Source organism: Equus caballus, chromosome 17 (assembly GCF_041296265.1).
Source record: "Equus caballus isolate H_3958 breed thoroughbred chromosome 17, TB-T2T, whole genome shotgun sequence".
NCBI classification, from domain to species: domain Eukaryota; kingdom Metazoa; phylum Chordata; class Mammalia; order Perissodactyla; family Equidae; genus Equus; species Equus caballus.
The window spans coordinates 66,423,988-66,496,076 of record NC_091700.1 but is presented as its reverse complement, the minus strand read 5'-3'; the positions used below and the strand labels follow the sequence as shown (position 1 = coordinate 66,496,076).

General features: G+C 37.6%; 1 long non-coding RNA gene across 1 annotated transcript; it reads right to left on the bottom strand.

Annotated features, from left to right (window-relative positions):
• Nucleotides 1-45,675: 45,675 nt before the first annotated feature.
• On the bottom strand, nucleotides 45,676-71,323 carry LOC138918536 (uncharacterized). The gene is made up of 4 exons (XR_011428009.1): nucleotides 70,535-71,323; nucleotides 63,854-63,984; nucleotides 51,310-51,439; nucleotides 45,676-45,913 (listed from the first exon to the last, which is right to left on the bottom strand). It is a non-coding gene; the product is annotated as an uncharacterized lncRNA (long non-coding RNA).
• Nucleotides 71,324-72,089: the final 766 nt, after the last annotated feature.

Below are 72,089 nucleotides of genomic sequence, written 5' to 3'. Positions count from 1 at the left end.
TTAGTAAATTTCTTGGCAATGATAATGATAGCAACAACATAGCAATGGCAATAATAGTAGCTAACATTTTCACTATCTCCTTTGCTTAATAAACCAAACCAGCATTTTGAGTGCGACTCCAGCATTGGAATGAAAAATTAATCCTTTAATCATGAAAAATCTTTGCAAACATCTTGTTTGACATCAATCTTGATAAGAGTGGGGGGCGGGGAGAGCTATAGAGTGAATGCCTTCAGAACAACTGACTTCCATCTTCTGGACAATTAGTGTTGGAAAGTTGCATCTAGAGTAGGGGGAGGCAGAAAGGGAAGGATAAAGAGCTGGAGAGGAAGGAAGAAACAGTGATATTTCTGAGGCACCTATTATGTGCCAGTACTGTACAGGGTACGTTATGTACGTGTGTACCTTGTGAAGGATAAGGAAAGATCTCTTAGGTCTTTGGAGTCCAGTTTGCAACGTAAAAGTAATAGAGTTTGAAGATAAATAGAGCAAGCATTTCCTAGTACAAGTCCTAAACTGCATCTATAATTTCAAATATCGGGCTGGATAGATGAGAAATCCAACCCATTATGGTAATTCTTTCATACTTTTTTCCCATTCTGAAATTGTCACAGAAGTCCATGAGTCAATGAAACTCTTTATCATTTGCATTTGGGAATGTATTTTCCCTAACGTTGAGGAGAATTAAGTTTTGCTGTATTGTGAAATGATAGATTAGGAGTAACATTATGAACGTGGATGTGTTAAAAGACATAATAGTGTATTTGAGTACACAAAGGCACTGTGTGCCTTTCCGTTTCTCTTCCCTTCTCTTCTTCCTTCTTTTTTCCCCTTCCTTCCTTTCTTTCTTCCTTCCATCCTTCCTTCTTTTCTTCCTCCTTCCCTCCCTCTCTCCTTCCATTCCTTCCTTCCTGCCTTCTCTCCTTCTTTCAAGTTTTTTTCTCTATTCTCAGTATTTCAAAACTAGATAAAATGCTTTCCATGTCATACCCTTTACTGTGTTCATTATAGTTATTATCACAAAATTTGATCTTTTGTAACTATTCAGTAAGAATAGTTAAGAATAAGAAAGAAGACTTAAGAAGTAAGTAATTATTTCTTCTTATTATACCATAAATATACTTTCCTAATCAGAGTAAATTCAAGGATCCCAAACTACAATTGACAGAAATAGAATTATTAATGTGATTTCACATTTATAATTCCCTGCACAGTCTCCTTCCTCTGTTACAGATTCTGGAAAGGCACACATACACAAAAAGACTGTAGTGAGATCTCGTATCTGAGGTGAAGTGAATTTGTGACAAACTTCACTGAAAGATATAAATTCTTACTTAAATGAAAAATTCCCCAAATGTGAAAATTTCCCTCAACAGGCTGTGCCCACTATAATTTTGGTAGACTCAAGTTAGACATATTATTCTCTCAATATTATAAATTGCTTGGATATATATGAATTAAACTTAATAATTGCTTGCTATTCATTTTAAACCTTGAATTTGGGAAAACAATTCTAAATTTCTTTTGCCTAAACTGACTTCGCCCTTCTTGAATACCTCCCATAAAGAGTGACAGCGCTTACGGGCCCGACAGTTACATAGTCTCCTGGGGCCGCACAAGTCTGCAATAAGTGAAAAGCTTTTTTCAGACTGAATTTTAGTTGTGTATTGTTATTTGTCTTAGAAGCCATTTATTAGTCCAGCGATAATGTGACAGTTGACTCTTACAGTAACACAGTACTCATTAGCTAGCTTGACAGGGAGGTGCCAACATTGGCTGGAGCTTGTATTTTATTAATCTTCATGGCTCATTTGGAAGCTGGGCTGGCTATCTTGTAACGTGCCCTCATGCTGACTGGGACAGGGATGTGTAGCCACGCTTACGACTGAAGAATAGAAACTGGTATGATAGGATCTTTCCCTTTCTTTGACCTGAAATGCAGAAATCTAGTAAAGCCCAAGTGGAATACTGCAGTATCCTGTGAGAATTTCCTTCCTGAGAATCTGTAACATTCATTTGAGACGCTAAGCCCGTTTGAATTTAAAACTGCTCAGTGCTTGCTTGATATATATGCTAAAATCTGAGGATAGATTTAATTAAGTTTAAGGTGAATGTTGAAATGCTTTGAAATAGCATAGCTTGCCATTCTTCTCAGTTTCCTCAATTTTTTTGTGTGGTGATAAAAATAGTCTTCCAAGTTGATTCAGATTTTCTTCAAACTTATTAAATATGCATAAATCATGCTCTTTGGGTCTTGAAAAAAATCTTAGCTTGTGTTTGAATAAGCTAAATTCAACATCGTGACTCATAGCTTCCAATGCTTTTATTCAGTTGACTTTTTGTATTCAGTTGGATTTTTGTTGTGGTATATTTGTTTGGGGTTTTATTCCTCTTTTTCCAATCATACCGAAATCTCCTGCAAGGTAGTTGCTTATTTTCAAAATTGATTTTGACAATACCTATTTTGCAAGAAGATTGAAAAATTTCCAAGCCGTCATATTTTGTTGACTTTCTGGATAGATAAACTATTATTTGGATTTTAAACCTCTACGTATTGTATCCTAAGTCCATATTTCTAAAAGAGTTTTCACTTATTTCTTACCAATTCAAACTTGTTTTACTTCATGTTAACTGAAAATAGATTCGATTTGGATGTTTTCTTTGGCACTACGCTAATAAGGCTAATCAAGATGAGATTCCAAGCCTTAAAAAAAATGAAATCAACATGTGGTTTAATTCTCACTACCAATACTACCCTGAAAGACTGTTAAGCTTCTGATAGAAAACAATAAAAAACAAGGAAATTCACTGTTAAAACGGCAACATACCATATGTCCTTTAATACCTAATTACAACAGGGGCACAATAAGAAAGTCATTAAGCCTGCACCCTATTGTGCATAGGTATCAGAGGACATATGGTGCATTTCAACCATTAGTATGAATTTGATTGCATCTGTGATTTTCTGTTACAACTTTGACTGTATTTTCCAGAAGAAAATGTTGGTAGACATATTGGTCATTGAGAAGAATTGCCAACAATGAGAAACGGGACCGCTTTCACCCCTCTAGAGATAGGTGATTATAAATTGCATAAAGGCCTACTAATAACCTTGTTTTCTCTTCTGACTTTCAATGTCTTTTGGTGCATTATTTTCCTCGTTGAAAATATCTCATTCAAACAAATTATTTTCATTTGCCAGATAAGGGAATTTGATCAGAGTCCTAGAAAAATATGCATATCTCACTAAATATTCCATATAATATTGTAAATTGACACACCTATATATAAAAATTTGTAGGTGATGAAAGGGAGCACCATGTCTATACTTTCTCTTCTTTTTCTTAAGGAGATGGAATTAATATTCAAGATTGGTAATATTTTCTCTAGGGCTTGGCTTCAAAGTCCTACATATATATAAATAAATGTGTGTATATGTTCCTGTATATATAAATGTGTATATGTTTCTCTCTATAGAAATATAGATGTATGTATAAATACATATAAATACAAATATACATATTTTTTTTTAAAAGAAGATTAGCTCTGAGCTGACATCTGCCACAAATCCTCCTCTTTTTGCTGAGGAAGACTGGCCCTGAGCCAACATCCGTTCCCATCCTCCTCTACCTTATATGTGGGACACCTGCCACAACCTGGTTTTCCAAGCCATGCATAGGTCTGCACCCGGGCCGCTGAAGTGCAACGTGGGAACTTAACTGCTGTGCCACCGGGCTGGTCCTTATACACAATTATTTTTAATCAGGTATGAAGGCAAATATCAGGTATGAAGGATCAAGGATTAGTAAAGTGCAGGCACCAGTTCTCATCCTTCCTCTCCACATACCTAATACGTAACATACAGCAACACAGTCATACTATAGTAGCAGAGTCAGACTTGTGGTTGCATAGGCACTCAAGTGTCTAACACATTTATATACACGATAAATGTGGCTTGATTTGAATCATATTCATATGATTTCTTTGTGTTTCATTCATTCATCCATTCCTTCTTTCGTAAGACAAATATTTATTGAGCACCTGTTATTTGCTGTGAGCTATTTTAAGTGCTGGGACTACAACAGTGTAGAAAATAGACAAGCCCTCACCAACAGTACATTCTAGAGGAGAGAAACAGGGAGACAAATGCAAATATAGTTTTTCAGAAGATGATAAACGCTATGAAGAAAAGCCAAGCAGTGGAGGGATCAGAGAGAACCAGCGAGCGTCGGTAGGGGTTTTGTTGCTTCTCTGCTTATGAGCCATATGATGATTGGAGTGCAGGGGCTGAGGGACTGGCTGGGAGACCTGGGCTTCATAAGACCAACGTCAACAGGGATAAAGGGCAAGTGAGACTTATCCTGATGCTCTCAAGACGGATAGTAGGTGGGGAGGTGGTGGGTGTTGGGAGACAAAGGGGTAGGGGCTTGCCATGGGCCCCTGGAGTTCCGGGTCTTCTCTCCCACTCTTGGGAGAATGCGAACTTATCTGGAGCTCCTGAAGTACCTGGGCTCTCACTTCCCCGCCTCGGCATTGTGGGGTGGTGGGACCTAGACTTGAGCACTTTTCTCTCTAGCACGTGTTAACCCAGAACCAGCTTAGAGACTTAGCATAGACGACAAAAATCCGGAGGATATTTACTACTGTTCAGGTTTTCGCTAAATATGCTTTTCCTATAGTTGGCAAATCATCATTTACTTAGAAAGCTTGAAAAAATTCTAAAAAGTAAAGTTTCATGTTCCATGAAATCCTAGTAATTGAGAATGCTGTCATGTGTTAAAAATTTATCCTGGAACACTGCAATGAATTGTTTAGGCTGTAAATATTACATATTGTCTTTGCTGTAAAATACTAGTTTTATCACTATTTACACATGTTGGCCTAATTGGAACACACGCTTTTTTCAAAAGATTTCTGCCATTTTGATTCAAGGAACTTTACCCCTGCAGCTTGCTGCACGTAGCGACTGGAATCAGATTAGAGATTGGTCCTAAATCCAGAATAACTGGAATTTAAGTCCTTGAGTTTAGGAAATTGCTACAATAAATGCTATGCAAAGAAGTGAAACTGGACACAAGACATAAAGATGGAATTTTACTGTTATGCAAATAATAATGTCTTGTCAATCTAAATTTATGTACTTTTTTTTTCTTTCTACTGAGGGAGATTTGCTGTGCCAATCTTCCTCCACTTTACATGAGGGCTGCTGACACAGCATGGCTGATGAGTGGTGTAGGTGGTGCCCGGGATCCAGGCCTGCAAACCCAGGCAGCTGAAGTGGAGTGCTCTGAACTTAACCACTACACCACTGGGCCAGCCCCTGAGTTTATGTACTTTTTACAGAACTTTTCAAGTTTAGAACTTTTAGCAGGGGGCAAGGAGGTGGAGGGGAACCTGTCTTAAAGACTGACTGCAGAGGGTAAAAAAGAGAGAATTGTACAGTGCTGAGGGTTCACTATTCATCTTAATGGATTCTTAACATAGTAGCCTAATTAGTGACATTTAAACATCATCTCAGTTCTCTTGATCCTCATCTCACCAAAAGCATTAAAGGCCAGCCCATTGGGACATAATTGCAAGTTTAAAATATATGAAGTCAAATACTTATCTGATCACTAAAATATAGTTAAATTACTGTTTCAAGGTTTTTTAAGGGACCAGCTTTTGACAGGCATTAACAGGGGTGCTTTTATTCTACTTTTGGTGTGATTATAAATTGAGAAGTTTTCTAGTGTGTATCACTGAACATAAGCCTTTGTTTCTTACATTTGTTTAAATCTTGACTGAATTTCCAAAACTGGCAATTACATCAGAGGCCAGTCACACCAAAATGTCATTGAGGCTTGTGAAAATGGACTGAAGTTCTTTTCTTGGGTCTAAGCATTTCCACAAGGGGAGTAGAAATTAATAAATCAAGAGACAAGATTTAACATCAGGAACCTGAATTTGGAACTGAACTGTTGGTGGGCCTGACCCAGACGTTTTTCCCTCTGTGCTAATTTTATATCTAAAGCATTGTGAATATAATTTTTGCTGCCTGCTTCCCGGGGCAGTAGTCAATTGGTTGTGGAAAGCATTCAGTGAACTAGAATAAAAATACAAAAATATTATTCACATAATTAGCATAACAGAGACATTTACATGTAATCTACCTTGCACTGGTCACTTAACCACCCATGGTGATTCCTTAGCATTTATGGACATAACCCTATGCTACTTAAGCTATGATAGATAACCCACCTGCCTTTGTTCTATTGCCTCCTTCTGTTATGAGCACAGACTGTCCCCTGACTTGACTGTGAGTGTCCCAGTGACAGAAATTGCTGTAACTGTATCTGGTCCACAGTAGGTGCTCAAAAAATGTTTGTTATTCATAGGGCTGAGGGCATATCTCTGTACATAGTGCTCAGTCATGTTGTTATGATTGATTTGTTTGGCAGGATGCTTATTTATTGAGAAATTAAATTTTAATCTCTTTCCCCCTCCTTTATGCCAAGAAATTAGCCAGAACTTTTTATTCTCTTGCCTCAAGGTCATTGTTTTGCAGAACAGAGAATAGGATTTGCCTGAAGATACTGCTAAACGGCTTCTCCTGAATCCAACCCATATTTACTACTCCTCTTTGAGGACATTATGACAGATTTCACCAGAGGGGACAAGAGGAGAGAAAAATGCTTGGAGAAAGAGGGGTGGAAGTAGCTGCATCTGAATTAAAGAGTGAATCCTCAAGACTAAAAAGGACTATGTCAGACTCCTGAGGCCCTCTGCGAGATGCAGGACTTGGTGGGAAGGTTCATGGTGCACCTCAAGGACTGGACTCTCAGCACTGGCTCCAGGCTCTACAAGAATTTCTGTGACCTAACAGCCAAGGACAAATCCCTCTCATTCCCAATTGGGGAACATTGCAGTTGAGACAATAACAAAGAGTGACTAAGGGTCTTGAAGATCAGAGAATACCTTTCACAGTGGCTCTGCTTGCTGGAGATCCCTAGGATCCTCGGAACAAGTGGATGATGAAGAAGATCCTACAGTAAAACAAGGAAAGTGTTTTTAAAAGGTTCCTCTAAAACATGGCACCAAGTCTATAGCTGCACAGACCAAGTGAGGTAGAAAGAATGGGTGCTATGGAACTGGGATCAAAATAGACGTCACATAGGGAGATATAGGAATCTAAGTCCAAAGCACTTTCAGACTTTTTCCATTTTTTTCCTAAAGTATCTCCACAATTCCTCTTTGGGACATTGTTTAGCCACCACAATCTAAACCTAATCTGCTTTTCAAGACTTACCTCCAGTTATACTCTTCCCACATTTGGCCATATTCAAGTTTGTGTATTCTCCAACGTCATCCCATGTAAGTTAGGATCTTTGAGTGACCACACTGGAATCATACTGCTTTGAGGGTTTTTTTTCAGCCTTGCTTGGACTGTGGTAGATTGGAATCAAGTGTCTTGACTACAAAGATGTGAAACAGAAGAATAATTGTCTTTATTTTTGAGATTATTAGTAATTCTGAAAAATTTAATACCATTCATATGAAATTTAGGCATTTGACTGAGTGCTTAGAAACAGGAGGAAACACTGGGAAGAAGTTGAGATAAACGGAACGCTAGGCTGGCTTGCCATGTGCTACTTGACTTCTCATCCACACATATTCTCATGCTCAAGTAAGAGTCCTTCCAAAGGAGACAGCAGCTGAAACCCAAACAAGATTAAAAATGACAACAGAGCTTGGAAAAAGATGATTAAAATCACCTAAGCTATCTGAGTCCCCAGAGCATGTGACGGCCACTGTCCAAACTGGGCACCGTGCACTGCACACTGGGGACTTCTTGAAAGTCAGTCTCTAACGGCTTTTTGACCTCGTCTATGTGAGAAGAGGAGATTTTAAAACCTCTCTTCCCACACTCTAACTCTCTCAATAGAAACACAGGAACAAGACACACTGTGCTTCCTGGCGCACAGAAATAAGTCTCGAAGTGGCTGTTTTATTTTTCTAATGTAGTCTTTAGTGGATTGAGGTCTAAGTGTGAATTTTAGGGAGATTGGACCCCATCGTTCTTTGTGACTTTAAGAGATAATATAGCTTATTGCTTCTGTTGAAAACCTGGATCTATTTAAATTAAGTACTTGATTTCTCTTCAATTCTTCTTCTTTTTTTTTAACATGCATTATTCAGCATGAGTAAGAACTAAATTCTAAATCATCTATGGGTATAGCCCTTTGAATAACATTTGCTTAGGTCAAGGAGCTACTTTTAAAAATTATACTCTACTACCTATGCAGACTGTAAAAAAATTCAGTTTCAGTGTACCTTATGAACTTACTATTGTTACTATGCTTGTTAGAACTAAGTTTTTAAAACCATAATTTAATACAGGTGAAGTAGGTCACTATGCAGACACGCTTATCAATGATGCAGAGGAAACTGAAATATAACACATAAAATCAGAAATGTATTTTACAGACATAATATGAATACACTGTTATGTTACTCTTCAATTTTAAAATGAATTTGAAAGAGAACCGTTGAAGTCCAGGAACATAGGTTTATTTCTTGACATCACATAATAGCTACATAACCTTGGCCTTGTAACCTTAGCCTTTCTTAACCTCAATTGTAATAAAAAAATTAGCACTAAGCTAATTTCAGTCGTAGGGTGTATGGCCACCCATATTACTAATCAATGTATTTTTTTTTTGAAGCTGAAATATTATTTGAAGGGAGACTTCTGACTGATGGTTTGATACAGCATAGATGAACTATAGTTGGCATTTTAATTCAATATCATTTAGAATGTTAAATTTTATCTCCTCAGAAGAAAAAGCATAATTATTGAAAGCCATGGACTTTTATCAAATAGAAGAGATGAGAGAGGCATACCATAACAATTGTTTCTTTTCTGCATTTGTAAACTGTCCTGATAGTGAAAGATAGGTTATAAAGCAATTTAGTTTGTGAATGGTAAGGAGAATATATAGTATCAAAGTTCACAATTATTTCTGAGATCTTTGACTTGAGCAAACTTGACAATGAAAGAGTTTAAGGTGGTTTCAGGTGTAGCCGGTCACTTTCATTCGTAGGGCCATTTAAATATTATGCTGATGAAAAGGAAATGGAGTAAAGTATTCTTCTGTTAATGAACTTAAGAATAGACCCTAGTAGAAATATGTGATAAATAAATACAATGTCAAGTTAGAAAAAATGTTGTAGTTTCATGTTGTTGGTTTGCAAATTGAATTTTTACATAAAATTTACACTAAATGGAACCTCATTATATAGTGATGAGGTCCAGTATGATCCAAATCATTAAAATCACTGTACTGCTTAATGATTCACTAAGTGGTACTGCAGTGCCATAAATTTAGCACTAGTTTCATGATTCAAAACACCAGACTGAGACACCAGCAAATCGTATGTGGATCATTAAATTTACAATGAATGTCAGAGATGAAATAAGGGGGAAAAAACACTTTGAGAGATAGGGATAATATGTGCTCTAAGGTGACATACATCAAGATAAATGATCTTATACCACTTGTGCTTGGATAATAATGGGGGGTAGTTTTTTTTGTTATTCCTCATTTCATAATTTGCAGAGGGGCTGGAAGTCTAAACTCCTACGAATTAAAGCAGCTGTCACTTTCTGACTACTCTGTGATCTGTTTCATTTATATTTATAATATATACATTTATATATGCCATTACATTTTAAACTTAGCTGATTTTGCCTAGACATTATGGCTCATCTAATTTCCTATCCTATTAGTTCAAAATGATTTTTATGGTTGGATGAAATCTGGACTGGTATTACATGAAAGCTACTAAGAATATAAGATTTAATTCTGAAATCCTTAACGATGTTTTAAATAACACCCTTGGTGAAATCTTAGTATTATCCTAGTATTTATTCTCCAGTATTTTTTTTTGTGTGAGAATCTGTGTATTGCAACTTATAAAATATAAAATTAAATATGTTAAATATTTGCTAGATCCTCACAATTCATAAGTTTTGCTGTTTAGAGAACTGAGGAATGCACATTTAGAGTACATTGCTTGCACATGTCATTTAGAGCATGAAAGGCAAACAGGCTTTTTATATGGAGTACGGGATGTTAGACATTATGATTTTTAATAGTCACCTTAACTCTGGAAAGCTCAACAAACAGCTATGTGGTATCTCTAACACAGCCAGCCCTGGTGGTCTAGTAGTTAAGATTTGGTGCTCTCACGGCCACAGCTCGAATTCCTTTCCTGGTCGGAGAACCACACCACTCTCTCTCGGTTGTCATACTGTGGCAGTTGTGTGTTTCCGTGATGCTGAAAGCTATGCCACCAGTATTTCAAATACCAGCAGAGTCACCTATGGTGGACAGGTTTCAGCAGAGCTTCCAGACTAAGACAGACTAGGAAGAAGGACCTGGCCACTCAATTCTGAAAAAATTGGCCATGAAAACCCTATAAATAGCAGCAGAGCATTGTCAGATACAGCCCTGGAAGGTGAGAGGATGGTATAAGAAGACTGGGCAGGGTTCTGCTCTGCTGTACACAAGGTGGCTAGGAGTCAGAATTCACTCAACAGCACTAAAAACTCTCTAACACATTGTGTTAGCCAGCAGTGCTATTCCTTTGTCAGGACAACCCTAGTATTTGCCACACGATGGAGATTATGAGATGCTGTTCTGAAGGTCTAGGACATTTTATACTAACTTCTGGATCTTGGACAATTTATCAGTCTTGGGGTGTATGACAGTCTATTTTAGTCAAATGTATCAGTCAAACCCTGTGCACTTTCAGACAAGAATTTGCCCACGTTATCTTTTTGAAGTCAGGTGTATTGAATAGCCTCCGTGGGGCAGGATTTTTTTTTGGCTTGACTATTTATGTCTATCAGAAGAATGGCATGAACAACAGCAACAAAAATCCTGAGAGAGTGCAAAACAGAACTGCAAATTTAGGAAGATTGTGGGGATCATGTCCTTTATTTCAGTGATTTGTTTGTTAAAAAGTTCTATGAAAGCAAGAGCTGTGTGCTGGTGAAGACAGTTCGTGGAAGGCATACAACAAATGCTGCTGTCCATTTCTAGTCCAGGATGGAGAAAGACGGATTTTCTTCCTCAAGAGACAAGGATAGTTTGATTCTGGTTGCTGGGCCCTGAAGTGGAACATCGAGAAGGAGATTGTTTATTCCTTCTTATAAAAATAGAAATGCTTTTAAATTCTGCTTTTGTTTGGGGAAAAGTCCAATGGAAAGATAAGGAAAGAGGAAATGTGTTCCATGAAAGCATTTTAGATTGATTAGTCTACTTAACCTTTGGGATTTTCCCCACTTACCTCAAGGATATGGAGTTTTATTCAAATTGGCTAATATTTGAGATAATTTCTTCTTTTGGAAAGAGTATTATTATTAGTAACCATAAAAATGAATTTGTCCAGCCTCCCCCTCGCCCAACATTTATGAAGGTCTTGGACTATCCAAGTCAAACACAGGACAACAAACAAATCAACCACCAAAAGACCAAAGGGAACTATAAAAAAGAAATGTATTCACTTTGTCCTTGAAACTATGAAAACAATTTCTAGAATAAACAGGTTATGAAAACAGGATAGGATATTCTATCAGCCAATGCAGGGTCTGTTATCTAGAAATTGCTTATAGCAAAGAAGTATAGATAGTTAGACGAGAAGATAAAAAGAGCTATTGTAGTCTTCCATAATAAGCCTTAGGACAAGACTGTAAAATGTGGCAGTTTAGTAAGGTTCTGAGACAAAACAAATGGTACATAGCATTTCACTGCTTATCCTGGAATCCACCTCTGGTCAAATGCTGGGCTCTGAAAGAATTTTCCTTCTTTCTTGTCTGCCTCAGAGATTTCTTCTAAATCTATGTAAGATGTATAATATTTTTTCAACTTTCCTGACTTATATTTCCTTATTGATAAACTGATTTTCCTTTATCAGTACTGGGCCCAGTTGAGAGGAAAAAGAGGATATCATTTTGGTAAAGAGAAAAATATGATATAAGGGAATGCTCTATTCAGTTAGGCAGAGAAAGTGGACCCCCCCTGCTCAACTTACCTAATCTTCAGGTCTGGGAATTTGGTGGAGAGAAGATCAGAGAACTAAGGGAGGAAAATTACCAGAAATGTGTCCCAACAATCTCTCTTTACGGCCTCAAAGATCTGAGTGGAAAGGAGGTGAGTTAGCCAGCCTAGGATGCAAACAAAGGTAGAGGGGCTTTTGTTCCACTGTTTTTTGTTTTTTGATGGGTGTGTGTGGGGGCTCTGAAGAGATATTGAGCAGGGTGCCCATGCGCTCATATGGAGTGGTCCATGTATTGTAAGGCAGCAGAGCAGAAGGCTCAGGCAGATAGAAGCTTTAGTTTGCACCCCTGAACTTTCGCTGGTTACAGTGTGGCAGTCGTAGTGAGATGAGAGACAGTGGGCAACCCTGGAGCTTGACACACCAGAGACTGAGAGAGACCTTAGAGGAGAGGAGTAGATATAGGATGCAACAGAGACTCAGAAGGGACTGTAGCACCTGCAAAAGTGGATGAGCTGAGCAGCGGTCAAGTCTATAGGACTTGTGAGTGATCTCACAAGGCGATGACGAAGCCAAGAAAGAATCAGCCACTAGTTCATCAGTTGCAGTTATTAGCTGTGGAGTATAAAAGAATGCCCATATGTGGGAACAAGCCAACCATTCCACAGAAGACGCCAGACAGACAATGCATATCTAGGAATGAAGTACAAGGCCGAGGGATCCCATTAATAGCAACACCCTGAAGTTTTATGTCTTTCAACATACACCAAGATACTGTCTGGGACTGCAGCAAGGGAGGCAGGGAACAATCTAATGGCTGAACATCTTCCAAAGACTGATTTAAACCAAGAGAGAGACTTTGAATTGTTGGCTCAGACTACATTTTAATCCAGATTGAACTAAATTTAATTTTCCCTCCATTACTCAATTGGTTGGATCCTTTACAAGGAAGATCAAATGAGTTATAAAGGAGCCATGTTTTCCTTGCATATTTGAGTTGTAATGTGATAAACATATGTAATGGGGCAGAAAATTTAATCATCTCAATAGTCGTTGCTTCTCTACGGGTTGAAACTAGGAGAAGCTGCACTTCCTTGAGCCTGAACAAAGCTGGAGAGACCAGTGGGATAGAGTCTCTACAACTAGGTCATTAGGCTGGGGGCCAACTGGATATGCTGCCCAGACAAGGCCTTGAGGTCCTATAAAGGAACACATATGTCTAGCTTGCAGAGTATATGCAACAGCATAATTATTGAGCCACTGGTGGAAAATTTCAATCTGAACATAAGAGCATCTGGGATGAATGACTTCTCTGTAAATGTCTGGCTTGTGTCTGAACGATCTGTTTCTCCACCATTGTGAGCATTGACTATCCATAAAAAACTCATCATGGCTAGAAACAATGTCCGTTCAGCTGTTGGTCAACAATATAAACAGTCTTGTTTGGATTAGGTCTTCCATCTCTTTAATGTGATTCCAGTACCTAATATATTTTGCATACTAATGCCCTTTGACTAGAGAAATATCTTTCTTGTGATCTCTCTTTTGAATTGTGAGCTGTTTCTTTTGCTTAACACAAGATGCTTGCTATTTCTTTAGCTTAGGGAGAAGAAGTTGTGCTTCAATCATTTTATGAAGAATTTTAACTTGATCTCATTCTAAGTGAGTTGGCTTCCTCTCTTTTGTGAGTAGGGATGAAGAGTACAGAAAAGAATGAGGTGGAATGGAGAGAGAAGGCAAAGAAATGTGTAATTATTTTCCCTTTTTAGCACTGCATATATTACTTTATGCAGGTATCTATTTTTACTCATATCACAACATTTATGAACTTTATAGAACCTTGAAACTTTGCCTAAAATGAGGACATGGAAGAAGTTCCCTTAGGGATGTTATCTAAATAGCTCTGTATAATTTAATGTCCCTTTAAGATGGAGGTTCTGAAAATATCTGTTTTTTCAGGTCCTTTTCAGATAACCCTATTATGAACCATGAATCAATGTGTTCTGAATATCTATGATGTACTAAATCTATACAGAGTTCCATCTCCCACCTCATGGAAGCTTTAGGCAATGAAGAACAACAAAAATGGTGTTTTTAGGGGAGGGCAGGGTTGCTAGGAGGAGTGTGTGGGAAATAGTGAGGAGATCAAATATGGAAAATATGCCTTTCCACACGTCATATATATTAAAGAGAGCTTGAAGAAGAAGTTGGATGTCCTGGGTTTCTAGGCCTATTCTGCCTCTAATGTCATGGGTGACTTTAGCCATGTCCACTTTCTCATATCCCTGAAGTAATCACTGATTTCAGAGCTGATGTGAGCATAAAAAAGAGCTAAAACCTGTGAAAATACTTAGAATCATGAAACAGTAACCATATTATAATTCCTGAAATTATCTAATATTTTTGCGTTTTATTCTCAGATAATCTGTTTAACACGAGCTTCTTCTTACTCCCCCCAATCATTGTTCCAAATCATAGAGCTGCTTCTTCTCATGATGTTAGGGTGTCTTTCTTATCAGGTTGAGGAGGACTTTCGGTTTTCCCATCTTTCCTAAGTACAAGGCAACCCAGTATCCTCATCTGTGCTGAGCCTGTGACAGCTGATTGATTGTTAATAACCTTGACAATGTTATTTTTCTTAGAAAAAAAGGAGACTTGATGACTTCTTTGTTCAATTTCACCTAAAGAGTAGTCTTGCCCGATGCATACTGTAAGTGTCATTGGTAGGGAATTGTCCAGGAGGCATTCAGTATGTAAATGTTCTAATTAGATCAATGTAAAAGAGCAGTCGTACATTCTGTTATAGCAGTGTGTCTGGTTCCATTAATAAAACCTCCCGAAGGCATGCACTACTAGTTTTCTCAATTAGTTTGTCCCAGATCATTTCATCTTAGGGTAGGGAGGGGAGGAAGGGTGGAATAGGAGGGTGAAGGGAGGTGGCAAATTTACAGGTACTTTCTCCAGTTCAGAGAGCTGTCCAAATTGTCCCATATTCCACCTGGTCACTATATTGGTCTTTAGAAAAACACAACCTTGTGTAGTATTTGGTAAAAGGAAAAATCAAACACCTTTCTCCCTTCCTCTTTCCTTGATGAAACAGATACCACCACCAGCACCACCTTTTCCTCCTCCTTTTCTTCTTCCTTCTCTCCTTTCTCCTCCTCTTCTTCCTCCTCTTCCTCCAACTACTTATTTTTACTTTCCAGAAAGTATATCCTATGTAAAATTCCTAGCACAGTGCTTGGCACATAATGCCAATTTAATTAAACACTTGATTCCTTCCCTTTCTCAAGGATACAGCATGCCTTAGGCCTCTGAAAATGCAGAACAAGTATGATGGCTACAGGATGCATAATAAGAGGACCCTTAATTTATAATGATTGGAAAGACTGCAATCCTCTCTCTTTATATACGACTTCGAGCTTATGGGGTTGTAGAGCTGTTTGTTTAAGAAGGATCAAAATGTTTAAAGAGAGATCTGTACAAGAGGGCTTTTTTAACCTGTGGCACTCTAGAGGAGCAGGGTAAGATAAAGGAGTGTAAAGTCCAGCAGAGAATACAAGTACTGTGTTGTGCTGTTGGCTGTTATACGGTGCTCTTCACCTTCCTTTCATACTATCCTTTCTCCAATTATTTTCTTTACCATCTGGGGTTAAGCTTTGGCTCAGTATATTTCCAGACTCCTCCCTTCCACCCACCCACTCCCCCAAGAATTAAGAAGCCACTGGGAAGTATGGAGAGCAACAAGAGGTTGACCAGGGAGTAGGGAGTCAGGGCAGGGGTAATGATGTCAGGAAGGCTAGTGATCAAGGACGAGTGTAGATGCCTGGAGGCTCTGAGCAGTCCTGGTTTACCTAGTCTCCCTAGCCTACCTATCCGAAAGCCAAAGAATTTGCTTTAATAAGGTGTTCTGACTCTCTTCACTTGCCCCTCCCCTCTCTCCTGAAAAACGTAAACCAAGAAGAGGGGAGGTGGCATGGAAAGATCATAGAATTAGAATCAGAAGAAGTGAGCACTAGTCTGACTTTATCACTTCCTAATTGCCTATATTATAATCACATCTCAGACCCAGTTTTCTCATCTGTAAACTGGAGACAATACTACCAGCCTTACATAATTTACAGGATTGTGCCTCAAATATGATACAGTATGTGAAAACCTTATATAAATTTTATTACCTCATAGACTTCTTTGCTCATTTTGTGCAGAAGCCACAAATATAGTACTAATGGAGTCACTCCAGAGCAGCTATTTTGAGGAAGATCACAGAGAAAATTAGCTAAATGATAGTTTATCATTATCTGTAGGGCTATTCTATAGATGAGAAGGAAACACCTTGTTCTTACACTTTTTTGAGGAGAAATAGAAAGAAAGGGATAGGTTAGATGTAAAAAAGAATTTACTGATTATGAAGTAATGAACTGGATGATTATTTTGATTACAAAACCTTTTTCTCTGGAAGTCTTAAGGGATAGGCATTCAGTGCAGGGCTACAATAAAAATTTAAAGGGAGATACACTGGCTAGAAGTGGTTATAATGGCCAGTTACCGTATAGGTCTATTCAACACTATGTTAGTTTAAGCCATATGAAATCGCTATTTACCAACCCTTGACCTACAAAAATAGCATTTTCATATTGTTAACTGTTCTAAGAGGAAGAGGTAACAGAATGAATCATGGAGGTGACCTAGAATGTATGATTGAGAATGAGTGGGTGGGTTTCAAAAAAGGTAAAGGGATCAAGGTTGCTCCAGAAGTCACATTAGAATCCCTAACCATAGATCCAGGATGGAGGAAGTCCAGAGTAGTTCTAAGAGGAAGTTAAGATATTGGGAAAATTGGAATGGATTGAGTGCTAGTCTCTGCTCAGAATGCTCTTCTCTCACCCTTCCATCTGGCTCTCACCTTTCAGGTCACATCTCAGAGAAGCCTTCCTGTCCCAGCAGAATAGGTTTTGCCTCACTCTCTGACGTGCTTTTGTAGTACTCTGTGATTTTTCTTCACGACAGTTAAGAAAATTGTTATTGTATGTGTAGGTGTGTTTAAATTTCCGTCACCTCCGCTAGACTGTGGAGCTCCTAAAGGGCGGGGGCCATGTTTGTCTTGCTCACTGCTTTAACTCCAGTGTTGGGCAGTGTGCCTGTCATTCAGGAGTTTCAAAATGTCAAGGAGAATAAGGCTGACTAATGTCAAGGAATCTGAAGGGTAATCAGTGAGGATGGTGATTTGTTAGGTATAAAACTGGATGGTAGAGCAGAGAGGAAACCTGTGAATCAGATGCTGAGGAGAACAGGAGAAATAGACCTGGTGTTACGGGCTATGGGCAAAGAGGCAGCCAACAACCAGTGTGATTTGAAGAAGCTGGAACAGACCAATTGACTTTAAATCAGGAGAACTGTGAAAAGAGCGTGGCTCCATGACGTAATTGTGGAAGTGCCCTTAATACATGAGAAGGCTGCTCCCTTTTCCCCCATGGCCCCACTCTTTGAGCTGGCAGATATTGAGAGAAGGTGGCCTTCGTGAGAGAAGCCACTGGAAGACATTATGACTTCAAGGAGTCAAGTCCTTGAAGGGACAAATATCTGTGCAAGATGAGATAGGCGCTAGCAAGTTTTCAGGGGAGGTTGGAGAAAAGAGAAAGCCAGGTCTAGAGTGGGAGGTGTGTGTAGTGTAAAATGATTACGTCCCTGAGGAAAGACATGGAATGAGGCAGAGGAAAAATGCACCTTGTGATGAATATACCCAAGCAGGGCTGTGAAACATTTGCCAGAAGTCCCAGGCTGTTCAGCAGAGACTGTGTTTCTGACAAGATGGCTAGTCAGGCAGCGTTTCCACAGCCTTCTTCCCCAGCTAATTTAAGGTAGGAAAGGTGGAGGGTGAGGTCCCTGCCCTGAAGTTTAGTATTGAATTAGGAGAACAAGCAAATCTCTCTCTAATTATTCAAGTTGTTTAATGATATGCTTTAACAGTTATTTTGCTGCATGGCAATTAGATTTAAATGGTAAGTCAGTCACATAAATGAATATAATTAGTAGTGTTTTTGCATAGTTAAATCAAGCATTTAGAGGCCTGTTAGGCAAATGGTGGTCCAGGGAGAAGGAGAATTTGTGGCTCCTAGCACTTTGCCTGCTGAAGGGAAGGATTGTTGATTGCTCCAAAATTCCCTCCTTGGTGTGGTCCTTAGGCCAACACTGCCTGCCTTCCAGCAAGATCATCATATGATCCCATTTATGGTTTATCCTTGTCCTTTTCTCCCAACTGGGGCGCAGAGGAAGAAGGAGGGATGGAGAAGGGGTGGCTGCTGTGTGGGTAAACACCCTTCTGCCAGGACAATATAGAAAGTTCCTGATTTTGGGAAAACATCTTGTCATCTCTTGCCTCAGTTTTGGGTTTTTTTTTTCCTGTTTTATAATATATTTTATTATCTTGAAATAGTTCAAACACAGAGAAAAGGAAGGAGAAAGAATGTAAGTGCCCCCAATCCATTATGAGCTTTAACAGATTTTAATTTTTGATATATTTTCTTCAGGATTAAAACAAAGTGAAATGAAACAGTACTTTACAGGGACAGAAGCAGCTCTTTTTGTACCACTCTCTGATCTGATTTCCCTCAAGCTAGAGGAGCTACCATATTGAAGTAGGTATGTACCACTCTCATGTGTGTGTTTATAACTTTACTAAGTATATATGTTTTCAGAAATATATATAACTTTCTGTGTGTTTAAAATTTCAAATAAATGATATACTGTACTCATGAGCTTGAAAGGGTTTATTCAGAAGAAACTTAGAGAATACCCAAATATCAAGTTTGAGCCACATGACTTCAGTATTAAGAACGTATAATTATCTTACAGATAGAAAATTCTGGAGGCAGGTGATTCCAGGTCAGGTAAAGCAGTTCAGTGATATCATCAAAGACCCAGCTCATTTATATCCTTCTGCTCTGCCTTGCTCAAATGCCTTGCATTTCTTTCCTTAGGCTTGCTGCCTCAGGGTAGCAAGATGACTGCCACCAAAAATCACTGCCTCACCCAACTGCATTCAAGGCAGGAGAAAAAAGGCAGGGAAGAAAATATTTCCCATGTTAACTCCCCCCACTGCAGGCACACACTTTGCATAGTCATGGGACTGTGAATATCATGGATTTAACTCCCATGATTGTGTTATATGGCAGTTACCCTTAAGACAGAGATTATCCAGGTTGTTCTGACCTAATCACATGGCCCCTTTAAGGCAGAGTTTTCTTCAGCTGGTCACAGAATAGGAAGACAGAGACTCAAAGTAAAGACTGATTCAGCGCCTTGTTGTTTGTGTTAAGATGGAGGGCATCAAGTGGCAAGGAATGCGGGTGGTTCCTTAGAGTTGAGATATAGGATCCTGGCTGACAGCAAATAGAGAAATGGGTACCTCAGTCCTAAAGTTGAAAGGAACTGAATTCTGACAAGAACGAGCTTGGAAGCAGGTTTTTCCCCAGAGTCTCCAGATAGTAACTTAAGTCTAGTCAACACCTTGATTTCAACCTTGAGAAACCCTCAGCACAGAACCCACCCATGGCCAGACTTCTAACCTTTAGATGGTGAGCTAATAAGTGGGTGTTGTTTTAAGCTACTAAGTTTGCGGCAATTTGTTACACAATAAAGAAAACTAATACAACCTAGCCAATAAAACATTGAGTTAACAAATTAAAATATATCCAATGGATAAAACATTATGCTACTGCTAGAAACTATGTTATCAAAGCATATTTAATGACATAGAAAATGCTCATGATATGTTAAGCTCCCCCCCCCAAAAAAGAAAAAGGCAAAGCAAGATACAAAACTATATATAACTACATGTAACTTTATGTATGATCCCAGATATGTGTTTGAGATCTTATTAGCCGGGGACCTTGGTCAAGATGCTTAACCTCCCTGTATGTCAGTGTCTTCCATCTATAAAATACAGATTTACGGTTTATGTGTAAAGATTTTGTATTCCAAAAACCCCCCTAATATAACCCTATATAACCTATTTGATTTCCCTAAAATACAATCAAGAAAAGCAGGATGAATACTTGCTTCTTTTTCTTTACCAAGTTTTAGAATAATAAGTTGGTGCCCTATCAACCTCCAAAATTGACCAGTGAGGTTTCAAGAAAATATCGTTGTGAACTCATGGATTTAAAAAATTTGATTCATTTTAGCATTTTAATTCATTGTAGCTATTATTCTGTTTGATGCTCAAATGGTTCCTTCTTTGACTAGTGGGTGGGGATAGCTTCAGGTTGGCTCCTCTGTCTTCTTTAAACACGACCCCAGTGGTCTTTGATAACTTCTTTGCTTTCAGGCACAGCCATGTATTCCAGACATGGCTTGGTACATTTCCTGCCCCAGAATGGCAACCAGCCATTTCTCCAAGGAGCTCTGGCTTATTTTAGTTGGAAATGGTATGTAGGGACCAAGTGTAAGTGATAAGAATAATCACTACTTCTAGACCTTTCTGGTCTATACTGCTAGAAAAAATTCTTGTTTGCCAATGACATTAATATAAGACTTTTTGGCTGTATTCATCTATCTATGTAATAGTTTAAGAAACAACAGTATTACCAGTAACAACAAGACCGCTGAATGAAGTTTAAGATTTTTCTGTGCTTTTTTTTGTCCTTATGTTATATTCAACTGAGAATGTACACTCAGAGGGTTGTGCTTTAGAACCACTTGATATAATTATTTTCTGTGTGATTATGATTCTAACTTCATATACAAGTAAGTAGTATTCTGTTTTGATTTGCTTTTGATCATTAGAGATTGCTTAATTTCCTTTTTTATTTAATTTAAAAATGATATTTATTTGTTTCCTTTTCATTCCCATTACATCTCACTTCTACCTCCTGGGATAACTTCTCAGACAAACTGTTTACACGCAACCCTTTCTTTTAAGCTCTGCTTACAGAGGAACTCAAGCTAAAATATGGTCACAAAGCAGGCTTACTCTTCATTCCTCCCACTTTATATCCTGGGTCGTAAGAACTGTTCCTGTCCCTAAGAACAGTTCCTCAGTAGGGACTCAATAAATATTTGCTATTTAAATGAGTGAATAAGTAAATGAGTCCCCCTTTTATTTAGACTAACAGAAAAATGAGTCTATATGTTTAATGTCAAAGGATCTGGGAGTGAGAAGTGGAATGCAACGGGGTCGAGGCAAGCTTAAAGAATGGATTTAAAAGGCCTACATGTTTATTAAATAGAATTTTATGTTTATCTTTTTGCATGTAGCAAAAGGCTAGGGGAAAAGTACTTTTAAAACACTAAGTAGCCAGGGCTAGGGGCTGAAGGCATGTTTGCAAACAACCAGCATAGGTACCAAGAGGGCATTTAGTTTGAGGTGGGAGTACAGCAGAAGAAAGTGAACAGAAAGAAATGTCCTCAAGGGACAGCGCTGTGTTAGATACTTACCTTTGGTCTCTGTTGCTAGCAGATCAGACATTCAGCAGCAGCAGAAGCTACATCAGCCTTGATGACAGAGAATCTGCATCCATCTCTGTCCCCTTGACTACTCTGTCCATGAATCCATTGTGCAAGCATTAGACTTGCTAAAGAGAGTTTGGCTGATACCAACTGGCCGAGGCATAGCCTCTCCACTTAGTCACTGCGTGCCTCTTCTGCAGGAATTGCTCTCTGATGTGCAGTAACATATGATACCAAGATCTTCATTTTTTGTGCCTATTCCCATAAGGTCACCCACATGGCTCTTCCCCAGACGTCCTTGTCACCAATGTTTTATCTTGCTCATTCCATATCCTGACTCAACCAGCCAAGCCATTTGTCACTGCCCATGAGTTTACGTATATCCTTATCTTGGGCCACTTTTCTCTCCATACAAAGTTGAAGATCAGGTGCATACTTGAAGTTCTGTCCACTGGGATGATTTCCCTTCACCACTGTCTTTTGGAGTCACTCTGTAGTGGCAGCAGTAATCTATTTGTGGATTGCACCCACATACTGCACTGATTCACCTGTGAACAAAATTTAGGTTGTTTCTTCCTCTGTCAGCTGTCATAGGGAACTCCCCATGAGACGATAGCTGTGATCTGAGCAAGTAGCATCACTGAAACAGTGGTAGGTGATATGAATATCTGTGTATCCCTTTGTGCAGCTAAGTTATGCCTTCTGAGCCCGCTTGCACCTGATCCTGGTGCTTCTCAGCCCACTCAACCATTTGACTTGGTGTGTTTGACATATCCAGCTTATTTTGGTTATAGCTGTATGGTTGTTGGATATCCCATGGTCAGATGCTCCTTTACCAAAACCCAGTAGCATGGCAAGAATGCTACGAATGGTGTATAGTTCTTTGCTGCAAATGGCATTGTCTGACTTTAGAACCTCAGGAATCTTTATGAGAGCCTTTATTGGAGCTTGCTTGAGATGCCATATGGTATCTTTTCTTAGCACAGATTCCTAAGCTGCATCATGTGGCCCAAGTGGTGAGGATGTTTATACCACAGCCTGGACCTACTTTAGAACTCTTCTCTTGATTTGGGTCCCACTCAAAAAATAACAGCCTTCTGTATCTACCCATAATTGGATCAGAACTTTGTCTTAAGTGTGGATATGCTACTCATCTGAAGTCTAATGAAGCCCAGCAAGTATTGCTTATCTTTCTTAAGGTATAAGGTGCAAGATGCAATAACTTCACTCTTTACTTTGGGGAGGAAATGTCTTGGCATGCCCCAGATCACTGAATCCCTAAAAACTTCACCAATGAGCCAGGCTTCTGAATCTTTTAGTGTTTCTCTCCCACCATCTGGAGTACATTTCATCAAGGCATTCAGAGTACCTGCCACTTCTTGCTCATAGGTATAAACAACAGATGTCATCAACATAGTGGACCAATGTGATAGTCTGCGGATTGCCCAGACGGCCCAGGTAACTTCAGACAATATCTTAACAGAGGGTAGATTTAACATAGCACTGGGGCATCTCTCTATAGGAGATGTGAGTTTCTTTAAATGCTGCTAAGGAGGTCCTCTGGCCTTCACGCTTTGCTTTGAATGTTTGATGGATTGCCTTGATCCTGCCCCTTTCTGTCTTCAAAGCATGTATGGCAACAGCCCTCTAGTCCACAGCCTTTACAATGATTATTTCCTGTGTTCCCCTCAAACACCAGTAATGTTGCATGAGCCAGTGTTTCTCCTTCTGCCTATATCTGTCCCAGTTAATCACAAGTATAATTTCATTACAACATGCTAGGGACTATAAGTACTTCATTCACCACCAATAATGGAGCCCTTGTCCAACTGGCTGGCAAGTGATTAAATTCTGGAATATTAACCTTAAAGTCTGCTTCCTAGGACCACTCCTAGTATCAACTGTTTGGTCATGTTTCCTAGTGGCTGGGCCTCAGATAGGGATTCAGGTGGATATTATTTATTTTCTCAGGAGAAAAGGAGACAAACAGCTGGTACGCAGTGGAGAGCACTTAAGCTAGTAGGCAGTTCCAGATGGAGTCTAGCTCTAGGCTATTCCCTGGGGGGGCTCTTGGGCATGAATTGCAACATCAAGTTGGTTCTTGAAGCAAGACCATCCCTGCCCCAGATAGTCATTGGCTGTGATGTGCTCCTAGGAGTGGGGGTAGGGCATAACCTCCCAGACTAGGCAACCCTTGCTTGGTCGAGGGCAATTATCTGGAAAAGTTTTAGTTTTATGCCATTAGTAGCCAACAAAAATGCCAACTAGGGGATGCGTACACCAGTCCTGGTCAAAGGGATCTGGCAAGGATACCACCACATTTATTACAGTGAGAAATATACTTTGAGGGCAAGATAAAGAATTTGACCAAATGGATTGAAATATCACTTAAGTTAAATTTTCAGGGATAATTTGACTTCAAGGTGGGCACAATCTACACAATCCTTTTCTCATGAAACTGAACGATGCTGCTAGTGCAGACATTTGCTAGTTTAGACACATCTGGATATTACCTCTAAAGACAGCCACAGACATTAGCATAATTTGTATTCAGTAAACTCTATGAATCTCTTCTAAAATTACTGTATTTCCATCAATTAATTCTGCAATTCTTCAACATTTTTGAATATTTTGAGCTCTGAATGTTCAGGCATGGGAAGTGAGTACCGTCCCCAGTTGCCATCTGCTCAGTGCACATGTCCACATGGAATCTGCATACTTGTACTTTGAACAAATCAGCAATGCTCTTTTGTTCCCCTGCAGTCTTCGGTTCAGGGTGTTTAGACGTCTTGTCACATTCACAAGGATGTACAGCCTTCTGAGCCACTGGGGGTCTGACAAGTTGGGTCTCTCAAAGCCTATTAATTCCAAAAAGTCCTTCATCTGAGGTAGCAGCTCAATAAATATCTTCAACAAGCTTCTAGGACTCAGTCGTCTGAAAGCATGAAAAGAAAAGAAGTCTCCACGCTCTTGTTATTCCAAACTCTTCTTCTTTAAAAAGCACCTAAACTCTTTCTGATTAAGGGCAGGTGATGAAGAAAATTCAGTTGTGATTACTTCTACATCATGCAATGAACTTGAATTGCACACTTCATAGCACAATGGTGCTTTGGGAGCAGAACATGCCATCCTTATTTTTCTGAGTGGAATAAATTGCTGAAAGCTTTCTTTTTCTTTTCATTTCAGGTGCCTAATATTGGTACCAAAACTTAATTTTTCCTGTTTAAATCTTGTTTCTAAATTGCCTACTGACAAACTAGTAGATCTTATTAGTTTTTGAGTGCTAGCAAACTAGATAAAACTTTTCTTTCGTTTCCCTTCTTTTTTCTTTTCTTTCTGTTTTCTTTGTTCCTTCTTCTCTTTCTTTCTTCCTTGTTAAAATCTTTGACTGAAAGTCTCCTGGCCACTCCTGGGGGAAGGGGTGGACTGAATTTGACTTATTGGGCTCACTTTTACTTTGGGCCAAGTGAATAAGCTTTAGTTCTATCCAACAGGAAGTTCCAGAACATTCAGACAGCTTTTGAACTTAAAACTAAATTTATTCCTTGGAGACATCATGCAAGGAACTTCTGAAAAGTTAAATCATTCCTTCATTTCCAGGACCCATTGCTTGGAGTTCTATGAGAAAACACATCTTCCTTTAAAAAATTAGCTTTGAATTTTGAAGAGCCAAACAAACCAGTTCCCCGTACAGAAACCACTGATAACCAAAACTTCAAGGACAATACTTTATATCAAATTCATTTATTAAATTCCTTTACTTAAGTCATACGTTTAAAATAGGCTTGACTTCTTTACAAGGAGTTCAGAGTACATGGGAAAAAGAAGAGAATAAAATATGAAACCTTTTCTGTGACTTTTTTTTTTCAATTAGAAAAGAGGATTTAGAGAAGTGGAATAATCCCAGATATGTTTTCCAGACACAACAGACAGGGTTTGGTTATGGATTGGATGTGGGTGTGAAAAAGAGACAAGTGTCAAACATCTGTTTATAGAAACTGGATGGATTATAGCACCATTTCCTGAAAGACTAAGATTGGTGCATTCGGAAGCAGGGGGATGCGTAGAATTTTAGCTTGAGGGACATTAAATTTAAATGCTACTGAGATATCTAAGTGGAGAAGTGGAAGTGTCAAATAGGCCATTGGATAAAAGAGTTTTGGACTCAGTAGAATGATCAAAACTGGAGATAAAAGTTTTAGAAGTTGTTTACATAAAGATGGTACTGCAAATCTTAATCGCCTAAAAGAACACAGAAAAAAAGATGCCTTACACAGTGCCTGGAAGAACTTCAACATTTGAAGGTAGGAGAGTTGGAAAAGCTGGCCAAAGCCACTAAGAACTGGTGGCCGCGTTCCAAAGAGAATCAAGCGCTGACTTTGTTGACGGCAGGTGAGAATTCAAGAAAGTTGAGGCGAGAAGAGTGTCACTTAGAGTTGCGACATAAAAGTTGATGTTCTCCTTGACAAAACTAATCTCAGTGTGATCGTAGGGATGGAAATACCACCGGGATGGCTGAGGCATGAATAGTGGGTGAGAATTTTGATGTAGGGTGTGAAGCAAGTTTTTCCAGAAGTTTAACTCTGATAGGGAGCAAATCAAAAGAGTGGAAAGTGGAAGGGGATGAATGACGGTTTTTAAAGATGTGAGAATACTAGAATGCATTGGTGGGCTAGTCAGAATGACTTGGTCTAGATGGAGAAATTGAAGATACAGGAAAGGGGAGCTAATTGAAGAACAAAGTCTGTAAGATGAGAGGGCGGAGATCAGCTTCTGTGGAGGGACTGATCTTTGACAGTAGAAGAGACTTCTCTCTGATGTAATTGGAAGAAACAAGGAGTCGATAGAGTTGCAGAAGATTTGCAGACTGTATAAAGATTTTGCTATTTTTTTGATGTAGAACAAACTTTCCTCTTAGGGTGGAAAAGAATCAGAATTTTCCTAGGTGTTCTAGTAGCCAAATATTGCATCAAATCTTGGAGCTCCCTCTAAGTGCTCTGCATGTCACTGTTCATAATTCCCCTTTTAACACTCATATTCTCCTCGGAAATTCTGCCAGCAGATCTATATGGCTGCCAGAAGTTCAAATCTCTCAAACTCTGCGCTTTTAAACCTTTCCTACAAGTTCAACGACTGGCCCGTTAACACAGCTACTTGCCTGGACCTTCCACAACAGGTTAAAAAAAGGTTATGTCTTACTTCTCTCCAAGCTTATTGGATATGAAAAATAATATTTCTCCTTATTTTATCTACATTTAATTTCCTTTGGACTCAGGAGTAAAGAAATAAATAGACACTAAGTCTGAAATAGACAAGATGTTCCAGAAATCATTAAGCCTAGAAACATTTTTTTTCTTTTTTGGAGGAAGATTAGCCCTGAGCTAACTACTGCCAGTCCTCCTCTTTTTGCCGAGGAAGCCTGGCCTTGAGCTAACATCGTTGCCCATCTTCCTCTACATTATATGTGGGACGCCTACCACAGCATGGTGTGCCAAGCAGTGCCATGTCCGCACCCGGGATCCGAACCGGCGAACCCCGGGCTGCCTAGAAGCAGAACGTGCAAAATTAACCACTGCGCCACCAGGCCGGCCTGAAAACATTTTTTTTTATAACTTCTAAGGTAAGAACAATAGACATGAAAGGAAAAAATTAGATCAGTGTTACTAATTGGGAACAATTTGTAAATTCTGACAATAGTGATGTGTTAGGTATTTTTAAATATGCAATTACTTAAAGATGGTTTTTCTTAATCACTGGAAAGATGCGGCAGCTCTTCACACCTCATAGAATACAACAGATAGCGCTCGCTGATCCTGGAGTAAGACTAGGGCAGACTGGACCGCACACGACACTTTATTGCGTCATCTGCTCTTCTTAACTCCATTTCTTACTTTTTCTTGTTTCTTTCCTGAGAAAAGTGTGTATATGGTGAAAATCAGGTCTCCCAAATATCGGTGCTAGGTATTCTTTTATTCCTGTTAATAATTGTAGTATAAAAACGGAGAAATTCAGCATCAAGTATTTTAAAGCACAACTAAAACTTTTATCAAATTCAACAAATGATGACTGCCTGCACTTGACTACGGTAAAGGAGGAAACTGCAGGACGAAGACACCATCTGAAACTTGGATGGAAAAAAAAAGCCCAAACCTGTTTGCATAGTTTTCTTCATTCTTCCTGTTCTTAAATCAGCTCATAATCAGCTGAATTCCTGGCCTGGCCCCTCGGTAACAGGAAAACTTGTCGTCTTGCCCACCAGGTTCTTTCATTGCTGTGCTCTGGAGCTAATCTTTTCCTGCCACCTCAAGTGACCTTGGGTGGCAGATTCTATTTTCCAAAGGTGGCCATACATAAATATCCCAAATAACTGTACTCTTACAATATGATATCGATGCTCTTCTGTTACAAGGTGGGGTCTACATGCCCTCTTCTTGAATCTAGGTGGTCCTATGAATACAGTAGAAGTGACATTGTGTGACTTCTGAGACTAGGTGAGAAAAGACGATACGTTCCACCTGATTCTTTCTCTTGAGATGATTGCCTTTCAGTTCAGACACTGTGAGGATGCCCAAACCAGCCCAGGCAGCGAGGCCACATGGAGAGGACGCTGTGGAGAATTGAGACCTCCAGACAAAAGCCAGCCTCAACTGCCAGACATGTGAATGGTCAGTGAGACTTCAGTCGATTTCAGACAAGAGCCTTTGAGCTGTCCCAGCTGACCTTAGGTGGACCTGACCTTGCCAACCCCAGGACAAACTGCAGATTGGTGAACAAAATAAACATTATCACTCATTAAGCCACTAGGCTTTGGGAAAGTTTGTTACACAGCAATAATAACTGGAACACTTTGCTACAAAAATATTCCTTCTCTTTTTGGTATGTTCAGTGGTTAACTCTTTCTCCTCACCTATGAATTTGTCAAGTTTCTCATTTGAAAAAGAACTCCAATCCTTACTTTTTTCTACATCCCCCTTCTAGATGTAACTCTAGATATCTTCTTTTCTTGACTATTCTATACCGGAATCTGGCCATTTGAAAAAAAAATCAGTTAGCCAAAGTCCACTTTCTGGAAATAAAATTCATGAATGTCTGATTTGCCACGGTTGTTTACGTCAGTTGGCTAGTATGGACTGTAGGTCCCAGAGAGGCAGCGGGGTGTCATGGTGCTCAGACTCGTCCCTGGCCCTGCCCTCTTTCCTTCACTCTTTCTTTCCTTTGCTGATTCCAGCCTTGCCTTGTGCTGCTCAGTTTTTCCCATTTCTTCTTCCTAATGTCCTCTCTCCACTCGTAATCTCTTCTCTCTGCCCTTAGTCTCTCCCTGTGGTTCCCTCAAGCCCACTCTCTCCGTTCTCACTCTTCGAGAAACTTCCTCTCACGGGTCGGCAGTCTGGGCTCTCCTACATTCTTTCTCCCTTTTCCTGGCAGAGGCTTATTGTCTCCATCCCTCCTCCTGGTTTGTTCGTATCCCAGCACCAGCTGCAAACTGCGCATTCTTGAAAATGCTGCTATAAAGTCAAAAATGAAAACAAGCCAATTAGCAATTCATAAACCTCTGTAGACTTTATAAGGAAAATGATTTTGGCAAATTGATAGTCAGAAAATTGAACAAATTGGTTGTTTGGCAAACTGGTTATTCAGAGAATTGACACAATGCTTGGAGTCCTCATTCCTGTCCTCGTCAGACCGTGTCCATTCCTTGCTCAATAGACATTCCCTTTACTCAAAGGGCGAGCCCTCCGCTCCTTGCAGGGCATAAATAGCCCCATTTGACCACTGTATCCTTCAACTTTTTCCCCCATGATCCCTCCTTGTATCTTACAAAAGCTCCAGAAACATCGAACTGATTAGTTTCTGCAGACACCTCGCTGCCATGTCTCCGCACCGTTGCACATGCCCTTTCTTCTGTTTGCGACACTCTCTCTGCTCTTGACCGCTGGCAAATGTCCTCTGAAGTTTCATGTCTCCACCTTCCGGAGGCCACTTTGCATGTTTACCTTGGCTGTCCTTTATTATTGCTGCTGTCTCTGCACAAACCTCCATCACCAGGAGGGTGTTTCATGACAACTGAATTTCTCTGCTGGACTGTAAGACCTTTGAGGGCAGGAATCAAAACAGTCAGCTCTGTATATTCATGACCTCTCATAGATATTGACACATAGGAGGCGCTCAATAAATCTTTCTTATAAGAATACCATTTACCTAGAAAATATTACTGCAGCCATCTGCTGTTGAGAGATAATTCCTTCACAGAACCAATTTAAAATTACTCCCCCAGGCTATATAATAAGGAGACATATAAAAAACATGTCTGCATTTTGTTTAAGGCTTCTACTAAAATCACAGTTCCTTTTGAGGTTTAAAGCGCCTTGTATAAATACCCATATTACTAATTTCTCTTAGTTTTAATGGAAGGTAAACGCTTGTATCTACTGGCCCAAGGCATGTTTCCTTTTGTTCGATATTTTTTCAGATAATAGGAGGTGTCCCCCGGTTTCCCCCAACTTTTGCCTTTACTTACAGGGAGCTCCGAGCTACGATAATTTGTATGTTTGTGTACTTTTCACCATACTTGGGTTCGAGTCTTAGCTCTGTATCTTCTTAGCCGTGTGACCTTTCTGGGTCTTAATTTCCTCGTATATAAAATTGGGTTATCATAGCTGGTCAACAGACTCACAAGATTTTTGTGAGAATCAAGTGAAACTTTATAGGAAGGAACATTTTAGAAAGTGCTATGCAAGTATGTTATCATTTTTATTTTCTTCCTGATGAACTCATCTTAAAAAAATATGACGTGAAAAATTTAATATTTTCAGTTCCTTCCCTTACAGCCAGGAAACACAGAGAGGATTCAAATGTAATAATCACATTCACTTCCATCTTCCACCCTGTAGGTTAGCTTTTCCTATTTATATTTTTACACTATTGGACACATGTCTTTAATTGTAAGCGACCTCAAATCCTTTTATGGAAGCAGATGGAGTATGTCCAATCAGGTAAAACTTCAGTCAGAAGGAGCTAATTTCTCCTGAAAGGTAATTTCATAGGTAACTAGAGATAATTTGTTAACCTTTACTATAAACAATAATAATAACTTATATTTATTAAATTCTTATTGTTGGTCCAATTCTATGCCTATGTGCTTAAATGCATTATCTTTATTTTCTTTTTCTGAGGAAGATTAGGCCTGAGCTAACAACTGCTGCCAATCCTCCTCTTTTTTTGCTGAGGAAGACTGTCCCTGAGCTAACATTCGTGGCCGTCTTCCTCTATTTTATACTTGGGATGCCTACCACAGCATGGCTTGCCAAGTGGTGCTATGTCTGCACCCGGGATCCGAACCCATGAACCCTGGGCGGCCAAAGTGGTACATGCACACTTAACTGCTGCACCACCAGACCGGCCCCAGCATTATCTTTATAAATGCCTACAACAGACTTGTGGGAAAGATACCCAGTATCTGCATTTTTTGACGAGTGGCAACTAGAGTTTAAGGAGGTTGAAGAACTCACATGGCTAGTTAGTGGCTGAGCTGAAATTTTAATGCAAGAAGCCTGACTTCTAAACCCATGTGCTTAATTTGTCTCCTACCTTGCAAAATATCCAGGCAAATTTCAGACATTTAGTATATCACAATTATAAGAAATGCAATAAGACTGGAGAAAAATGGCTATTTTGAATTTTATTATTGCAATGATTATTCGTTTTTTCCAGGATTTTCTTTATTCCTTGATGTCCTCTCTAAAATGATCTATTCTATGCTTATGGCATTGCTCTTATATCTTCACTAAGAACCCATTTACTGTCAATTTTCACTCTTCAAGTCTGCAGCTTCTTATACTATGTCCAATTTGAGAATTTCTTAGTCTACTGTGCATAATTGTATTATTTTCCATGGCTATATTTTCCTTTCTTTTTCCTTTTGTTTAAAGATTGACACCTGAGCTAACAACTGTTGCCAATCTTCTTCATTTTTTCTTTTTCTTTCTTCTCCCCAAAGCTCCCCAGCACATAGTTGTATATTCTAGTTGTAGGTCACTATATTTTAAAGTTGAGTCCTGTGACTGTTGTTTTATTTCATTTTTTTTTTTTTTTTTTTGGTGAGGAAGCTTGTCCCTGAGCTAACAACTGTTGCCAATCTTCCTCTTTTTTTTGTTTTTCTTGGCTTAAGGAAGATTGTCCCTGAGCTAACATCTGTGCCAATCTTCCACTATTTTGTATGTGGGACACTGGCACAGCATGGCTGGTTAATTAGTGTCTAGGTCTTCGCCCAGGATCTGAACCTGTGAACCCTGGGCCGTCAAAGTGAAGCACGTGTACTCAACCACTATGCCACTGGGCTGGCCTCTCCTTAAAATTTTCTTAGTGTTTTTTAATGTTTTGTGATATTCCTGAATTACAAATTGAAAGCAGCTTTTTAGATATGCTCTTGCCTTTACACAGTCTATTTCTATTCACTCTGTCCTGTTAAATCAACCAGATTCAAGTTTCCTTCTTTTTCTGTTATTGAATAGATATTATTACGCACTTATTTACAGTAGGAATGTACTAGACTTTGGGACTCTGCTCAAAGATGGACTAAATCCATAATTCTCTGTACAACAGAAAAAGTTCTAAGTTTCATAGATGAACATGGAGAAGAAACAGTGAAGTCTAACGTATTATGGAGGTTTAGCTCAGAATGTTTATTCCATTTTCTTCTGGTGTGACTTCCCTTTCCTGTGGAGAGGAAAAAGCTAATACACAAATTTCTCCAATTCATTTTCAGCTGGTGATCCAAGTTTGATTCAGGTTCCACATCAGACACAATCACATGAGACTTGAAATTTGAGTTGAGATAAAAGAGATTTGGGGCATGTATTTTATTAGCATGGAAAACAGTAAATGTGGCTTGGTTCTGGAGCCACACTTGCCTCTGAGGCTTGCTGAGTTAGCAGAAATGGCTTCTTGATAGTAGAAAAGGTGGCATGATGTGGGGCTCTGAAGCTATAGTGTCAGCTTCCTGATTTTGCACGAGGTCTCCTGATTGGGGCACGGTGGCCAATCACAATTGACCAGTTACTGTTCTGGAACCAGTAACTGTAGCTAATCTAGCAGCTCAGACTGAGGCAGTCCTATATTTCTATACATAAGAAGTGATGCCTCTTGATCTGACAAGCAGCTTCCTGATCTTGTAGGAGAAGTAACTCCTTTGGCAGCCTGCTTCTGCCGTATAGACTTGAGAATAGATTCTGGAATCTCATGCTACAGATTTTTATTCAACCGTCTTAATAATTCCGTGAGCCATCTGACATGCTGTAATAAATTCTTATATTCAAATTGTCTACAGTGGAATCTGTTCTCTGCATCAGAATGTTGACCGATACAAAACCCCAAAGAGAATATACAGAACACATAGAAGGATAGTTTTTAAAGGCTATTTTTGAAAAGTAAATCAAATAATTGAGTTGAATAATAATTGCCCCTGATAACAGGTCTCCCATAGTGATTTCTCTCTTTTGCACTCCCAGTTAATATTTATTATTCTTCTTCCTTTGGATTCAAATTCATTCAGCTTTTTGAGCAAAGAACTTATGAGATGGCACAGATGTTCTTATTGTAAAACTCCAGTTTCTGAAAATAAGTAAAATCACATCATGAAAAGTTTTTTCACTTTACAGAATTCTTATAGTTTACAGATTCACAATAGGATTTCTTAAAAAGCCATCTTCCTGAGATCATTAAAATACCATTTGAGTTATAAACAGCTAAAGAACATACATATTAATGAAGTGTGAGACAGCTGACCTAAAGTCGCCAGTGTTAGGAAACATGTCAAAAGACAATGTTTGATCTTTTTAAAAACTTGTATAAGTTGTTTTATGGGAAAAAATCTTTTACATACATATAGTACTGATAGAAAATGGGATATGACCTGAATCTCTAACCAAATCTTTAACTGGATATGGATATATCTGGATAAAGCTTCCATTTCTGTTCAAAGAAGGTGCTCCTCTTGTATGTGGAATATGTCATTGTTCATAGGACAACCATAGACTTAACCTTACCTGTTACCTTTTGTCAGTCTTAAGTCCTTCTTTTCACACTCATGTATTTTACAGGACTTAGTGGTGTGTCTGGCACTTAGTAAATACTTGATAAACTCCAACTATCGTGTCCTTCTCACTCTCATTGCACACTTCTAATCTACGTATTATCATTTCCTGTCTACTACAACCTTCTAATGGGCCTGCTTTGCTACAATCTCTTCCCTCTCCATCCTATCGACAGTACCAGAGTAACAGTTTTTAAAGTACAACTTTACACATAATATCCCTCTAAAAAAGGCTTCAAAAGTGCTGGTCAATTCTCTAAACTTTTTAACTTCTCTTTCAGTGTAGCTCCTCCCACTCTCCCCACTACTTTTCCACTGTTACCTTACATAGGTCCTCTGCTGAAAAATAACAGAGGTCGTCACAGTTTCCCAAACGTGGCTCACAACTTCATGGACTCATTCTCTTTGTCTCCAGGCCCCTCCTCTCCTCTCCACATATCTCAGTGCTCTCCTTCCCTCGCTCCCATAGTGTGTTCCTTCAGCAATGATCCATATTCCAGTCAGTATTCACTTACTTCACATTGTAACTTAGCCTTTTTCACATGCGCCCTGACTCCCCGAAGAGATGAGGTGTCTCTTGAAGGCAAGGATCACCTCTAACTTTGCCTGGTCCTTAGTGGGTCATCAATAAGAGTTTGTGAGTAACAGTGATTCTTTCTTCTCCTCACTAGAGTCGGAAATATCTGGACTTACAGAGCAGTTACATATTAGCTTCCTCCTTTGGCTTGCTTTCCTAAGCAGTTGTATACATAAGCTCCTTGGCTTTATCACGCTGGGGCAGAGCCCCCTGAATCCTTGCTTTCCTCCCAGAGCAGAGGAGATCAGGCCTGGACACTGCTCCCTACAATCATCTCTTCTCCTTTATTTTTTGACCTGATATGAACCTAAAGTTAACCAGGCTGGTAGCCACAGCTCATTTCTTTCTCTGTGAAGTATTCTGTCAAGAATTGCCTTTCATCTACCTTTGTTATCTTTGTTAAGGATTCTTGCTCCTCTCTGAAATCCTAACTTAAGTTTTACTAAGCAATTAAAATAAAGTTCTTCTTTTCTTTCTTTATGAATAATCTCCAATAGCTCTTAAAAGAGCAAAATAAAAAAGGGCAAAATTTATTTCGGGGGACTTTTGAACAATTCACTTACAATTATTCAAGAAAATGAAGCGGAATATAAAACACTGTAAAATTTATATTTGCAACAATCCATTCCCCTCCCCCCATCTGTTTTGTGAAACCAGACACTTTGTTAATTAGATCCAGTTAGTTTACTGGGAGAAACACCCAATTTAGAAACATTTGGTTTTATTAAAAGAAACAAAATACAACTATACAACGGAAGAGAAAAACCGCTTTCATATACTCATGGACTTTTATTGCTTCAGTGAGCAGGTGAGGGAGAGAAGCAATTCTTTATTTCCAAATTATAAAGTACGATCAAATTTGAAGCTGTGAAAATATTGAACTTTTGCTAGAAAAAAAAAATAAATGATTTGAAGCCCTGGTGATCACACAGAGAATCCAGACAATTTGACAGCTATGAATTTATCTCACTTGTGAATGAATAACCTTTGTAATTCACTTGGGACTTAAATATTCCAAACACATTTCCCTGGAAACACTTCAAAAGGCATAGTTCATTTCTGTCTTTACCAAACAGCTCCTTTGGTTACCTTTAGTTTACTGGCTTTGTGGTTTGAGCACAGACTTGAAAGTTTGAAAATTAACATAGTTAAAGCTTGCCAGTGGGTTTTACTCCTGTAAGAATGAAACAAGATTAACTCTTTGATTATTTTACGGTGTAAACAGCTTCCTGTACCTCTGTAATAAGGGAACTTCATTGATATTACTTACAAAGTTTCAGCTCCGTCTCTGAGCTAAAGTTCAATATATTTGTATTTAAAAGAGGAAATATTTCCTCCAAAGTGCATGTAACAGACCAGAATTGCATCTGATTTAGTTGAGCTCCACGAAGTTCTTAGAGACTTGTTGAAAATGAATTACTTTTTGAAGATAGATCCAGGATTTTAGGTCAAGTGTAATACGTAATAGTTCTAGAGAGTTTTGCACACGTATTTTTTTCAGGATCAAAAAGTACAAATGCGCTTTTAACACTGTACTAGGTTCTGAACTTTGCTGGCCAAGCAGTCCTGCTTCTTGGTGGTTAAAACTGAGTCACCTTTTCTTGCCCCTTCCATGTAGCAGGCACACTCTGAGCATTGTTGACGGGGTCACATTCCTGTTGGCTGACTTCTCAGACCTGTCCCTAACTATCAAATGGTAATACTCTAATATACTATATTAAAAAGTACAAATTAAGACATTGGTATTCAGTTGAAAAATATGCTTATTTGGAGATAGTCTTGAAAATTTTTTCATGTTTAAGACTGTAGACTTGACTACTTTCCTCTTATTCCCTGGGAAGAGTTCATGGAGAAGGAAGGACTTCAGCTTACATGAGAAAGGAGATTTGTCCATTCCGGGTCTGAAGATCTTTATGGAAAAAGACTTAGAAACATTATAGTCAAAATAAATTTTTAAACTTTAACTTTTAGGCATTGAAATTAAACCTACATTTACTTTTTATGTCCTCATGAAAAGAAGCTATTAACCATAATAAAATTTGTTTAGTAAGTCTCTTTTATTTCAAAATAAATTTGCTGTTGTGTCTTTAACAAAGGACAAAGGAAATAATCTCAGGTAGACATAATCTTTCCCTCCCTTTTCAGCTCATTTTTTGTTTTACTTAAAATTTTTTTTATTTTTATTTTTGAGGAAGATTAGCCCTGTGCTAACATCTGCTGCCAATCTTCCTCTTTTTGCTGAGGAAGACTGGCCCTGAGCTAACATCCATGCCCATCCTTCTCTACTTTATATGTGGGATACCTGCCACAGCATGGCTTGCCAAGCGGTGCCATGTTGGCACCTTGGATCTGAACCAGCAAACCCTGGGCCGCCAAAGTGGAATGTGTGCTCTTAACCGCTGTGCTACTGCGCCGGCCCCTTCAGCTCATTTTAAAGGGCCTTCACTGGAGATCAGGTGCTCTCCTGGACCACTTCTGCTAGGTTTTCCTCCCCTTCCTGCCAAGGGTCTTTGTCTTCTGTCATATGTGCTCACTGGTGAGAGAATTTCAATCACCATCTTTACTCAACTGACTAAATTGACATTTCCACCCCCTGCCCTGGCTTCACTCCTGTACTTCCAGTGGTGTGTTAGATGCATGAACATGTTTAGAACTGTACTTGCTCTCTCCCTGCTGTCTATTCTTAAAATCATCTTTTCCTGTTGGCTGTTTTATTTCAGTTCATGACGCCTTGAAGAAATAGGACAAAGATGAAGTTTTCTTTGCTAGAGATAACTTTGTTGCAAAGGACAGACATTCTTTCAGACTACCTTAAGCAAAAGGAGACGTTTGAGGAAGGATACACGGTACCTGACAGACAGAGGCAGGAAGTGCTGCAGAGTCTTGCTAGGGAACCAGGAACCGGACAGTAAGCCAGATCCAAACAGATACTCTCTTTCTTCCCTCTGGTTTTACATGTCTTTTCATTGCTTTTCTCTGCTCATCTGCCAATTTCATTCTCCTCTCTCTCAACTGTTTCCTTTACTGTAGTTGCACATAACCCCTTCATAGATTACCCAAAATATAATCTAAAATATAATAAAATAAAATATAAAATAAATATCAGTTTAATATTTTAGTGCCTGTAGCTGTCAATCTTTCTAGATTTTATTTCCAAATTTCTGGGTTTGAATGGCCCAAAATGGCCCCATGCAGTCTTCAGTGCCTAGCCTAATTCAACCCAACCTTGGTCAAAAGAGAGATGGATGATGTGGTGTATGTATGATGAACTATAAAGACTTGTGCTCCACAGCTGTGAAGAGCCGTTTTGAGAAGGAACATGAGCCGAGGAGCACCCTTCAAGTATCTATATGTAGCTGAAAGAACATTTTGTATCATCCTCCAGTAGAATAATATTTACTAAGAGAGTTTCCATTTCTTTATTTCCATTATGAATGTGCTTTGCAAATTAACTATAGTGTGCAGCACAAATGTAAGATGTCTTAGTCATCCAGGCTTTAAAATTCCACTTCATGAATGTTCTTCTTTATCTCCTTGATCTCACCAGTCATCAACTTTTGTCAACTCTTTCATCAAAATCATTCTTGTTCCATCTCTTTCCCCAATTCTCCTATTACCTGTATCACTATTCTTTCTGAGCTTTATCATATTTCCTTATTTCTCCCATTATAGAAGCTTTTTAATTTTAATTATTCACCCTTCTTCCAATTTTTCTTCTTGCCAATTCATCATTCATATTGCTGACAAATTGGTCATAAAACACTCTTTCAATCTTGTCATTCCCCCACTCAAAGACTTCAGTGACTCCCCACAGCCTACCAGATGAAGTCCAAATGGCTCATTCTGACAATGTAAGTCCTTGACCATTGAACTGCAACCTTTGCAGACAGCTCTAACTACTCACTTCTTTGGCACTGTACTCTAGCTAAACTCTGTCCTAAGCTGCTTTGAACTTTTCTGATTCTGTGCTTTTGCTTAAACCAATCCTGCTGGCCTGGCATGCACTCTTTTCTCTCTGCCTCTCTCAATCCCATCCATCATTCAAGTCATAACACAAATCCCTTCTATGTGAAGCAGTCCAACCCATGTGATCTTTTATATCTCTGAATTACTGTAGGATTTTTTCCTGCCTTGTTCATTTAATTAGCCCTCTACTTCCACGAATATAATTTTATTATTTTATGCAGTTTAAAAACTTTTCAGTGGTTTTGTTTCTTCAGTTAGATTTTACATTTCATAGGGCAGAGGCTATGTCTTCTATTTTACTATTCCTCCTTACGACACTAATTCCATCCCTTACACATAGTAAGAGCTCCTGAATTACTGACTGTTAGGACAAAAATCTTTTAGGACACTTTGCTACAATGCTGAATGCCTGCCAACCTGCTAAAACTTTGTTGATCTTCTATTTTAATTAGTTCATCTCGTAAATAAAGCGATTTGGTGAGCATGTTGGTTTATAGATTTCTAAAATAGGGACTATTCTGTTTTGTATTAACATTTAAGTGATAGAGTTTTCAGCTTGCAGTACCACATGTTAGATGGCAGTGTGGAAGGCAGAACTACGAGATTGTTGACTAACTCCTGGTATCTTATTATCCACATTATGGAAAAGGAGGCCAACAGAATTGATTTCCAGGCACAGGAGAATGTCCTGTGACTTACAGGGCTAGGCAAAAGGGAAGGAGTATGTCAAATGTTAAAGTGAAGTGGGCTGTTTCCAAAAGAAATGCAAAACAGCGCGAAGAAAATATTGGTTGACCTGAAGAGTGAACTGCTTGTTCTGCAAGTTCCTAATGGCTTGGGACAGGGTTTTTGTTAAGGGGAGAAGCTATCCTTTAACTTCTCCCTCATCAGGAATTTCCGCTCAGTTCCCTGAGAACTTTATCTTCTTTTTTCCTGTGGGAATAGATCTTTGATAATGTATTTGGAGTAAATGGAAAAATAAGATTTGTTTAGAAAAAAGCTTGGTAGTCAATTTGCTTGTTTATTCAGTAAGTTGAAGACTTGATGGGCTAAATACCAATGATATAATGCAATTATAGATATAGTTTCTAAAATCTCATGGGGAGAAGAGGATAAACAAAAATAATTATAAACACAAAGCCATAAAAACAGATATTTCTGGCCCAAGTTGGAGGTAGGTGGGGTTATTTTGATCAGATCTGTGCCTACCTTGCTTAAAATTATGCATGTGGATATATGACTTCTTTGAAATAATCTTCTGACGTTAAAATAATATTTATTCTAACCATTAGAATTCTTCCTTTCCTTTTTGAATGTGTCATTTCTTTGAGATTTTTATTCTTAAAGCTCTTTGGTTTTCTAAACTTTAGCTGTGTTTGAGATCTTCTTAATGTAACTAATTTAATCTTTCGCTAAATTTGTATGTCTTTAAAGCCATGTAGTTCTGAAACTGTTAATCCTGATCATTCATTCATACTACATTTTAGTGAGTGTCTACTCTGTGGCAGGTGCTGTGTCAGTGCTGAGGGTAGGATGTAAATCATAGACTCACAGAACTTCAAGGTCAGAAAGGATGGTTCTCAGTGTTGAGATTCTTGTCATCACAAGGATTGTCTATGCAAAGTTGAAGAGCTCCAGTTACCATGGATCTTAAGTAGTGGACTTCTTCCTCCTTGACCTTCTTGAATCTATGAAAGCATTATAAGCCTTTGCCAGCCATCTCTTTGGCTTTACCTTCTCAGTTGAACATGTCTCTTTAAAATTGGAGCTTATCAGAAAGCTCCCTCTTCATCCATACAGATTCCTTTCCACAACTGCCCTTTTTAATTCTTATAGAATTATGTCCTTAGTAGGATTATCACCAAAGTTTGTTATAATAGAAAAATATGCATGGCATAAATTGTCATGCAAAATGAAAGGTGCCATCATATAGAAAAGAAGTAGAATGAACCAACACCAACCAATCAAACGAAAATATGTAGTTTCTACATATTTTTACAATTGGGGAAAGAAAATAGTGCCATTATTTCTATAAACAAGGAAACGATACTGTAAAAAGAGAAATATATAAATATTGAAGGAATCACTTTTTTAATTGAAGATCAAATATGATAACAAATACCCTAAATGCTTAGAAGAAGATTGTGAGGACATAGAACCAGGCCCGAGAGGCTAAACCTATCAGGTGGCAATGCAAACAAGAGAGATTAAGGAGGGCAGGCTGGACAGGTTCTCGTTTTCTGCCTTTTCTGTTGAACTTTCTATTGCCCCAAAAAGGAGGAAAAGGAAGTAAGATTTTTTGATGGAAATATTATACAAAGAAAAGTAACTTCTAATAAATTAAAATCTTAAACAAGATAATAATACTGGGTGTTAAGATTTGACCCCTAAATACAAAGACTGTGCCACTTCCATTGGGCAACACACCACCCAGGTAGCTGCATTGGGAGAATTTACCTGTCAAATCACCTGTGTCTTATTTCCTGTTTTTGAACTCACAGACTTGTGATCTTCAGACCCAAGGGTCCCCTAGAATTTTTTATTAGGGGATCAAATATGATAGCAGATGTTCAAAATGCTTAGAAGAAGATTGTTTGGACATAGAATTGGGCTGATAAGTGTTGGTAAAAATGTAACAGGTGCGTCTGAAAAGGAAAAACAAAACAAAAAAGGAAAGCGTCCTTCACTTAAAAAGGAAATCTTCAAAAATCCATTTAGGCCCAAAGAGGATGACTAGCTTAGCTTATATTCATTTAACTGCTTATAGAAAATATAGCTCTGTTTTCATAGCACAAAGAAGGTCATAACAACTTGGCATGGAAATCATTGTTGCTAAAATTTCAGGAAAAATATACAGCCTTTGCTGAACTACATTTAATTAATTATAATTTTTTTTTGCACTTGGAAGGTGAACATTTTAAATGAAAAGTCAATGGAGGAGAGAACATTTGGCATCATTACAAGATTTGAAGAAGCAAGGTCCTATTCTTTCTGCCAAAAAGTATTTAGGACCGATTCCAGCTCCTTCTTTCAGCCAAACACACACATTTAAAATTTTTCAATGTTTTCGATATTTCAGAACAAGTATGAAATTACCACCCTGATTATCTGGTACATTTAACTGAAACATCTTTATATTCCTCAAACAGATGCAACCTCTGTGGCAGAGTGTAGTTTTCTTTTCTCCTTTATTCACCTATCTTTGCCCTCACATTTTGGAAAGGAGGGAACATGTTGATCAGATTCAGAACTGGTATAGAGTTCTTTGGTCCACAACTGAACGAGAAAGAGACGAAAAGGTATAAGGAATATCAAGAACTTGGTGCGCTTGCTAGTACTTATGGACTTTACCCTAAAAATAAAAAAAAGACAAGAATATTCCAGTCTCTTTCTATGGCGATATAGCCAAAGTTAGTTAGCTAAGGTAAATGAATGAATTAAAGTATCTAGTAAAATACCTATGGCACATAATACATTCCACACCATCATTTCTATAACACTGTAATTTGTAAAGCTAAGCATCTTTTCTTTTTATTCTTCAACTTCCAAGTATTTGGGTACATTTTTCTCTTGTATAAGCCTCAGGGGTGTACAAGCTTCAGGGACCATAAAAGAAAGAAGTTGGAGGGTCTTAAGAGTACATTAGTTAGCTTATCTAATTGATTTTTTAAAAAGGTGACTTAGAATGCTTAGAACATCACCAGACATTATACTCCACCAAACATTGTGCTGAATAGTTTCTTGGGTGATCGTTCTGATGGCGTAAGAATATATATGCAAGAATTAGGCATTTTCAGGCCTAATTAGTCTCTTTCTGCTTTGAGTGATATGAAAAAAATTAATTTTTGGTGATGCTCATTAGCTTTTTACTCTTCCTTTCGATGGTTGGGCTGAGAACTATTTGATTTTATGAAAAATAAATAATTGTTATCTACAGAGTGCATGTGCCAGAAGATAACCAACATTGCTAGTCTACATTGCCAGAAGTTTAAATTACTTATTCCCAAACAAAATTTGCTAGGGGGACTCAGTATATCTCTAAAAATCATCCATTTTCTGAATTGAAGAGATAAAGAAATAGCTCCTCAGATATCTTTGTATTTAAATTCATTTTTCTGTAATTTTTAGTAATAGCTTTGATGAGGTATAATTTAAATGCCATATAATTTACTGTTTTAAAGGGTACTGTTCAGGGTTTTTCAGTGTATTCACGGAGTTGTACAACCATCACCTCTATCTAATTCCAAAATATTTTCCTTACGCCAAGAAGAAACGCTGTACCCATTAGTACTTGTTCCCAATCCTTCTCTGGCTTAGGTGTAGGCAACCACTAATCTACTCTCTGTCTCTGTGGATTTATCCTTTCTGCATATTTCACGTACATAGAATCAGAATGTGTGGTCTTTTGTGTCTGCCTGATTTCTTTCACTTAGCATAATGTTCTCACGGTTGATCCATCTTGCAGCATTTATCAGTATTTCATTTGATTTTATGGTAAATAATATTCCACAGAGTTGATATACCACATTTTGTTTATCCATTCGTCACTTGACAGTTATTTGTGTTGTTTCCATCTCTTGGCTAGTGTAAATAATGGTGTTATGAACATTTGTGGACAAGTTCTTTTGAGGACACATGTTTTCAATTCTTTTGGGTAAATATCTAAGGGTAGAATTTCTAGGTCATATGGTAATTCTATGTTTAATAATTTGAAGAACTGCCAAAATGTTTTCTAAAGTTCCTGTACCATTTTACAGTCCCACCAGCAGTATATCAGTTTTCAAATTTCTCCACATCCTAGCCAACACTTGTTATTGTCTGTATCTACATTGTTTGTATCTGTAGGGGGGGGAGTAGCCCCAAATTATATGTATTAGATATTTCATAAAGAAATTCTGCTTTTGCTCATCTCTGTTTCTATGAGTGTAGTCCATTTCAACCTTATCCCTTCCTTGGACAATTACAGCCATCTCTTATTTCCTTCCCCCTGTTGTAACCTCCTTGTCTATACAATGGTCACAGTGGTCTTCTAAAAATATAGGTGGCAAATATAAGCATTATTTCAAAAAGCAGATATGCTAGAATTTTTGCTGTGGATAATCTTGTATCTGCAAAAAAAAATCTGTAAGTAAAATCTAAGTTCTTTTCAGGTCCTTTGAATTTGGATTTATGCTTCCTTTCAATTCATCTCTGTATTTTGATTTGCTTTAACATTGGTGAAAACCATGAAGTTTCATTTGGGTTTTCTCTGTAAAACATTTAGATTAGAACAGCAGTGAAAGCCCAGCAGCTCTAAGATGTACTAATAGCTAACTTTTATTGAGTACTTACCATATATCAAGCAGTTTTCTCAGTATTTTCCATATATTAACTCATTTATTCCTCATAACAAAAATTCCTATGAAGTAACTATGATTATTATTAAACTCAGTTTCACATAACACATTAGAGTTGCAGAGAAGTTCAGTGACTTGCCTAAGGTCACACAGCTAGTAGGTGGTAGAGCCAGGATTCTAATCAATGAATCTTGTTCCACAGCCCATATGTGTAACCACCAAGCTATACTCCTTCTCTGTCTTACTCATTGTCTGAAATACATGAGATTTAAAATAAAAAAATTACCATTTTCTGGTATTTGGTATGGTTTAGGGTAGGTTTAAGATGTTCCACTTTTATTAATTCTTGTATAGTATCATTATATACAATTAGAAGGTTGTATATTAAAAACTCTGTTTTTACCACTTATGAGTGTACAAAATCAGTTCTGACAAACTTAAAAACAGTAGCTTGAGCAAAAAAGTACTGACTACTGAATGGATAATTTCTAAAAGACATTCTTGGAAACATAATATTTCTTGAAACGTGCACAATAGTCAATGTCCTATTACCATACTGACTGCCAGTCTTTGTGCTTTTCCCTTCTCCCCCCACAGTTTTTTAACCATCTAACAGAGCATTTTGTGCTTCTGAACGTTTACATTCAATTTGTTAAATGTCACCCAGGAAAAATAAAATGAAGAGGACACCAATTAATAATGTACTCTTATATTCCGTCATCCCATGATTCCATGTCTTGCAATGTTGACCTAATTTGCCATGACAGGAACATGGTCTTGGTTTCAGAACATTCCAACTGCAGCAATCACTAAATCTTAGTGGGAATTTTTGCCCCCTTAGCAAATTGAACCAGACTGCTTTTCTCAGGACCATTTGAGATGGGTATCTGTGACAAAGGGGACAGGTTGATGAGAGTTGAGGAATGGGTCTTTTATACTAGAACTCTGCTGAAGCATATGTAAATGTGTAACATGACAGAGTGCCTGATTTTTACTGTTAAAGGAGATTTGAGGAGAAAAATATTTAAAAAGCATATTTATTAACACTGCCTAGCTCCGTGAACTTGGAAAAATCTCTTCTCAGTTTCCTCAACTCTAAAATGGGGATGATAATAATAGTAATATCTGTATTTCAGGGTTGATTAGACAATTAGATGAGGATTCATTCTAAGTAAGCATTTAGAACAATATCCAGCATTCAAAAAACATTAATTCTAGTTGTTATAATTTTAGTTTTAACACTCTTAAAAAAAAAGTCATTTTATATTCATAAGATAAAACAATTTTAAATTATTTGGCTGACTCAGAAACTACAATATATGGATTGTATTACATTTCTGTAACAACTTACGGTAACAGTGATCAGATATGTAATCTACATGTCTGTCCCAGGCTCCACCAGTCCACAGGGAAAAAGGTAATCTTCTTTCATCAAGACGGGTAGTTGACTTTTGATAGTGCCTGGATCTGGTATGATTGACCCAGAATGACAGATCCCACCCTTTTACGTTTCTCCTGGGAACCCCAAGTGTCAGGAAAAATTTTACTCATATTCTGCTATTTAACCTTCCTCAATAAGAGGCGCCACCAGAGCCTCAGCAGGGCCCCATTTGGGGAGCCCCGGGGAGCCGTCCACAGCTGTGCCACCTGGAGCATTCAAAGAGCTATACTGGGAGGCAGGGACAGGGAAGAGGACGTCTGCTCTCCAGTTCTCAGTCACCCTTTGTCACTTGGGCCCCTGATGGGACACCACCTGAGTCCAGAATCTCACACTTGGTTCGTTGTCTCCCGAATCCTCTCACAGGAAAGTATCAAGGGCAAAATCTTGCAGATATTGAACCAGGACTTTTTAAATCCCCTCTTCGAATTGCATTATGTTCAACAATTCACCTTTAAGTGTGAACCACAGTGTTATTGCCCAGGGAGGGACAGCCCTGATGTTGCCTGGAACGCGAGCATTTACGTCACTGTTGATTGTTTTGAGCTCTTAGTAAGGCTGTGGCTTTGTGGAGGGGTCTCTAAATAACACTTTTTTGATATGTCAAGAAGTGAGCCTGGGAGACTAGAGCAGCAGGACTTGAGTTTTTGTTCTCAAGATGCCTTTCAACTCTTAAAGAATTATTGAGGATCTCAAAAAGCTTTTGATTATGTGAGTTATTGATATTTACTTAACACAACTTAAAACTGAGAAATTATAAAAATATTTATTCACAAGTTCATTTTAATATGTCAATAATAAACCCATTACATGTTAACATAAATAATATATTTTCATTACGAAAACTATATTTTCTGAAACCAGGAAAAATTAGTGAGAAGAATGGCACTGCTTAAGATTTTCGCAGATGTCTGGCTTAACAGAAGACAGCCGGATTCTCCTATCTGCTTCTTCATTCAGTCTTTTATGATGTCACATGTCATGTATCTTCTGGGAAACCCCACTGGATACTCCTAAAAGAGGGAAAGGGAAATAACACAATAGTATTATGACAGTGGTTTTGATCTTGGGGATCTGAAGGGGGTTCCCTGGAGCCCACTTTGAGAACTCCTTGACTACAGCTTAGGTATTTTACTCTATGGGGAGATCTCAAAATGAAAAGTAGAGAGAAGCTGACTCTGCCAGCATTGGGGATTGTGGGAAGGATAAGGGGAGAGCAAGGTCGGAGAGGTAAGGTAGGAAGACATCCTGATCTCTTTCTGGACCCAAGTTCTTCCTTTGTGACTTTGGAGCTGCCTCTATCCGAAGGTGTCCCTGGGAGATATCTCAGAGGAAGGGCACATGTGCTTCGCGGAGGGAGGTGTGAATTGAGCTTTCTTGAGCTGTACCTTGTACTCAGATGGAGTGGACAGGACTCTGAAGGGGGACAGATAACAGAATCTGAATGGAAAGCTCGCCAGAGGGAATCATGGTAGTAAAGATGAAGCCGGCCTGTTGTTGAGGCCCGTGGTGTAGACTTCTTGGGACCAGGACCAAGGGGGAGTACAGCCACATCTCAGGGCTTCTCAGTACCCACTGGAGTGAGTGGGGGCCTGGTCAGCAGAGACCATCACAGACCCTGACTAAATGATGAGAGAACTGACCACAGATACTCGTGAGGGGGCCAGTGGCTACCAGCTGCCACGTCTGCTGCTGAACAGTGGAAAGATCTGCATGTGATTCCCACTTCCTCCTTCTGTCACGAGGCCCTTTAGACTTCACTTCTCCACAGGCCCACCTGCCATCTTAGAGAAAAGCAGGGTGTGGTGGGAGAAGTCAGACAGGTTGGACATATATGGAAAAATAGGCTAAATTACTTCTTTAAAAAAAGTTCAAATAGATAGATTGATAGGAATTAATGGATTATACTACTCAATGTAGTTGATTTCCTTCCCCCACTACTCAATGTGTTGGGACCTTATAAATAAGCTCAGATAGGCATAGAAAATATAAAGACACTACTTTTCTTTGCACATTTGAGTGAATATGCTTAAATTAGTAACTCCATCACAGCTCAAAACAAAGCCAAGAAACCTGTAAGAGAGGAAAGACATTGCACTATTTATTACCCTCACCTCTCCCTGTGTCTACATGTCCAAAACTTCTTACCTCCTGTTAGCCTCAAACAAGATCCTCATATATACCACCTTTTGTTGTAGAGCCTGCAAAGGTTACTGATCTGTCAATTCCCAATCAAACTTTTTGAGTTCGTAATAATTAGCATACTCTACTTTGCTGTATCTATGTGTACAGGTATAATTTTAAGAGTATGTGCTATTCAAAATCATTGAATTTTCTGTGTTGGAAAACTCTAGGGCCAAAAAGTCCTTATCAATGAAATAAGGAGTTTGGGTTTTTTCCCCTGCTATTGTTCTTTTTTCTTCATAAATCTTCTGTTTGCAATAACCTGTTTAATCTATATGACTAATGTGATGTGCTGGATTTCTGCTGTTAGTCCCTCTAGATCTACTCTCCATGCTACTTACTGAGCCTCACTCTGTGCTTCTGGGGGGGATTTATGGGAACAGAACAGTGGGCTTCCTTGCCCACTGGTTCCTTGACCACTGAGTTTCACCAGTGGGGTGCACAAGCTGAACATCAGACAGAGGGTAAAAAGTGAGGCTGGAGTATTTATCCTCCTGGCTCTCCGCCTGCAGTGTTGCCAAAGGCTGGCTGTGTTCCCTAACCTAAGGTGGCCCTGTCAGGTGGCCCTCTCGTCACAGCCTCCCTTGTCTCATGGTTCCTTTAGGCCTGGGGATGATAATGGCCATCCACTCCTACTAGTCCTGGGCCCTGCATTCTCCCTGTAGCTTCCCTACATTCCGCCACAGCTTTTTCCTCCCTCTCTCCTTCCTTTCCTCCCTCTCATCTTCCATCCCTCTCTCCCTCCCTCTTTCCTTCTCAAATATGGGTTTCAATCTGGTAAACTCCATCACAACAATCTTGCGTAGATTGGCAATAGTAAAAGGGCTTTGAGACAGTTAATGTCATAGAATAGCTTTCTTTTTTCTCTTTTGAACCAAGATAGAGCTTTTAAGACAGTTTTTCCTTTCCTTTCTGCATGATGGGAATTCAGTGGCTACAAAATTTCAAAGGTCAGGCGCAATACTTGGTGGATAGCTGATGAAAATATCTCTTGAGTTAAATCTGGGTAAAACTGGTGGTGTAGAACAGTAATTGATAAGAACAGGATTTTTGACTAGTAACAGCTTCAGATTACAGTCAGTTAAAGATGGGGAAATCTGCCTAGGAGAATTCTGAGTCTGAATCGGCTCACAGCAGAGAAAGCATCAAATCAAGTTCATCATCCCTTAAATAAAGAGCAAGCGTTAGATCTCAGGCTAATATTATAACTGAGACTTTGTAAAAGCGATCTTGAATATTACATGAAGATGGCTGTCAGGATAACTGTGTATTCATAACTGGTGAAGCACATTAAGGATTTTCCTATTGACAGGATAAAGCACTGGGACCAAAGCAACTGCGGTGGTGATGGTGCTGCTTTACACGTGCATGGAGTGGTTCTGCCAAATGTACTCTCATTGGTATTTTATTTCATAAAGGAATTCTTGTTTCTCTTAAGGAGTACAGTAGAAAATGCTCAAAATATGGAATCTTAATTTATACCTTCTCTGTGCATAAACATTGGGTGTTTAAAATATGAATCTATGGAGATTATTTCACTACAAGTAATTTAGTCAATCACCAAGTTCCTTAAGGGTTACCTTACTGCAGTTCTTGAGAAGTGTACATTAAACCTTGGACTTCATTTCACATCTTCAATATCAGTCTGAAGCATTTGCTTTCATGAAATTTTGATCTGAGCCCGCTAGCAGATTTGAGAGAGGCCTCTGAATCACCGAGTCAGACCTTTCCACTTTCCTTGTTTTCCATTTATCAAAGTTCTACCAATTGTTCAGACCAAATACAAATGACAACTTCTCGGGAAGCTTTACCGGATCGCCCAAGTCCTAATTAGTTGCCCCTTTACATGTTTTTTTAGCATAAAATATCACATGTACCTTTACTTTAACCTGATCTCCCTCTAATTTATAGTATAGGATATTAAACTTAAACTTCTTTAAAGCATCTTCTTACTTTTGTAAAAAAAATCCAGTACTGATACAGTTTCTCATGCTTAATCAAGATTGTTGAACAAATGAATTAGGTTTAGTAGGCAATTCTTTTTTTTATTAACATATTTCTTAGTACTATGCTCAGTGATGATAACATGTTCTAAGCAAGTTACAGATAGATCATAAATGCTTAGCATGCCACAAATAGAATAACTAAGAAGAAAGATGCTTTTCTCCTGATCCAACTTTAAAAGAGAAAGCACTTTGGGGCATATATAAAAAGGAATTTACAATTCTAACTGGAAAAATTTCAATGAGGGCATGAGGAATTTTGAAGTTTACAGACACTGTCCATGCAAAGGAAGATTCTTTGAATTACATTTATTTTCAACAGGTTTGGAGAACTTGAAATTTGCGAATGATAACACAGGTGAGAAAATTCTGACTAGCAACAGTTCCCTTGTTTGAAACCACTCTTTGGTGCAGAGTTTTCACGCACAGCATGCAAATGCCTGTCATGTTCATAAATCCAGTCACAAATGATGGTTTTACGACCAAACTGTATTTCTTCCAAACAAAGTGGCGGTAATATTTTTAAAAATCTGCAAGCCCTTTGAGAGTCTTCAAAAAGAATTTCATCATCTTTTCTCATTGAAGTGAAGATGTTTATAACTGAGAGGATGCTATATTGCCACTATGGGGAAGAATTGCATTCCCACCTAAAATATAGCCACCAATAGTGTACATGTTTTGCATTTAGCATTCAAAATATATGGGGAACAAGATCTAAGTAGATGCAGTAGGATCTAGAAATTAGCCTAAGTCAGCTCTGGAGACCAGATTTAGGGAGGCCTGTAAATCACAGCCTTGGAGTAGAACATTACTGTTCAGAATACTTTAAAATGCACCGTGGATCAGAAACCTTTTTCTAGTTGTTTGTTCTCTAGGTTTTATCAGACTCTCTGTGGTTTCACGGAAGTGAGTTACTCAGGTTTGAAAGCGATTTTTGGATTTTTCTGTAAACATTGAGTCTCATAGATACAAAGTTCCCTGAGGGTCTCTATCTGTTTTCATAAAGGTTACACGCAAAGACTGAAGAATATTCTTTTCCAAGAGGTATTTCTTCCCACCCTCTGCCCTACGTTGTTGTAGAAGATAAGCTTTTAAAAGGTGTTTGTTTTTTTCAGTCCCATGAAAAGCTATATTGCACATTGTCAGCATAACTTCTAGGAACATTTACGCCATAATTTTGAAGAGCTCATAGCCATTTCAACACTTCAGCAAAGGACACCACGAAACAATATTCTGGAAGACATCTTCATTGATTTATTGACTAGCGTTAATTCCGTCTTCACCAGTGGCCTACGGTTCGGATAAGCCCTGCTGTAAAATGCAGTAGTGCTGTGAAGCTTCCTCTGTGGGCCTGCTAGAATTGCAAAATCATAACAAAAGTCACGGGAGAGTGGGCTGAAATTCACTTTAAGATGGACTTTTCTCTCACAGACTCTGTGCTCTGCATCCTCGAGTCTGTAAGTGGAGCACAGGCGTAAACTTCACATGCAAGACAGACATTTGAATGTCTGAACCTTCCTACTCATCGTCTGGAGCACTTAGGTTCTGTGTTTAACTGCCATATTGGTGAGAGCCATCATTCATTTGTCCAAAAGGTACTTTCTGAGCATCTATTGAGGGCCAGGCATGCTCTTATGCTGTGCTTGCCAGGCTGAACAAGACAAGTCCCTGTCCTCATGGGGCTTGCATCTAGTGGAGGAGAGAGGCAATACACAAGAAAAGAAACGTCTGATGTAATTCTAGAGAATGGTACATGCCATGACGAAGAAGAGATAGGTTAAAAGTTTATTTTCGGTAGGTGGTCATAGAAGCTGTCTCAGAATATATATAACATTTATGTTATGGTCGTATATTTTATTTGAGACCAAACACCAATATATGTTCTCCTTAGGCTGTTGATTCCATTTGTGAAATGTAAGTCTCTGAGTAATGACTCTTGGCATTGGCTAAAAATACACTTTTGAGATCCTTGGTGAGAAATATACCTTTCAAGGATTCTTGAAAAGATCAGGGGAAAATCCTTTGTCTTACCCAGTTAATTGATTATTTTACAAGGCAGTGAGACAAAATGGTCAGAATTCTAGGAGGCAGAAATTATACAAAGGGGTTTTCAAAAATATCCCATTTTGGGCTTTGAGGAGAAGAAAGAAAGAAAAAAAATATCCCATTTTTGTTACTCAAAATAATATTACATAGTAATTGAATAAGACAATAAGACTCACACTGTTTTTTCAGCTCTCCGTTGCTGAGGTCGTTTCTTTGTGGTTAACTCCCCACTCCCCTTCTCTCCCTTTTAGTGCATTCCATGAGCATGACCTGATGACTGTTTCTGAAGGGGCAGTCATCCGCACCCTGCAGGGAGGACAGCAATGACATCCAATTACAACTGGGAGCAGATATCCTATTCTTTAATAGGAATATTGCTAATCTTGAATGTATTAAGCATGCATCCTATATCCAGACAGAAAACAAGACCTAAGAACTTTGTGGACTATCTCATGCTTACTTTCCTTTCCCTTATGCAACTTATTGTATAGTATCTTTTGGGACAAAATGGTCAAGGCTTTGTGGTACCAAGTTCAAAGGACAGTAGTAATAGTCGATGGAGCTCATCTTTTTCCAAATACAAGTATCCAAGATGTTTGGCTTGCAAGGCAGGACTTTTCAGTGGTCTCTAGGATTGAGGCTCAGTGAGAGAACTTCTTACTGGTGTGTTTGGACTTCATAGAGCTTCAGGGACACAACTGGATGCTATTCTGAATCTTTCATCTTGTTTGTGAGCAGAATGTGTCAAATGATAGCAGCATTTGAATGCCCAAAAGTAAAAAGACTGACGTCAACTTTTCAGCATCCCCCCAAACATTTTTTAAAGGTCTTTGTAGACCCAAGTTTTAGAGTGGAGGCTAGAGTCAAGCGCTTACTCCTAGTAATATTGGCGTCAATATACAATCTTGGCTGTTGACATGCATAGTGTTTTCTCTTGTAATGATTTATCTGCCTTTATTGGAGAAAATTATTTTGGCTGATTCCACTTTACTCTATTAGCATGCTTTTAGGCTCAAAATAAGGCAAGAAGAAAATACCAGAGAAATTAAACCCTTGGGAATCTCTGGGCACAAAACATTAGAATGTTGCCGTGAGATTTATGTCTCATATTCCTTAAAGACCTCCCTTTTTTCTCTATTGTGTTCCCACAGTTTAAGTCATATTTCACTGAAATGCTACTTATTTATCTTACAAATGAGATATTTGGACTTTAATATTTTTTTCAAATCCAGGGAAATTTCCTGACAAATATTTGGAAAATAAAACAGACTCTTGTGTGACAACTATGCACTATTGTTATTTTCTTCTTTTTCTTTTCTTTACAAGTAGAAGAATGCTGAAAGAAGCTTAGTATTTTTAAAAAGTGCTTTTTAAGATATGGTGTCACAACAAAAATTATATAGTTTGGAAATCTTATCAACTATGAAAGTTAGTATTTTTGCCTTTTATATAAACATTAATACTCTATGACACATAGAGAACAATGGCGAACACATTTGTTTTGGGAAATGGGAAACAGGAAGGGGGATTTTTAATTTTTCATAATGGTAAATTGGCATAACATGAAACTTATAGGAGACTTATGTATGACTATATTGTCTTTTCAAACTAGTTTTAAAATATTTCACGAAAGAAACTCACAAATAAATATACATATGTATACTCATATTTTATTTTGAAATAATTTCTAATTTACAGAAAAGTTGCAAGAATTGCAGAAAAACTCCTGTATACCCTTAACTAGATTCACTCATTTTTAACATATCACAATTTTGTCACATTTGGTTTATCAATCTGTGTGTGTGTGTGTGTGTGTGTGTATTTCTCAGCTATTTGAACATAACTTGGAGACATTATGGCAATTTATCCCTAAATATTTCCTAAGAATAAGAACAAGAATTATATAACCACAGCACGATTACTGAGATCAGGAAATTAACATTGATAACTATTATTTTCTAATATACAAACTTTATTCAAACTTCACCAATTGCCATCCTTCAGGGAAATTTTTTTTCTCTGGTTCAGCATCCAATTCAGGACCATATGTTGTATTTAGTTTTCATCTCTCTTTCTCAATTTTGATTACTTTTTAATTGAGAGGGACTAGCTTTTAATTTTGATATAATTTGAACCTTATAGAAAACACAAAATTACAAAGAACTTCCATATATTCTTTACCTAGACTCACCAATTGTTTTATATATATAATATATAATAAATATGTTGTTTAATATAACTGCTTTTTGTGTGTGTGTATATATATATATATATATAAATATAGATACAGATAGATAGACAGATATAAATGATCAGGCTTTTGCTGGATGGTGAGATCAGATGAAATGAGCTAGAACTATGTGAGGCAAAAATCAAAAGTACATCACGATCTCTGAATGAATTGACATTTATTAAAATATATTTTACATACAACTTTCAATATTCTTCCTCTTTCACGAAATTCTTTGACCAAGAAAGTAACTTTAAAATGTTGACAGGAACCCAGGACTCAGGTTGGGTGGTGAAGTCATAGAAGGGTCTTATGGTTCAGCCTCTGCCAACTTGTGGCTCTAAATTAGAGGCTACAGCAAAGGGAACTCTGAGAACATTAGAATGCAACATGAAGAAGTCTTTTTGGACTTTTTGGTGTGTTAACACTTCTCTATAGTTAATAAATATATTCATGAAGTCAGAGAGGACATAGACTCTCAATGTGAAGCAGTTGAACACAGATTCAACACTTTTGAATCTAGTCACAGACTCAATTAAACTCAGGAGTCTTAGTTTAAGCAGCCTTCTTGAAGGTCATTTTCTACTGCTGACAATGGCTAGGAGCCTGAATACTGAAGATTCAGCAGATACTGTATTTGGTACGTGCTAATTTACTGGAACTATATGATCTGATCTCATCAAGAAACTTTTGGATTTGTCACTAGGCTGATTCTGATAAGCTCATTTCCTTCAGCAAGGCAAAGGAGGAAGTCATTTATGTAAGCAGAGATTCATTTTAGACTGATTCACTTCTCCGAGATGAAGGTGAAGACTTTGAAGATGCAATTTCCAGTGAATTCTACTTGCTGAATCAGACTCTAGAGAAACAAGGCTGGCACAGTAGAAGCTCAAGTCAACATTGTTGAAATTATATTCTGATGTTGAATCACCTTTAAATCTGGTTCTAGTATTTTTAGAGTCTAATAACGCAATCTGTGGATTTGGTAAGATGTCAATTATTTCTCTCACTGACTGCCTATCTATTTACATTTTCATAGTTTGTGAAGTTGAAGAGAGGAAGTTAAAGGAGATGAAGCCCCAGTCTGCCATTTTTGTTCTTGTTGTTAGCAACCTGGACTCATGATTTAGTGGGACCTGAGCTTTAAACAGTTGTTTAAAAAATGTCTTGGGTTTATAGGTGCGATGATTTTTGCAATCTCTGTTCTGTCAGTGCCTTGGATAACAGGGAATATATTTTGTTTGTGGTACTCTATTACTTTAATTCTGTTAAAATATTTTGTGATCTGTGTCATTTTATTTGAAGCATTTATTTTCCTTAGAGTATTTCTTCCACTTCTTTTTCTAGACTTTTATTTATTTATTTTTTGCTTTACAAAATGAGGTTGTCTATAAAAATCTAAGCCAACCATTTCATGAGAAAAAAGAAGTCATGCAAAAAGAAAATACACTTCTACAGAGCTAGGTTGAATCTTCTACTCTTTAAATCCCTAAAGCATCTCTAAGTTCTTAGTCCACAGTTGTTAATGAATAGATATGTAAATCAGCAAGTGCCCACCATGGACCATGAGAATGACAGGTCACTAGTGTAGTAATTAATGGAGTCCTCTTATGATTGACTTACTCTATTGTTTCCCATAGAAAACATCCTTAAAGTGGAAGGAAAAAATCTGGTCCTATGGAACTGTGATATCATTTTATTGGGAGAACTTCTCACGCTCAGAGCCAAAGAAAGATTTCCATCTAATTCTCTATGACAAAAGCAAACTAAAGTTACCCAGGAGGAATGAGGCTTAAATCTACCTCAGTTTTCTTCATAAACAGTGAACATGGTCACAAATACTTAGCTTTTGAAAATGCCAGGTGCTATTCCAATGTATAGGTAAGTATGGAATAGCACCTGTGTTCATGGAGGGAATCCTATAGAGATTTCTTAGATATCCTAAATGTCCCTGCCTAGAAGTCTTTAACTGTTAGAATTCATAGCAGCCATCAAGATTTACCGTTAAGTAGAGTGCATAACAATGACAACACCACAAAGTGTAAAGATATTTCTGAAGTTTAAGCACCCACATTCTATATTTTAATTCAAGGAAATACAGGAAGTATATTTGAAAGATCTCTGACCTATAAGGAGTCAATGTGCAGATGGACTCTTAATAAAAGAAGTCTCACACTAACGACATCTGGTGCCAGGGAATACAACAAAGCTTCAAGCAGCTATTATGAGGATTCGTGGGAAATCTTTGAAGACCTTCTTATCCCATGGCAAATGTGTAATTAATATCTGTCACCATGTTAGATGTGAGCTAGACAATGGGAACCAGTGGCATGAAAAAATAAATAAAAAGGCCAGAATGTGTGTATTAAACTGTTTGGAAAGTTCTTGAAAGAACAGAGCATTCTGGAAAGCACAGCTGTTTCAGAAACTAGAGAGTCATGGTGAACCACGAAATAGCTACATCAATAATGCTGCTGTGCAGCAATACCCCTATCATCATCACCACCAAGAAAGGTCATTATCACCTCAGGGACAAGATGAGGTGCTGAATGTGTGTGTTAGGTTGTTGATAGCACTCTACTGATTAAGGCAGAAGAAGCCTGGGACTGTGGTTCTCTTGCCTGAATGAGTTGTCATGTTTTAAACAGTGTTCTGTCCAGATGACATTAAAAAATATAAATAGGTAGAGCCAGCCCTGGTGGCCTAGTGGTTAAAATTTGGCATATTGCACTTTGGTGGGCTGAGTTCAGTTCCTGGGTGCCGAACCACACCACTCATCTGTCGGTAGCCATGCTGTGGCGGTGGCTCACATAGAAGAACTAGAAGAATTTACAACTACACACAACTATGTACCTGGGCTTTGGGGGAGAAAAAGGAAGAAAAAGGAGGAAGATTGGCAACAAAAGTTAGCTTAGGACAAATCTTCCTCTAAAAAAGAATATATATATATATATACATACATATATAAATAGATAGGTAGATAGTCAGTGGACAGGTGTTGGCTACTAATTGTCTAGATTGGATTGGCTAGATTGGATTAACCTGGCTTCTTTGTGCAATAAAAATTTGGCCTGTAGAAAAATGGTGGCACTTTTTCCCTTGGGTGGGTATCAGAAGAGACTGTGTTTGAATAGTTCCTAGAGGTAAATAAACACTTCCTGTCAAGGGTGTACTTGATTTAGGAAAAGCTCTGTAATTTTCTCTCTTACCTCCATAAAAAAAAATACCATTGGGGAAAAACGATTTGAGAAAGCTGGAATTACACTAGTTTACCTTCTAAATTGCCTTCATTCAGTAGACAATTATAATTTTACTTTCTCTCGGCAGGTTTGGTTCAAGAATCCAGTTCCTTTCAAAAAAGAAAGAAAAGTAAAGGAAACAATTTTAAGAAATCACGTGAGGTTGAACTCTTTATTGATAGTGAAAAAAAAAAATAAAGAGAGAGAAATGGAAGAAAGAGTTCACTTTTCACCTAAATCTATTCTCAAATTATGCTTAGCTAATCTACCTATGTTGGAGAGAGTGGAGAATTTCCTCTGTGTTCTTGTACTTGCTCGTCAGACTGCATCTTAAACAAGGAATTTGAAATAAAACTACCAATTATAATCTAGGTTCTTTCCAAAAAGAGTTCTAGTAGTAGGCAAAATTATACTCAATAGAAAGAGGAACAAAATAATTATACTCAATACAGGGATAAAATTGTACTATAAATCAAGAAAGACTTCCTCGCATATATAGTAGGAGAAGCAAACGCATGCTTAACATTGTGGTGCAGAATATGTTGGCTTACTAAATAACAATATTTACAGATGAATTTTTAAATAAAAAGATTTTTTCCTTATCATCAAAAACATTTATTAACACTTCTTGATATAACGATCTATGTCAGGTGTTTTTCTTGCTCTGTAGTTTATAATCCAAGATAGAACTGATTTGAACATACAACAGAATCTACAAGTCAGGCCAACATAATAATGAAAATAGCAAAATGTGTATAGGTAAAGACACAGCTAGATAGTAAGTGACTGGAACGTTTCCTGTCGACACAGAGTAATAATACAGAAAAGGATTTGCTACCTTCTTCTCAATTAAGGCAAGCTTCATGGAAAAGGCCAAAATCAGCAACACCTTCTACCAAGAGGCGACAAATACCTTCCAACATAGGAGAAACTTAGTAATTGAATTTTTCTTGTGTTTATCTTTTTGGAAACTTGTCTAATTATAATTATTTAAAAATTGATCTTTCCTGTTCCCTTACCTGACACTTTCAGAAAAAAGGAAGAATGTGGCCCCTATTCTAGTCACACACACCTTTTACCTCTTTAGTTTGGTGTTTTTCCCCAGGTTGTGCCTAAGCGTGTTTATCACCCATTTTCCATGCTCAATCAAGTGCAAAATTAATAATAACAACCACCACAATACCAGAAATGGATTTGACTAGCACTTAAATTATAAACCATTTCTCCATAATCTCTTTCACTTATCTTTACAAAAACTCTGTGAAGTTGATAGGGCTGATGTTGCTGTCTATTTTTTAAAAGATGGAATCTAGATTGAGAAAGGTCAAATGACCTTGGGCAAGGTCATAGGACTGGTCAATTAGAGGATGGGAGTTGAAGTTCCTAGTTGGTTCTCCAGAGAAAGGGTGAGTCAGAGACGCGGTCGTGAAGCCAGCTGGAGAGAGTACTGAGCCTTCCCCTGCCACCATCCCTTGAGCTGTGCACGCACTCGTCCTACACTGAAATGACTGTCGACTTGCTGGAGGTTCAGGGCGTGGCATTGAAAGTATTCAGCAGGACTAAGACCCCTCAATGTAATGGATTATTTTGTCATGTACCTACATCACCTAGTTATAGGGATTAATTTGGACAGTATAGCAACACAAACTTTATATTCATTGATTTGTATAAATATATCATGTTTATTAATATACATATATTTTGCCTATGATTTAATTTTTTCATAGATATTCCTGAATTTCAAGAATATGTAAACTTATACTAAAGTATTCTAGACTTATATGCTAGTGTGACCTTAGATGCAGCCTCAACAGAAGGAAAAATTACTCTGTCTTAAGTGGAGAGTTGAGGGTGTTTACTGGGACATGACTATACAGGGGTGAAATGAAGTAAATGGCAATGAAACTCTAAATTTCATTGGGATAGACTGCTAATCAGACTCATCCCTGTTTCGCAGGGCCTCCTCTACTGGGAAAAAACCCCTAATATCTTACATCTTTACTCTTTTACCATTTCAGTTTGTCCATGAATCCTGTATTTTACATACACACTTATATATTTACATATACAAATCCCTTCTATATTACTATTTTAAAATATTTTCCTTGATGCCTCGATGCTTCCCTTTTATAAAACTTATGTTTGGTTTACTTTTTTTATCACTAAAAAATATTACTTAGAACATAAGCTCCCACTTTCACCTCTTTGATATAGAAGAGTTTGAGATATTCTTGAATAATTGATGTACCTGTCTCCTCAAAGAGCTGTCATTGAGGATAATCTCATTTTATATTGACTTCTTGAATTTTAGTTTATCATTTTCTCCTCCCACAAATTGTTACAAAATATAAACATTTCCCAAAGTTGTAAGTGACCTTTCACTTTAGGGTTTATAACAGTAATATAATGGAATATTCCTCCAGTCATTACAGCAGAAATTATTTCATATTATCCCTTTGTAGAAGTAGTTCTAGTAGCATAGAGTAAACTATAAAGTAAGTACTGTTATCTGCATTCACTTAAGAAGAATTACTTAGTAAGTACAAAGCAATTAGGCAATAAGACATGACAGGCATTGCATTTTGGGGAAATTATTATACATCTCAGATGTCTTGAGAGGTTCAGGCCAAAGGCTGAGTGGCTTCAACCACCCAAGAAGTATAATAAACCCTCAAGAACTGCACCACCTGTCATATCTTATTGCTATTATGAAATGGAAATCATGAAACCAAAACAGGGGGAAAAGGTTAGATCTGTGCCCTTGCTGGGGATTACTTACATGCCTATGACATCACTGACAGTTCTATCTGTGTCCAGAGAATTCTAAAGCCATTGCATAATTATTGCACAAACAACACAACTCATTTGGAGCTGCTGCTTCAGCATTCTACAATGCCAACTTTGTCATATACCAGTCCCCCAATGTCCTCTTTTCGCAGAAATCATATTGGTGCTCTTAATCCCAAGCTTTCCTCTTTCACTGATCATACAGCTTCAGGGGCAGGGGAGGGTGAGCAAGAGGAGGTGGAGATTGTTATGTAGAAATAATCTTGCCCCCTAGAGGATTGGAGGCATTTGCTTCCTTGTATGCCTTGCAACACTCCAAGGTCATTATCTCATGATAATCACATCTCCTGGAGTTGCCTTATTGCTTAAGTGTAACACTAAATTTTAATTACAATGAAATAGAGCTCTTCTGGTAGTTTACACAACATCTTGTGTTCTCATTGCCAGATGGAAATAAGGCAGAGCTTTTACTATAATCGCATGTGGTGGTCCTGGGCTCCAATGCAATAAACACATATTGTTGGTTTGTTGAGAAAAGCACTTTGCTTCATGGAACTATCTACTTTCTTTTGGAGTATTTCGAGTTGACAATTTATGAAAAGATTTCCACTTTGTTTAACAATATTGAAACACAGTAACACTCCTACCCCCAATTTGACCGTAATGGGTAAATTTAATTAAGAAAATCAAAATAGAGTGTTGAACATTGATAGATGAGACATTGTTTTACATGGGTTTTATTTTCATGGTTTCTCTTTAGTTATTTGTGCCATTTTGGCACACGATGCACCTGAATGTGCATTTAAAACCTTCTATTTTGTTAATTAACAACCTTATATTTTCTCAAGGATTCACCATATTTTCCCAAGTGATTACTATGCTTATCTTTGTTCTAGCATTTGGGCAGCTTCTTGGGCTTCCCTATCATTTTGACTGTCAATAAAGAAACAATTATTCAAGACACTCGTTAAAGAGTGGCAAGGTAGACTTTATTCAAGGGAGAGGGCATCGTGACAGATGTAGCAACCACTGTAATGGGGTCTTGCAGTGGAGGAAGAGAGACTAGACCCAGCTATGAACACAACAAGGAAAGGTGGGAATTCATAGCCAAGGAGTATGGAGGGAGTCAGTGGATGGAAAATTACTAAGAGGAAACATCGGGGGAAGGAAGATTCTGGCTAAACCTAACAGGATTGCTGCTGAGGGCAGGTCGGTGTGATCAGACATCACCTGGGGATGGTGGAGGAGGAGGAATCCGATTAGATATCGAGGGAGATCAGATCTGCAGGATGGGAGATTCTGCTAAACTATCTTAGCAGGATTCTTGGTAAAACTGGATAATTCAGAGACAAAAAAGAAAGTCTAAAAGTCAAGGACTAGTTAAAAAAAGAGCTCAGAGGAGTCTGATTAGAGTTTGGGCAAGGTAAGAATCTTTGTCACTGCTTCATAACCAGTATTTACTTAACCAGATAGACACACAGTCCTTAGAAAGACTCTGAACCAAGCCAGAGCACATTGGGGTAGCTGGGGATGTGGTGGTACGACCATCCTTAAAGAATGATAATTAAAAAAAAGAAAAATATAAAGTGTGAATAAATAATCTTTAGAATATTTTTATATTCTTATTAATTTGTGACAAAAATTCTAAGTAAAACCACATGCTTGCTGTCAAAATGCAAATTCAAAACACGTCTCCTAACCACCATTCCTTCTTGCCACGTAGCTGCTCTAAGCCACTCCTTTATCACAGTTCTGGGGGCTCCACTTCACCAGCACCGAGGTTGCAAAATTGCTCTCCGATTTACTCATGCTGCTCCTGCCACTCAAGCCCCTGGCTGTTCTTCCAGAACACGAGGCCTACCTTCCTGAGGGCCTTGCCTGGAATGCTCTGCCCTCAGATGCTTAGCAAACCTCTCATCAACTTCACGTCTTTGCTTACACGTCACCCTCTCAGGGAGATGTGTGCTGATTATTTGACTTAAAACTATAACCGCTTCCTGCCTGATTCCTCGATCTACCTTATCTGGCTCTGCTTTGTCTTTGTTCCACAGCATCTATCATCTTCTAGACTACTATATAATTTAGTTATTTCTTACGGTTAATATTTAGTGTTTGTCTCCTGCTACTGGACAGGAACTCTCTGAAAACAAGTATCTTTGTTGTTTTGTTCACTGATGAATCTCGTGTCTAGGACGGCACCTGGTACATATTAAGTGCTCAAGAAAGGGCCTTTGCATGAATGAACGAATGAATAATAAAAGTAAAGTGGAAGCCCCAGATCTTCGGCAGCTCCTGGGACTTCAATGTAGGACCTAGCCTGGCCTTTTCATTGCTCAGGCTTGTCTGAAACAACATATGGAAAAAGGTAAGTCTGATCCTTGCTCCTTATGTCAAAATACAAAGAGCTCTGGCAAGCAGAAGCAGAGAGTTTGAACTTTCCATTTGTAAAGTTATTTCAGAAGCAGGCCCGGGGCTGGCCCTGTGGCTGAGTGGTTAAGTTCGCGTGCTCTGCTGTGGTGGCCCAGGGTTTCACCGGTTCAGATCCTGGGCACGGACATGGCACCGCTGGTCAGGCCATGCTGAGGCAGTGTCCCACATGCCACAACTAGAAGGACCCACAACTAAGATATACAACTATGTACTGGGGGGATTTGGGGAGACAAAGAAGAAAAAAAAAAGAAAGAGGCTCAATCATTATACCCTTATTTGCTTGTCACCAAATACTTTAAACTATCCAATATCATATCTGTAATATTGTTTTACATTCAAGTGTTTAAATATATATTACCTCACCCACTTTGAATGCTGGTTATTTTCTCAGATCCTCCTATATAATTAAAAACAGACTACCATAAGCAGCCTACAAGGCCTGATGTGATTTAAGCAATTCTCCCATTTCATTTTGTGCACCCTATCTTGGTCATTAAGTCCTCAGTTACACTGACTTTTTCTAAGTTTCAGAGTTTCTAGAACTTTCCAAGTACTTGCTGCTTCTTCAGCATGAAACATCTTTCTCCTGGTTTTCAGGTATCAGCTAGCTCCCTCTCCATCTAAGTCTTAGCTTAAATAGCATCACCTCAGAGAAACCCACCCTAACCAGTCTGTTTCACTACAACACCTGGTTTATTTTATGCATTGCATATTACAGCCTGTAATTGTTATATATTTAATCTTCATTCATTGTTTTTCTCTCCCATCATACTGTAAGCTCCTGGAAGGTAGGCCTCACATCTATCTTTTTCACCATTGTTTCTCCAGCAACTCATGCATATCAGGACTTCAGTGTTTGTTGAATGAATGAAAGAATGAATAACTGGATTAAAAGTTGGGGTAGATTTACTAAACATATGCCTACTGTTGTGAAATTTCCTTGTATTTCATTAATAGTATTTTTTTTCCTGGATCACTGTTCAGTTTAAAAGCTAGCCAAGGACAGGATAGCCTTGTAATAAATGCCTATGGAAAATAGGGGTTTAAAATTTAGGAGAATTTTTTGTTAGTACTGTCTAATCCCCTCCTGGCAACCGAATTCCTCCTTACCATCCCTCATTTCACATAGTAGGGTTAGAATTTGTGCTTTTAAATGCTCTATATTAATTTCATTGATAATCATATTTTGATATGTTTTGGTTTATACAAGGTTTCTCTAATATTGCTAAGGCAAAGGGAAGAATTTAAAGGATGTTTGAAGGATTGTCTCTCAGCTATGCCTTCCATCAGTGCACAGTAGGCTCTATGCAAAGTGTTTCTTCAGAGACAAGTTTCAATGAGAAATCATTTTGGTTCTTGCCCAGCTTGAAAGTTCTTAATATTTCCTTTAAAGTTGTGATTTATACCATGATAACCCAAATTATCACACTATCTGACACCATGAAACTTAATCAACCTTTTATTTTTTCTAATTGGCCATATCGAATAATACAGGGTGTGTAGGATGCCTCAAATTTATTGTCTCACCCTTGATAGTTCAGTAGCAACTAAACTTGATTCTCTCCCTTAGCATGACCAAGTGAAAACATAAAGAAAACATTCAACATCATTTAGTAATTGTCTGGAAACAGGAAGCCAAACTATTATCTATAGCACAGGGCAATTCCATTGTGGAAATTTCACCCCGACTATAACCTCTTATCTTGTTCTGTTCCTACACACGGGTCATATTATGCACTGCTTTGTGCTAGTTTGACAAGAACTAATGTGGATGCTTAAATATTTTAAAGGCTGAACGCTTCAGAATGATAAAATACGGAGCTGATCAACCCTTCCTCTTGCGTTTGTGGTTAATGATAAAGTAATTTAATACTTTTCTTTTTTTTTTTTTTTGGTCTATTAGTAGTTTCAACAACAAACATTAAAGTTCCTTTAAGGAAAAAGCTTCAAATAAGGCCATGCAATGACACTTTTTAACTACAGTTGTTTTTTATTCAGCCATAAAATCTATCTTTCATAAAGAAACCCACTTACATGTCTTACTTCAGTGAAGGTTATTTGTAGACTGAAGGTCTTTTCTTGTCAAGATATGATGAATACCATGTGTGAAGACAGAAGAGCATCAGACCTGTATTAGCTGGAAAACCCACTGATCTGTGAATAACCTAAAAAAGAAAACCTGAAGATTAGCAACGTCGCTTTTAAGAATGATCCATCAAATTCAACAAGCAGATTCACAGAGATGAATCATCTGGTTCCTTTTATACCTACTATACAGTAAAGGTTATTTCCTTTCCCTACAAATAGAAGTTTGAAAATAAAGAAAAGGGAGACTTTGAACATCCTTTGGTATAAGTCAATAATCTTGAAGTGTTTCTGAGTTTTTAGATATAAATCCTTACTAATGACGATTAAAATAGTATAGTCAATTCTTTCAGGCTTGGGTTTCATATTTTGGGGAATCAATCCCTCTTCTTTTATAAGTGTGTGAGAGGGAGGCCAAATTCTCAATATACCTTCTCAAATTTTTCACACCAAACTTTAATTTTATGGCAAGTGAAAATATCTGTCAGAATTATGTTTAGGAGTTTCCTACGTAGCTTGCATAATCAAGTAGCATTTACATAAATGAGAATAATTAAATGAGCTACTCTTTTGTAGTAAGATCTTTTCTCCAATTAACTAAAAGAGTAAAAGATTCAAAACATATAAAAACCATTACATAGACGTGTAGTTTTGTTAAAAGTAAATGCTTTATTTTCTAATTTCTAAAATTTCAAAATAGATTTAAAATACATATCTCACAGTATAATTTTACTCAGTTTTAATATATTGTCTGTGTAGTGTTTTCATTTACTTTTTACATTGAACTTGAATGGACAGAATGAGTTAAAAAACACTAAAAAGGAATCACTGTAAGGATTTTTCAAATTTCTTTCATGTCATGTTTTCAGTAAATAAACTCCTAACATAATTTTAAGGAAATTAATTTATTTTTATCGAGATATGTTGATAATAAAGAGCAAAAAGAAATAAGTACATTGTGATACAGTCACAGAAACTGAATTTTTGCACCTTACTTCTTAAAGAGGATTTCTGGCAAAACATATTTCAGTAATTCAAATTAGTCATTGGGTGATTTGTTTTTTTGTTAGGTTAGCAATAATTTAGATTGAAAGTTTATTTTATTTAAAAAATATGGATTTAATTTTGGGGGGATGTCTTTTGGTGAAATCTTAATCATGCCTATTTAGATAATTAGTTTCCAACATGCCCAACATAATAAAAACTAATTTTTACAGTGATTGAATGACAAACTTTCTCTGTGTTCAAGCAATTAATAATCATTTATGCTTTGATATTAAACATTCTGATAATGTTATTTATAAGCACTTTCATTACGTGGATTAAATAGGAAAATAGAGACACTGTTTCTCAAAGAGTGAGTTATAGTTTCATGAATGAGAAGCTTGCTGTTAGAAAAATTTTAATGTTTGAAACCACTCAAAGTTTTCAGACTTCATCTCTCATCAGGTCATCTTGGAGTAATGAAGAAATAAGGAAGAGCTAAAAATCTTTATCCAAGGACATAAGTCGATTTTGTTTTATATGAAATTTGAGGACATGTTTTATAGAGTGACATTTTTTTCCTTAAAAGTCAAGTATTAACTATTTTAGAAAAAGATTAAGCTCTGAACTTAAAAAAAATTTTTTATGAGTTTCTAAATTTGAGAAAGGCAGTCTCAGTTCAAAAAGTGTAAGAAACGAAAATCCTGTGATTATTAGAAGCTTAAACACTGTAAGAGGCCTTGAAGCTTTCGCCCCACCTACTAGAAGAGCCATAAATCACAGGCGAACCCGGGAGAAAGAACCGTCAGTGATGTTTAGATGCAGGGCTGCAGCAAAGTAAAAAACATGGGGCTTTAGAATTTAGCACCTAAGGCCCAGCTAAATATTATTGATTTTAACTTGAGTTGAAATAGTCACCCGTTCAATTTAATAATCCTTTCTGTGGATGATAAAACAAACTTTAACTAAATAAAACATGGCTTTAAAGAGATGTGGCATTTATGATAGCCAAAGACTGAAACAATTTAATTAAGCGATAATGCTCATGGCGCTGGAGCAATAAACAACATATGCAGTTGATTAAATGCAGGAGGGAGTTCAGGGTGAAATCCTCCTTTTGGAACGAGCTATCCACAGATCCTCCCCGTCCTCTCTTCTGGTGGTGCAAGTAAGACGTAACTGCTGGAGGACCTGAGACATTTCCTTTTCGCGAATTTCCCCTCTGCTGTGCTTTGTGGCCGTGTTTAGCCAGTGACTGGACTAAAGATAGAGTTTTAGGCCAGAAAATGATCATTCCTTTTCACTCAAAATTGAAAATTCCTAGGTCTGTTCTTCTTTATAAAGTCTACAGATTTTCTTATGGGAGCCTCTGGCTTCACATGGCATTATTGGTGATCACTGAGGAATTAATTTTTTTATTCCTTAGATTATTTTAGGGTTTGTATTTATGGTGCTCCAAAAATGGGGCTCAGTTTCTAAATGTCAGTTGCTTTCCAAAAAACATCTTGAATAATCTGAGACAGGTACTAGCATGGAAGAGTATCAGTAATTGAATTCGGTTCCAGAAAGAAATCTAGACTATGGCCAATTCCAGAAGGCAAGAAAAGAAACCAGATGAATTTAACATCAAAGTACTATGTTCTGATATTAGTTGCAGAAGGTTAGAGCAATTAGAAGAAACTTTTTCTTTTAAAAAATCTCCCTATAATTTTGCTTTTGGAAATTTGGAGATAGTATGTTGCAGATGAATATATATTTCACGATTCAATTTTTTGTTTAAAGACATATATGTGCTGGTACACATACATTTCTATATAAGTTCAGGAAATCTGGGAAGATTGGAAGGCTATGCACCAATGTCTTAATAGTAGTAGAAACTAGCCAGTCTTCATTTAAATTTTAAATAATGTAAGTGATCGGGTTATAGGTAATGTTTATACATATGTGTGCCTTTCTATACATATTTTCAAATAAAAAATGAATATTCTATTATAAAGTAAAACTAAAATAACATCCAAAACAAAAAAAAACAAAAATAAAAACTTCCACACAAATAAAAATCTTTTGGATTCTGCCACCGCAACCCCTGCTAAAGTGTATACAATCAAAGTTATTTTTATAAAAATATATTTACATAAAAGTGAAAAATAAAAAAATTTAAAGTATTTAATGTATTTTTAAAAACTTATTTTCTTCCAGCTATTTCAAATTCTTTATTAAAATTAAAAATAAGGAAACAAATTATTAATGGATATAAATAAATCAAAAGTACTTAAACAAAACTCAAATTTTCAATTTAATATTTTTTAAAATTGATTTAAATCTTACTATTTTTGTTCAGATAAAATAATTCCTGATTCTAGTGTTCTGCGACCATCTCATTGACTATGTAAATAATTAGTATTATGTTTAGTGCAAGTGTCATCTACACCTACATATATACAAATTTAAGGATAATACAAATTGCTTTATATGGCAAAATATTTTTCCACTGCCATGTGCTAGCTATTGCAAATTATATGCTAATTCATGAAAGTCATTAACTTTAATACAAAGAGAAACAAGAAGATGACTGATGGGCACTACTAGGAAACAACACTTCTGGTGCAAGTGTCCTTTGTATTCATGCTCTCTGAGAGGAATAATTTAAATTAATTAATATGTCTTCTTTGTAACCTAAGTGCTTCTGCTGCAGGTTGCCACACAACCTACAAAACTTAGGGCATTGCAACACGACTGTTTTATCTTGAGGACATTGGGCAAAGAGACACAAAGAAACATTTCTGTGGGGCCCGAGTTGTTTTGGATACAGAGCAGATGTTTAAGACCATGAATTGTGCTGTGCCACTGCTAAGTGAAGCATCCTAATGATAGAGTTCCCCGTGTGTTTTTTTAATACATTTAATTTTGCATGTGTTTGTGATATAGAGGGGCTCATAAAACATGAGGTCCAGGCAGGGTAGGTCCCTCTTACCTGAGTCTAATGGAGGTATTGTCTATCTTAACTATATAAATATTTATTGAGCTCCTGCTTTGCCCAAGGCACAAAACTAGAGAGAAACATAAGAACAGAGTTCAAATTATGCTCCTGTTGAACGTGTTTTTAACATCTTAGGGATGGTGTGAGGTAAGAAGCAGGCACTCTCATAAATGGTACCAGTAGAAGGTGGACTGGAAAAGGATCGACATGGAAGATCCAAAGATTAATTCCAGTTGTGGATATCGTGGATTAAATCGCATTTGAAATGGACTTTGAAGAACTGGTAGGGTTTAAATAAATAAGGAAAGGAAGGCATTTTGGGAGCAGGCAGTTGCTTCTGAAAAGAGATGAAGGTGGGTAAATTTAGAGTATGGCTTAGGGAGACGGTGGACCGACTGGCGTGTTAGGCTGAGGAATTTGTATTTTAATCTATATGTTGCGAGGAGTGTAGCAGGTTCTGGAGCAGAGATGTGGTATAATCACTTGACCAATTTAAGTATACACTTAATTGAAACGTTCCTGCTTATTTAAATAATACCTATGCAATAATGGGCTTGTCAAAGCACAGAATATGGATGAAATTTGATGAAATTAAATATTTAATGGTCACAAGTCCTTGTCTAACGCCATACTGATTTAAGTATAGGCATTTCCCAGAACAAAAGATGGATTATAAAAGCTGGGTATTTTCTTCCTTAATTGCTGCGGAAGCTAGTCTCCAGTTACAGCTCTGAGCTGTAGCCAATGTAAGAGTGTTTCAGCAAAAGTTAAATTTAATAGAATGCATTAATTCTTCCCCGTAACAACCAGAACCCAACACAAATTTTAGAATGCATTTACAGTATGTTAAAAGGGCAGACATTTATAAGGATATAACAAACCTCCTTGCTAAGTTTTAGCTAGAATATAGGAATATAAGCTACTGCACTGTAAAATAATCAACTTCATAGTTCTTTTCAAAAAATAAGTGGCATATGCACTTACGAAGCAACCGATCTTATGGAGAAAATTTCAGTGTTGGCTATTGCTAATCGAGTTGTATTTAGGATTGTTTTCTTTAATAAGTTTTATCTTTTGAGTGAGGAACAGAAGATTCCATCTTCTGTTATTTTTTCTCCTATGAGAATAGAATTATTTTTTTCTTCTATGAGAGGCATTAAATACTAGCTTAAAACTATTAGGTGATAAACATGGACAGAAAAATAATCACAAAAATCTAAATAGCCCAATCTAAGAAACTGGACAGACTTAGATAAAAGAACATGAGCTACATTTTTGTTTATTTGCTTCTCACTGACAGCAAGATGTTGGTTTTCTTTTTATGTTCAAGAAATACCTAGAAAGTCACTAAACAATTGTCACTATTCCAGTTTACCTTCAATATTGTGGAATAGCTAATTAGTTTATTCCTCAGATCAACCACCATTTGGAGTGTTCACCAGTTCACATTCAAAGAGTGTGGAGACGAAGAGTCGTTTTAGACCCAGAGCAGAGGGATGGGAGTGAGAGACGCTGAGATTAAGCAGCTTTGGGCTCTCTCTCGTTAGACTCCACATAGTCCTCCACAAACCCGTGTTCTGCACTGAAAATAAGATCTTTTCTCCAACATCTGTGAGAGGGAAAATTCTCATATGGAGTGTGGATCCAGACATGAGTTTTATCTTGTACGTGGACTGAAGAGGATTTAGTAGGGACATCTGTGGTGGATCTTGCTAAACTAAAGAGGTAGGAACATATGGCAACAATAAATATTATTACACAATGTATAATCACACTTTAATATAATTTTAGTAATCTGCTTTCCTTAGACAATGTTTGCCATTCTGAGGTGAACTCTTCACTGCTCTGCCCCTAATTTCTCTTTGAACAGATTAATTTTCCTAATTGCTTATTGCTGTGGTATTTAGCCCCTTGTCATAGCTCTTTAACTAAAGTATATAAAACTATATTGCATTCAGAATCAGGAAATATTAAATGAGATCCAGACCTCAGCAAATCAGAAAACTAATTAGCAATTTATCTAATTCTATGAAGAAAAACATCTTATTTTTAATGTTCTCATTAAATGAATAATTTATTCTTTAAAGAAGCTTTCATTTTAAGACATTCATAAAAACAGAAATAGTGGAACTTTAAGCAAAGTAATGAGCACGCTGATTATCTTAAGTTTCTTGAATTTCTCTAAATAATAATGCAAAAATGATTTTATGAATTTCTAGAAAAAATAATTACATCACGTAAGGAAGAGATATATGACTATGAGAATAGACTGCTTCATCTTGGATACATGTGTTACCAAAAAACATACAAAAACTGTTTTGTGTAATATTACCCAACTAAAACAAAACCTATGTAAAGCATTAAAGGAGTGATTAATGTCAAAGTCCCATTTATAACAAAAACTACATTATAAATCAATTAACTCTAATTACAAGTCGATTGATATAATCACTAGTTATGTAACAAATGATATGAGAACACATATCTCGGTTCTTATTGTGTTCTGGTAATTCATGACCATATGGACATGCCATTATATACATATACATGCAACTCAGGACAACATGATGAACTGAGTTTAAGCCAGCTTGAAAAAGACCGAGGACTGATACCAGACTGTGCTGCTGTATCATCAAAGATCTTAAAAAGTAATTGAAAACACTCACCTTGTCTTGCTGCCTTGGAGGTGCGCTGGCAGATTATATAGCTGTCACTGGAACATTAAACCAAAGTATGAGAAGCTAACATATCCCTTAGGAAAGAGAGATTTGTTAGAAGGTGTTAACGATTTAGCATAAAACTTCAAGGTAAGTCAAGCAAGTCTGTGCCTCTGAAGCATGGCTTTTCTCTCTGTGTTGCCCTGCTGTTTTCTTAATGGTGTGACCAAAAATCTTTATATTGATTGAGAAGCTTCCATAAAATCTAAATGTACGAGATCTCCCAGCCTTAAGTCACTGATAACCACCACTCCTAACTCTAGGATACAAAAATACCATAAAAACAATAAGTTAGAGTGGGAGATCATAGATAAAGCAGGAGAAAGGAATAGCTTCTGAAAAAGTTTATGCAAGAAAGTTTAAACATTAATTCATTGACTAACTGGTTAGTCGTAGTAGAGACGGACCAATCAGTCAGTCAGCATCCGCTGGTCAGTGGCATGGTGGCTTCCTCTACATGTGCGTGATCTTTTCCTCTCTGAGTCTGTACTCCTTTATCTGACACGCAAACTCCACAAAGTTTTTAACATATCAGTTTTTAGTGATGCATCTGAGGAATTAGAGCTCTTCCACTCTACAGTAGTTGTTTGATATGTTGACTATTTTATTGAACTGCTATTTGTCTCTTGTAATATATCTACTCTTTCTTCTGCTTTCATTTCTCCTTCCTATACTGTAAGCTTCATAAGGGCAGAAAAAAAAAATCCTGTATCCAACACCAGGGAAAGCATTGAATAAATAATTTCATTGCTTTGAATTTTGAGACAAACTTTCACTATCATTTAATGATGACTATTTGTGATATAGCCCTGAAAGAATATTTATAACCTTTTCCGGGAAATATATCTGTTGTTTTCTAACGATTACAGAGAAGTGTATTTTGTACTATGCTGGAGGGATTTTCTTATTATTTAACAACTCTCAGAAAATCATCATAGTTAGTAAAACCTCATATTTAATCTTATTTTGCCTTCCTTTTTTGGTTCCCTTCTTCCTCCCTTATTTTTTGCTCATGTATGTTAGAAATAGAAGTCATATTTTTACTTTTCTTTTCAAAGAAATACTTTGAAAAATTTTTGAAGTAATATAGCTTTTTCTTTTGGGGATCTAAAACAATAATTCTGTGAAATATAGACTAGAGAACTATGTTGGGATTTTCAATTTCCCTATTGGAGAGTTCTCGAGATTTGCAACAAGAAGTAGAAGGACGAAGGTGTTGTAAAAAGTTAATCTAGAGTGGGCTGAATGGAAAAAGGCTTAAAGGGGTTCGATTGTGTCAAATAGGCATCTGAGCCTTCTTTTTTCAAGGATAAAATGTTAATTTTTTTCAAGACTGAATTTAGTTGAAATTCTCCTCTTCCTCTATAATTAAGTAATAATATGTGACAATGCATGAGTTATTGCATAATAATTCATACCTTTTTGCTTTGCTAAGAATGAGGCCATAGGATGAGTGCTTGTTTAAATGCACAAGTTATGAGTTATTATATCATAATTCACACCT